The sequence below is a fragment of the Phaethon aethereus genome (assembly GCF_964289735.1).
Source record: "Phaethon aethereus genome assembly, chromosome: 1".
In the NCBI taxonomy this organism is placed as follows: Eukaryota; Metazoa; Chordata; class Aves; order Phaethontiformes; family Phaethontidae; genus Phaethon; species Phaethon aethereus.
In genome coordinates, this window is record NC_138575.1 from 185,633,340 (window position 1) to 185,705,428 (window position 72,089).

The window sequence follows — 72,089 nt, forward strand, 5'->3', positions numbered from 1 at the left end:
AAGTTGATGGTTTGCATCCTAAAGTTTCACACACCATCCACATTATATATACTTCAAAAATAGTAAAAAACCCCTTTTCATAACAGTCACAGTTTTATAAGAATGACTAATTATGAACTAGGGGAAAGCTTGTCTTTGCATCAGTTTTGGTTCAGAAATCCTTCAGCTTCCCTGCTTTGTGACACAGAAGAATAAGACTTACATTTTGGAGGACATTATTATGGTTTTTTTTCCTATTTGGTACTGATCAATTGTAAAGGTCACCTAGATGTCAAGGAATTTTTCTTGTCATGCCTTTAACTGGTTTATTTATTTAGTTAGTTATTTGCATTTATCTATTTATTTTTAACCACAGGAAGGTACATTTTGTCACAGAGTTTATAATTCAGGATATCAAAACTGAAAAAAATTGTTTTTGCAGGCTGTTGTTTAAAAAATAACAATATTAATTTCTAGAAACGATTACAAAGTACATAGTTGTTTCTCTTACTTCAAAGGCTAATTTTTCAACATTCCCTGGGATTCTTCCTCTTTTTCCAGCCTCTGCAATGAAGCAGACTACAGCTCCACAAAAGGCATTTCTAGCACTGTCAGTTAGGGGAAAAAGTTTTAGTGGAAGTCAGTTTCTTTCTTGTAAGCTAAACGACTCCTCTCTTTATATATCCTGATTAATTAAGATTCTGTTACAAAGAACATCAGTGCTTTTACAATACTATGTCCCTTGGCAGCTTCATCTCAATTTCAGTCTGTAGAAGATTCAGATTGTGTTCACTGTGGGTACAACAAAAGTTCATATTCAGATTCGTAAAAGATTCAAATGTGTTTTTAAACACATTTCTGTTTTTAGAGGAATTGATTCTTGATTCGTTATTTTGCAAATATGATTTTGTACTAGTTAAAATAAGTAATTTGTTTAACAGCTTTCATAAGGTTGTAGATTATCTGTACTGTCGTTATCAGCAGTTGAGACAGGGGGAAAAAAACAATGACCACATGGTTTCTCACTTGTTTTTAAAATGTCTTACTACAACCTTTAACAATGAAATCAGCATTACTCTGAGATAAGTCATAGTACTTTTATTAATTAGCAGCTAACTTAGAAACCACCAAAATGTGGAGTTGTGATTATTATTGCCCTTACTGAGGAACTTGACATTCATGTTTAATGAGGGCCTTTTGCCAACTTTTGACAGAGTTATTGCAAGATCAAAAAGACCACATAAATTTATCTGTTTATCCCAAGCAGAAGATGGTCTTGAAAGTTTGAAAAATGTTCCTTAAAAAATAGTGTCAACATAGCTGTTGTAAGCGTGACATTTTTTTTTTCAAATTGCAACTGTTCCTCTCTATTTGCAGTGGAGTTAATTTTGTCTTTTTTACGACCATGGGTGCATGGCTGTTTCAAAATATTGGGAAAGGGCAATGAGCCAGAATCATTATCTTCACTTGAACTGTTTAATACCAAATGTAAATTTTGGAGGGGCTTGAGTGCCCAAGCCATCCCTCCAGGCTTTATGCATCTGATTATAAATGTCCCTGCTGCATTGTCAGCTAGTCACCATCATTACTTTGGCCCAGTATTGTCAAAGAAATAATAACCCAGAGTCTTCCATTGCTTATCAGTATGGGGACAGTGCTTAAAAAATACATGGGTTGATTTCCCCTCAAATACTCCTGTATAATTAAAATTGTTAATAAGCAGTTAGCAAAATTAGAAATAGAAACAGAAATCATATTGCTTTAGATGCTAATTCCTCCCATATATTTCATGCAGCATTAAAACCTTTAATGCCCAGTGAAATACTTTTCATAAATAGAGACGGTAAGCTGGTGACTACCTTCCACATACACTTCCAGTGGTCAAAGCTTTTTTTTCTGGTCTAGAAGTATGAAAGAAGCTAATGGTTTTTTTTCCACTTCTTCATGGAACAGTAGCACCTGAGGGAGACAGAATTTATTGCAACAATCCATTGCCAGGAATACATTAAGCACATAGAGGAATAAAGGGCATATAAGAATGTTCTGCTTTCACAGAGAAATGTGGAATACAAAAAATACATCATTTTCCCAAACGCCATCCCTTAAGATTTACAGTTTTTTTCAAATGAAATTCTTGGTGGTCATTGCTTGTTCTTGCTTTTCAAGCAATGCAATGTATTTCTCAAATTATTTCCAGACTTCCACGAAGTAGGTAATAAACTTTAAAAAAGCTATGCTGCTTGTTTTATACAAACCTAACTTTATACTATGTGCTGCTCTCAACCTAGAATCTTGTAGAGATTGCAAGGAACTGTATATTCTTCAATGTGGGACAAGCATTTGTAATTGAGCTTTTAATCTCCAGGGAGTGTAGATTTATGATTTTTAGAGCTGATGTAAAAACGTAAAACTATGTCAGAGTAGTGTAGTCTGCTAATTAACTTCACACTGTATAGTGTGTATCATAATGCAGCTTCTTATCAATATATCTCACCAAAGCTAATATTTCACCTATAGCTGGATTAATGTATTAATATTTTCTTTCAGCGTTTTTTATTTAAAAAGGTATTGGAGTAAATTTTGAGTTTGATATGTGTTTTGTGTTTTGTGGGATTTTTTTTGTTTTCCTCTAGTTCAGTGAGTGTATGTTTAAATAAAATGTGTTATATCTTCCCAAATCATCAACCCCATCTTGTGGGTTTTTTTAAGTTTGATGTCTACAACAGAATGAATCACACCAGGCAAAAATGGGTGCCCTAGTAATATTTTCTCACAGCTTTGGCTGACATGGTATGTGACATACAAACATTTGTGCTGTTCTGGACTAGCAACTAGAGCACAGGAGGCATGGTATTTAAATGGGACTAAACAGGCGTGTATATGTGTTGCAGATTCATTTAGTCAATGGAGAGAACTTCCAGAAGACAATTCATCTGATTGTATTACCTTAAGGCATGTCAGAGGAATAGCCTGTTAAGGTTGCTATATCTTTTCACTGAGTAAAGAAGATCACTAGGATGGCTAGCTTGGCTTAGGACCACATCTTCCAGATATTTAAAGTAAGTAGATGATCTTGGTAGTCAATATTACTTCAGTCTAGTTCATTTATCAATGCATAAACAGGTTTTCATGTTTTTATTTTCCTAATGTTTCGTTTATCCAGTCAAGAAATAGAAACAATATCATGAAAAAGTAATGAGACCAAGAAAAATGGCTCAGTATCATCAGACTTGATAATACATGGAATAAAGTCATCATACTAAACCGGGAGAATAAGAATTATTTATAGAAACAATTCAAGGCAAAAAATGCCAAGAGATCCTGATTTATTCTTGCAAGCAACAAACAAGGAAAATAATGTCAGCAAAGTTTGTTAAATAAAATTTTCCATGCCTCGATTTGTATCTTGTATAATCATTGTGACTAGAGTCAGCATTTTGAACTGCAGTTTTCTGAATGCAATACGTAGAGATGAAACCATAAAACTTAATATTTGTTTATTTATTTACTTACTTAGCCAAGGCATTCATCCATATAATGTTAAATTCAGTGCTGTGGTAACCAAGTGCAGCTGGACTCGTGTTAATGGAATTCTGCTTGCTTAGCCCTACAATTATTTTGTCCCACTAGATAAGTGAACTGGGTAATAGCTCTTTCAGGCAAATATTATTCTTTTCATATTGCTCTGGAGGAAATGCTACAGAGGATTAAAGGTTCCATCCAGTATCACAACGGGTATTTGGTCTCAAAGCTTCCGTTAATACACTGTTCCTTTGCTCACAGGTCTGAACTCAAATCACACCTCTGTCTAAAGGAAAAGGTTCTCCATTGCCTGGTAATCGTCTCTTTTTATGACATTTTGGAAGTGCTCACAGGAAGTTTTCAGGTTATGCTTGACATTTTGATAAGTAACATCACATGAATGATCTTAACTTTGCTTAACTCATGCCGTGTTGCCTTTCCTTGCTTTTGAAATGCTCTGGAAAAGAGACAAGACTCCTAAATACCTTTCTTTAGTCTTTTTCATACTATGTGATATAACACACAATTCCTTTACATTTATTATAAATGAAATTAATGAAGTACCATCATGATTTTTTTCTTAATCCAAAATTATAATTTATTACATTTCTAGATTTTGCTTTCAAACCTAGAATGTAGAGAAAGGGGACAGATAGCTTAAACGTAGTCTGACCATCTTCTTACTATTTTTAAAGTCAAGGTGAACTGGGTTTATTTTGTTGATCTGCTTTGGATTACTAAGCTCTGAATGTGATTTGTTTGTAAGAAATGAAAGAGCTCAAGGTGTATAATAGGCAAATTTACATTTAGAAATCACTTTAAGGTTTCTTTACAATGACTTTTTTGCATTATAATGAAAATTAAGTTATTATTAACTACCTGTCTTTATCATCTTTTTCTGTGTCACGTTTATCCAAAATGTTCTTCACCCCTGAAAAATCAACTGAGTTATTAAAAATTCCCTTTTCCTATATAGCGTAATAGAAGGCAGCTGGACATTATAGTGATTTTCAGCAGCATAAAACCCTTGAGAGGATTTTAGTGGGCTTCAGGGAAGAAAGCAGCTGAATCAATGGTTTGCTACTTTTTTATAGTACTGCAAAGAGTATACCTCAGAAGAGACTGTCTATACTGTGACACAGAGAGAGGTAATAGCTGAATTCGGAAGGAAAATAACTAGAATAATGGTGTGAACCTCATAAACTTTAAAATAAAGAGGTCTGTGGCTTTGAGCTTTAATTACAAGGAAGCAAAGAGGATCCACACATCTGTAATCATCAAAAGAGCTATAAAGTAACTGTCTTTTTGCTACCAAAAACAAAGTTGAAGAATCCTCATTAAAAAATTTAGGGCATTTAATAGATATGTTTACTTGGAGTTGAACTGCACATGGTGTCCTTGACTTAAGATGTGTTGGAACAAATAGGCAAGAACTGAAATAGTAAGATTTGATGAGAATATATTAAGAATGTGTGTTGTATGGATAAGGCTGAAGGAAAATATGTGCAAGTTGCTGGAAATTAAGTGTAAGACAAGCAAGGAGGAAGTGATAGTTACTGTGACCATCCATGTGGCTCACTATTAGTGTATAATTTATGAATGCAACTGAGCATATGAATAACCTGAACCTTCTATCATTAGATCAAAGATGGTCTGCTCTTTTCAGTCAATCACATTATTTCTTTATCATTTGTCTGTCATAAAAGGTTTAGTAGTGTCAGGGAAAATCCTTTAATGTATCGGCAACTGAAGAGTCTACTGTGACCAGCACTGAGGAAAAAACAAACAACAACAAACTCAACCCTGCTCTAAACTTGAGTAACTTACCAGCTGATATTGTCAGAGAGCAGATTCAGTTCTGCAATGTGCTATTTGAGTGGTATTTGCTCTGTACATGGTGTGTATTTATTCATTTGAGGTTATGAAGTGGTGTATGAAACGGAAGAATTTCCCTTACCCTGTGCACAGTAGGTTGTTTAGCATATGCTAGTCATAGAATGATTCACTTTCTCATAAATGAATCTGGAATACTTCCCAGAATAGAACTGCCTCTCAAACATGTAACTTTGTCTGACAGTGCTGACCTTCAAGGAAAGAGTGGGATACTGCCTCTCTGTGCAATGCACATTTGGGATTCTTCATCCTCCTAAGAAATTTTTTGATTGCCTCTTACTGTTCAGTTCTGAGGAAGAAAAAAAAAAAAAGTCTTCTGGAGTTCTGGAGTTTTATGCTGCAGTAGATACCGGGTCAGCTTTACATCTAAGTGTGTAATTCTGCTGGTTTTCTTGTGATGAGCATTTTTGGTCAATTGTTCCAGCACTGCATGACTAAGATCATTCCAGAGTAGTTCCTGAGTTAATTGGTACTGGAGAAATGAGTCAGATAAAGAGAAAAGTAATAGTTTTGGAGTTTGCTTACATCTTCCATCTGTACTCTCTACTTTTATCCTTGTTCTTTTAGCAAATCAATAATAGTTACAAAAAAAACCCCACAGTAAATGTTTCAGATTTTCACCCTTCAGATTAATGAATAAACTGCACTACTGTAAGCCTTATCTCCTTCCTGAGTATACATTTCAATTTTCTTTGAGATTTTACATTTTCATCATATTTTATATCACGAAAAAATGAAAATGTGAGAAGTCCTTGAAATTTCCTATGCAGAGATTACTATGTAGTTAGTTAAATGCTAGGGAATGATGGATTTTTCAGTGAGTGAGAAGTCTGAATAATTAAATATTTAATTTCCTAAATTTCATGCTACTTTAGGCCCTCATCAGGCTCACATAAAAAAGAATTTCAGAAATGAAATCTTTATATGGAGGAACTCCTGTCATTTTCTCCTAGGAACTTCCTTGTTGAGACAGGAAGGGTAGCATTTAACTCCGGAGTGCTGATATCTAAACGTTGCGCAGATACCTATGTTACTTATGGACTCTATTCAGCTGTCTAAGTTTTTAGTGCAGTCTAGTCATAAGACATGTATGTTTTGTGACCTAAACAACTTTCTGGATTATATTTCATTTATCAGGCTCAATTCGTTCACCTACATTGTACCATGCCTATCTTAGATGCCTTGACCACCTTTAAGACCTGTTTGACCTCCATCTGGTGCTCTACATATTTTGGCTACCTTGTAGGTTCATCAAGATGTTTCCAAATGCATGCAGATGTCCTGGATACCTACTCTTTGATGTCATATAGTTTTGGATGTCTCTGTTTATGTAACTGACAAGGACCCATATGACTAAATTTTCATGTTTTCTGCTAGAAATTGACAACCTCACTAATGTATAGAAACCACGCTCTGAATACTTAATTTTAAGCTTCTACAATGTGGAACTGAATGAGATAACTGTGATAATTTTCTTGAGCAATATAGATTTATTATGTAAGAGGGTTTGAGTCAAATTTTCAGAATATTTGAATGAATCCCAAAAATCAATAAAGTTCACCACACACTGCTTTCTGAGGGTTGTTTCATCATTCATTACCGGCATGAGTTACCCTATCTGGGTTACAAACTTGGGAAGTACAAACAGTAATCTCCACCCAAAAACTGGTACAGAATTTTTTAAAGATGTTTAAGGTTCATAGCTGAAAAAAAACCCCAGCCAAAACCACAAACCCAGACAAAACAGGAATAGTACAGTTTTCAATGATGCAGTGACTTTGCCACAAGCAGTAGACCTCACCAAGCCTTCTATTGAGTAGTTTCATCAGAGACAGTCTCCAAAGCCAGTATACTAACTCTGAAGAAATATCGGGGACAAGATCCCCCTATTTTCTTCGGTACAAGTAGTCCAACCTTCATGCTGTTTCTTATACCAGAGTTCTGCAACTTTTCATCCTGCTTGTCCCAGCTGCTCACTTGTTCTTTAAATAATTAAAACTTAGATAGTCCAAGCAATTTTTTTTCCAAGTCTGTTCTCTAGAACTTGGTTGTCCAGACCAATGTAGGGAGAAATGTGGTTTAGTCCATTTTCACGTATTCAACATGACTTGACTAGAAACTCCTCTTTTCCCTCTGCTAGCAAGTCCTTCAACAGCAACATGATTCACACACTCTGCTTAACATCAGCTATGAAATAAAAGTATTTCTAAGTGTGTTGCATAAGCCGAACCTGTTCATGCAGTGAAATTTATAGTTGCAACTGAGGCTTTTCAGGAATTTCTTAGGAACATTCCAGGAACCTATGGAGAATCTAAAGGACCATAGTTTTGGTGCCTAAATTATTCTGAAGTCTCACTTTAGATCCATACTTACTTTTTTTTTGTCCTAGTTTGGGGGACTTTTTGTGTTATCTCTGAGGAACTTTTAAGGAAAATAATGGACAATGAAGATCATACTGTTGTCTCTGCCATCTTGACTCTATGACTCAGAAGACACTATTATCAGGGTCACATTTTTGTTATCAATTCATTAAAAGGGAAGGGAAGGGAAGGGAAGGGAAGGGAAGGGAAGGGAAGGGAAGGGAAGGGAAGGGAAGGGAAGGGAAGGGAAGGGAAGGGAAGGGAAGGGAAGGGAAGGGAAGGGAAGGGAAGGGAAGGGAAGGGAAGGGAAGGGAAGGGAAGGGAAGGGAAGGGAAGGGAAGGGAAGGGAAGGGAAGGGAAGGGAAGGGAAGGGAAGGGAAGGGAAGGGAAGGGAAGGGAAGGGAAGGGAAGGGAAGGGAAGGGAAGGGAAGGGAAGGGAAGGGAAGGGAAGGGAAGGGAAGGGAAGGGAAGGGAAGGGAAGGGAAGGGAAGGGAAGGGAAGGGAAACCATGTCTGTATAAATTATAATAGCAGCCTACTTTGAAATAGAGGAAGAATTTTCTATCTATAGTTATGTAGCTATTATCATAGATATTTGTCAATTATTGCAGAATTACAGAATTTTTCAGTTCTAGACCTTTCTCAACTGGAACTGTGATTTATTCATTCCATCTGGAAAAAAGGTAAAAAACAAACAAAAAGGATATTTCCCACATTAATCCAACAGCCTGAAATCAGTGAAATCATCTTGGAATCAGTGAAAAGGTACAGATGACCCAGCAGACTTGTAAAAAAAACTCCAAACTTTTAAGTAGTAGTTTATAAATAGCACTTTTCTTTTCCCTTTATATACATAAAAGAATGCTTCAAAAATATCTTTAGGGAGAGATCTGAAAGCTCTCTTGGAGAAACAAAACAAACCTAGCACTGAAACCACATTTCACAGTATTCTACTGCCGGGGAGTGTGTGTGTGTGTATATATATATATAAAATTACTAATAGTTTAGTGTTAAAACATAAAAGTTAACATTGTAGATGTCTGTCTGTATCAACTACCTTTGTTAAGCTCAAGCCAAAATCAGTCTGGTGGCATAGTGGTGGACAGGTGTATATATATTATCCAAAGTTTTAGACATTAAGTTTGGGAAGGTGTCTTCACTTAGATGCTATTTAGCTACATGCGGATGGAAATTGGGTTAGTTTGCACCACTAAGTAAAGCAGAACTGTGTTGGCTTCAGGCAAGTAAAGAGAACAGGAGGTTTGCCCTGAGGATATGCACTAATTTAAGCTTGCCTTTTGTGGTCAGTGGTTCACTCCCTTTCAAAACAGTACACCCCAGAGTATGAAGCGCTTCCCAAGAAATAAACTTCTTCAGATTAAGGTCATCCTTCACCCCCCTGCAGTTGTGAAACAGAAAACACTAGTAACACAAGGGGGAATGAACAGTTACCAAACTGATAGATTAAGAACCAGAGGATCTCTGTACAATAGAATATCCAGGACAAATAATTTTTTGAAAGTCATTCTCCACAGTAATATGTTTTGTAGTTATAGTACCAGATTTTTGTGGAAAAGGTGGTAAATTTGAGGAGTACCTAAAACTATTATTTTAAATATTTGTCACACTCGGACAATTCCTAAGGACATTTAAGAATACAGATAGCCACTCATAGCCTAGGTCGTGGTCATTCACAGTAGATATCATGCACCTGTGTGTGATGGATGTTAAGTTCAGGTCCTGAATTTCTGAGAACTAATAAAATTGAAGGTTGTTGTGAAAATGGACGTGTCAATTGACTCTGTTCAAATTCAATTTCATTTAGTTTACAGTCTACATTCTCCTTAAGGCATGTAGTATATTCCAATTTTCTTCTTGGGTGGGCTTCATTACATGTAATTTAAACCATTCAAACTTTAGACATCCCATGTGAGTTAGTCTGGAAGAACACTACTGAACTGCCCTCATGTGGGTGCCTGGTGCCATTTGTGATATCCTCGGAGGCTTTGGTGTCTTACCAAGGGGGTTCCGTGCCAGCTGCCTGAAGATGTCCTGAATACCTTCTAGTATCTCAAATGGTCCTAGATAACTGTGAACGAACAGAAAAATTTGTGTCTGAGTTTCCTATATAGTTACTGAACACAACAGAGCAAAAGAGATAGCCACATGCATGAGCCCCATGTCTTATCCCAGTACAGGATGAATTATCTTCCAGAGGTACATTTTTCCCTTTACTGACAACAAAATCATCTAGATTAACAACTTACTTAGGCTAGATGAGCAGCTTTTAGAAAGCTAAAATTAGGTGAGAGGATTACCACAACAATTGTGAAATATTGCTGACTGTGTATACTGAGGGTCCAAATTTCTGAGATGAAACTCATGAAAACTTGAAGTTCAGATTTTAAACTTGCTGGCTAATAATAACACTTCTCCACTGAAATGTTATGACGTTTTGTTCACACGGTTATCTCTTCCCTGTATCTGCTCACATTGTTATTTGCCACACTTCAGGCAGCCATTATTCCAAACTGGCTTCTGTATAAAAGCATTAGAGAACTTCTATCCTCCCTAACTGAAGTTATGAAGAAACTCCATGAGAGCCTAAAGGATTTTTTAAAAAATAACATATGCTTAAATACAAAGTATGTACCAAAAAAAATCTATGTGACATGATTATTCAGTAGTTTATTAAAATATTTCATTTAGTATTATTGATATTTAAAATGTATTTCTTAAATTATCTTTGTTCTGAAGCAGTATTCTAATTATACTACTAACATTATAGGATTAACATACTTAAAATATTTTCAGAAGTACAAATGTAAGTATTTCTTACAATTATTTCCTACACTTTAGAGCATCTCCTCTGTTTAGCATTAGCCTCAGAACACTTCCCAAATATCTTAATTAATTTCACTTGTTTTTCTATTGTTGTGGTTTAACACAGCAGGTAGCCAAAACAACCGCATAGACATTCACTCACCCTCCCCCCGCAGTGGGATGGAGGAGAGAATAGGTAAAGGAGAAGGGTAGAAAGTCATGGGTTGAGATAAAGACAGTTTAATAGGACAGAGAAAAAAAAAGATAATAATAATGATAAAAAAATACACAAAACAAGTGATGCACAGCACAATTGCTCACCACCCGCTGACTGATGTCCAGTTAGTTCCCAAGCTGCAGTCCTTCCCTGGCCAACTCCCTCAGTTTATATACTGAGCAAGATATTGTATGGTATGGAATAGCTCTTTGGCTAGTTTGGGTAAGCTGTCCCAGCTGTGCCCCCTCCCACCTTCCCATCCACCCCCCACCTTCTTGCTGGCAGGCCAGAGCACAAGAAGCTGAAAAGTCCTTGACCACTTAGCAACAACTAAAAACATCAGTATGTTATCAATATTTTTTCATCCCAAATCCAAAACATAGCCTCATACTAGCTTCTATGAAGAAAATTAACTTTATCCCAACTGAAGCCAGGACAGTATCCACCCCTTATTCCATACCATTTACATCATGCTCAGGAACCACACTACTCAACACAACTTCATTACCAGCCACCTGCCTTCTCATCCTTTGATACAATACAGAGATATTATTCCCTTAGTCTATGGACCACACCTGTAAAATGTCTGTAACATGTCCACAAATGTCCATGAAATGTCACTGAGTTAATTTAGTCCATGACTTAGGGCTACATCTGATGTAATAGCCTTTTAGGGTGGGAGAAATGGTGTGTGGTATTGGATTGTTGCATGCTGAGGCCAGTCCTGGTTTTATCACTGCTGCTCTTTGGTTTCTTTGATCTGGGTGATTCTTACTATAATACATTAATATGGCATATAGTGACCACAGTAGTGCTGTGGTTTAACCCCAGCCAGCAACTAAGCACCACGCAGCCGCTTGCTCACTCCCCCACGGTGGGACGGGGGAGAGAATCGGAAGAATAAAAATGAGAAAACTCATGAGTTGAGATAAAGACAGTTTAATAGGGAAAGTAAAAGCTGCGCACACAAGCAAAGCAAAACAAAGAATTCATTCACTACTCCCCATGGGCAGGAAGGTGTTCAGCCATCGCCAGGAAAGCAGAGCTGCATCACACATAATGGTTTCTTGGGAAGACAGATGCCATAACTCCAAATGTCCCCTCCACTCCTTCCCTCTTCTTTGTCCCAGCTTTATATACCGAGCATGATGTCATATGGTATGGAATATCTCTTTAGTCAGCTTGGGTCAGCTGTCCTGGCTGCATCCCCTCCCAGCTTCCTGTGCACGCCCAGCTTTCTCGCTGGCAGGCCAGCATGAAAAGCCAGACAGTCCTTGATGGCTTAGCAACAACCCAAAACATCAGTACGTTATCAACATTTTCTCATCCCAAATCCAAAACATAGACTCACACTAGCATCTATGGAAAAAATTAACTCTATCTCAGGCTTAAACCAGGACAAGTAGTGATGACATACAGTATTATATAGCAATTAACATTATATAACTCAGATCCTTGACTATTCTTCTCCCAGATCAAATCCCCCTGAGGTACATGTTGGACTTCCCCACCCTCTCGCATCACCCACCATGTGCACTCAGGTCCTTGAGCAAAAGCAATCCCATGAATGGGTTTGCCCTTGCCCAAGGCAAGAATAACCCAGATGGTCTTCCACAACATATTTTTTACATGCATCACTGGGACTTTATCCCCTTCTGCAGTATGTAAGAGTTTTGACTGGGCAGGGCCAGCGCACTTGACAAACCCCCTAATGTTGACTAACCAGGTGGCTTTTGTTAAATGTTTGTCCAACGTTTGAATGTCCCACCAGCCATTGCTCTCAGTGTAATGTTTAACAGTCCATTGTATCATTCAATTTTCTTGGAAACTGGTGCATGATAGGGGATGTGATATACCTACTCAATGCCGTGCTCTTTGGCCCAGGTGTCTATGAGGTTGTTTCGGAAATGAGTCCCATTTTCTGACTTAATTCTTTCTGGGTGCCATGTCATGATAAGACTTGCTTTTCAAGGACCAGGATAGTGTTTCAGGTGGTTGCATGGGGCACAGGATATGTTTCCAACTATCTGGTGGTTGCTTCCACCATTGTGAGCACATAGCACTTGCCTTGGCAGGTGTGATACAGTCAATCTGCCAGGCCTCCACATATTTATATTTCAGCCATCATCCTCCATACCAAAGAGGCTTTAACTGCTTGGCTTGTTTGATTTCAGCTCACGTTTCACATTCATGGATAACCTGTGCAATAGCGTCCACGGTCGAGTCCACCCCTTGATCACAAGCCCATCAATACGTTGCATCTCTTCCTTGATGGCCTGAGATGTCATGGGCCCACCAAGTTATAAATAATTCACCCCTATGTTGCCAGTCCAGATCCACCTGAGCCACTTCAATCTTAGCAGCCTGATCCACCTGATGATTGTTTTGATGTTCTTCAGTGGCCTGACTCTTGGGTACACGAGCATCTACGTGTCCTACTCCTACAGTCACGTTCTCTTCCTGGGCAGAAAAATCTTGCCATAATTCAGCAGCCCAAGATGGGCCTGCCTCTGCGCTGCCAATTGCTCTGCTTCCATCGCTGTAGCCACCCCCATAGAGCATTTGCCATCATCCATGAGTCAGTATAGAGATAGAGTTATTGGCCATTTTTCTCATTCAGCAATGTCTAAAGCCAGCTGGGTGGCTTTCACCTCTGAAAACTGACTTGATTCACCTTGTCCTTCAGCAGCTTCTGCAACTCGTCATATAGGGCTCCATACAGCAGCTTTCCACCTTCGATGTTTGCCTACAATACGACAGGACCCATCAGTGAACAGGGCATACTGCCTTTCGTTCTCTGGCAGTTTATTATATGGTGGAGCCTCTTCAGTACGCACCACATCCTCTTCTGGTGATACTCCAAAACCTTTGTCTTCTGGCCAGTTCATGATCACTTCCAAGATTCCCGGGTGATTAAGGTTTCCTATTTGAGCCCGCTGTGTGATAAGTGCGACCCACTTACTCCATGCAGCATCAGTCACATGACATGTAGAGGGGACACGAGCAGTCGGGGTGCCAGGAGGAGTTGTGTTTCAGTACCAACCACTTCTGAACTCCTTCATATGCTGCCAGTATCTCCAGTGTAGTATAGTGAGACTCAGATCCCCTATATCCTCAACTCCAAAACCCTAGAGGTCGACCTCGAGTCTCTCCTGGTGCCTTCTGCCAGAGACTCCAGGCAGGGCCATTCTCCCCGGCTGCCATGTAGAGCACATTTTTAACATCTTGTCCTGCCCGGACTGGCCCGAGGGCTGCGGCATGAACTATCTCCTGTTTAATTTGTTTGAAGGCTTGTCGCTGCTCAGGGCCCCATTTAAAATCGTTCTTCTTCCAGGTCACTTGATAAAGAGGGCTTACAATCAGACTGTAATTTGGAATATGCATTCTCCAGAAACCCACAACACTCAAAAAAGCTTGTGTTTCCTTTTTGCTAGCTGGTGGAGACATAGCTGTTATTTTGTTGATCACATCCATTGGGATCTGGCAGCGTCCATCTTGCCATTTTATTCCTAAAACCTGGATTTCCTGTGCAGATCCTTAGGCCTTACTTTGTTTTATGGCAAAACCAGCTTTCAGAAGGATTTGGATTATTTTCTTCCTTTTCTCAAATACTTCTTCTGATGTGTTGCCCCATACGATGATGTCATCAATGTATTGCAGGTGAACTGGAGCTTCAGCCTGTTCCAGTGCAGTTTATATCAGCCCATGGCAAATGGTAGGGCTGTGTTTCCACCCCGGTGCAGTCAATTCCAGGTGTATTGGACACCCTTCCAAGTGAAAGCAAACTATGGCCTGCACTCTGCTGCCAACGGGATTGAGAAAAACACATTAGAAATATCAATGGTGGCGTTCCACTTGGCTGCCTTTGACTCCAGTTCATACTGAAGTTCTAGCATGTCTGGCACAGCAGCACTCAGTGGCGGCGTGACTTCATTCAGGCCACGATAGTCTACTGTCAATCTCCGCTCTCTATTAGACTTTCGCACTGGCCATATGGGGCTGTTAAAGGGTGAGCGAGTCCTGCTGATCACTCCTTGGCTCTCCAGCTGATGAATGAGCTCATGGATGGGGATCAGGGAGTCTCTGTTGGTGCGATATTGCCGCCAGTGCACTGTTGTGGTAGCGATCGGCACCTGTTGTTCTTCGACTCCCAGCAGCTCCATAACAGAAGGGTCCTCTGAGAGACCAGGCAAGGTGGACAGCTGTTTAATTTCCTCCATCTCCAAGGCAGATATACTGGAAGCCCACCGGTACCCTTTTGGATCCTTAAAATACCCTCTCCAAGAGGTGGCTGTATTGGGTCTGGCTGATATGGAGTTAATTTTCCCCAAAGCAGCCCTCATAGTGCTGTGCTTTGTACTGGTAACTAGAATGGTGTTGATAATACACCAGTGTTTTGGCTACTGCTGGGCAGTGCTCACAAAGCATTAAAGCTGTCTCTGCAACATTTACCCCTACCAGTAGGCTGGGAGTGGGCAAGATCTTGGGAGGAAACACAGCCAGGACAGCTGACCCAAACCGGCCAAAGGGATATTCCATAACATAGGACGTCAGGTGAGCAATAAAAGCTAAGAGCAAGGAGGAGGAGTGGGGGGCATTCGTTTTCTGATGTTTGTCTTCTGGAGCAACTGTTATGCGTACTCAAGCCCTGCTTCCTGGGAAGTGGCTGAATATCACCTGCTGATGGGAAGAGGAGAATAAATCTTTTGTTTTCTTTTGCTTCTGCGCATAGCCTTTGCTTTCTACTTATTAAACTGCCTTTACCTTGACCCATGTGTTTGTGTTTTGTTATTTTTTTTCTTTTTTTTTCCATCCTAATTTCTCTCCTCTATCCTACTGATGAGTGGAGTGATAGAGCAGCTTGGTGGCACCTGGCATCCAGCCAAGGTCAACACACCACAGTAGCCTATGCCAAAGATGCACAGAGCCACTGGGACAGTCACAATGGGGTGCTTTTGCCACTCATTCCCTCAGGTAGGCTCACTTCAGTCTCCAATACAGTCAGCTGTTGGGATCTCCCTGTCACTCCAGAAATACAGAACCAGATAGGTTCTGCCCCTTTATAGCTTGATGGCATTACGGTACACTGTGCACCAGTGTCTACTAAAACCTTATATTCCTGTCTGACATGCCAGGCCATCAAATCCACACAGTCCAATAAACTCTGTAATCCTTCTCCTCCACCTGGCAGGAGGCAGGGCCCCCTCTAGTCCTGGTCATAGTATTTGTTACTCACTTCTTGTAAATACGAATAAGAAGTCCCTCTATTAAGATCAGAAGTCAGACCAGCCCTTCTACCCTGTCTGGGAAACTGCTCACTGGAAACTGGAGCAGCAGTTTTCCTGGAAGAATCCCCTTTTTGCTTCTCCTTGCAACTCATGTACCCTGACTTCTAAGGTTGTGTAGATTTTCCATCCCACTTCCTCATGTCCTCTCTGTGGTCACGCAGATAAAACCACAGGGTGTCTCAGGGTGCGTATCCTCTGTATTCCCTCTCTCGAAAAGAAGAGTGCTTACTCCTAACAGCTGAGATACTTGTCCATGCAGATAGGGACCAGAATGTATCGTCTTTGGATCACTGAAAGTCCTGAGACAGTTTCTCGACCATCATGTCTGGCAGTTTCTCCACAACTGAGATGCAGGCCCGTAGCGGGGAGGAGAGATTTTCATCATATTGCTGTTGTTGGTGAGCCAATTCATCCATCGTTGGTCCATCTCCAACTTTGCAGGTCGTTACTACTGATGAGTTGGCATATGATGATGGTGCGCTCCATACAAACTTCTGCCACATGGACCGTGTGCACTGGACTTCATCTGGTTCTGTGGTGTCCAGGTCATTATAAATCACCTCCACCACAGCTAATACCCTCAGGTACAGGATACCTCTCTCCGTGGCAGTCCACTTGCCTCAATGACATAATATTTTCCTTGAAGGGATACCTTTCCTTCATGCCATATGGGAGTCATCTCCAGAGACTGAGGGCCTGTGTCTTTTTCCCAATGGCCTTGTTAATGCCCCCTTCCCTAGACAGGGATCCCAGCTGCTTGGCCTCCCTACCCTTTAATTACTGGCTACTGGCCCTGTTATCCCAGCATCAGAACAGCCAGGTGACAATATGCTCGCCCGGACGATGGCTGAAGTCTTTTTGCATAGCTTGCAGCTCACTCACAGACAGGTATCAGGTGGTTATCTCTGGTTCTGCCTCTTCCTCCTTCCAGGTTTCATGATGGCCCATCTTCACATCCTTCACTAAACGAGCTGACTTCTGTGTTCATTTCTTCTTGTGTATAGGGGCAACTGATACTGGCACAGGTTGGTGCTCTGATTCATCTGCAGTATATCTCACCAAGGTTTGCATAGCCACAGTGCCCATCGCCAGGGTTGGAATAACTGCAGTGCCCGTCACAGGGGCTGAAGTAGTCGCAGTGCCCCTTGCTGGAGTCTGAGAAACCACAGTGCCCTGGTGTGGGGATGATATTTTTAAATAATTGTTTAACATTAAACAAGACCTGAAACACATTCAGGAGACACAGCAATAGGAGCATGATGGTTTGAACATCTCAAGGATATTGGAAATTCTGAAGAGCTGTTGTAACCAGCATGGAGGACAAAGGGAAGGTGAATGAAGTTTTCTCCCCCATAGATTGTCTCTCGGAGCAGAGAAGGTAAAAAGTGTCATTATTAACAGTTTCTAAGAGATGGCTTCCAAAGTACAGAGATGATAGCAACGCTGAGTACAGATACCACATTATTGTCATGACTAGTCATTTTATCATATCACAAGCTGCTGTTACAAAGTACAGCACAACAATAACTCTGACCCAGTTCCCAGTGATGATATACAGCACAACGGGAAACATATACAGCAAGTAAGGTGCCACAGAACACACCCCTGAGAACAAGCACAAGAACTTTGAGAGCAAATAAATAAAAATTGTTACCAGCAACTATCAAACTAATACAATAAATGCTTACAACAAATTTGTTCTAACACACTCTAATCAGTATTGTCATTATCTCAACCCATCGTGCCCCACGTTGGGTGCCAAAAAGAACTGTTGTGGTTTAACCCAGCAGATAGCCAAAACAACCACACAGACATTCACTCACCCTCCTCCCCCAGTGGAATGGGGTACAGAATCAAAAAAGAAAAAGGGTAGAAGTCGTGCGTTGAGATAAAGATAGTTTAATAGGACAGGAAAAAAAAAAAAGATAAAATATTAAAAAAAAGTGATGCACAGCACAATTGCTCACCACCCACTGACTGATGCCTGGTTAGTTCCTGAGCTGCACCACCGCCTCCCACCGCCAACTCCCCCAGTTCATATACCGAGCATGGTATCATATGGTATGGAATATCCCTTTGGCTAGTTTGGGTCAGCTGTCCTGGCTGTGTCCCCGCCCAGCTTCCCATTCACCCCCCACCTTTTTGCTGGCAGGCCAGAGCATGGAAAGCTGAAGTCCTTGACTAATTAGCAAGAGCTAAAAACTTTTGTATGTTATCAACATTATTTTCATCCCAAATCCAAAACATAGCCTCACACTAGCTTCTATGAAGAAAATTATCCCACCTGCAACCAGGACACTGTATTTTATTTATTTATATTGTTTTCATAACAAAAATGATGTCTTGGTCTAGATTTTTTTAATCCACACTTTGAAACTGAATTAAGATTGCACAATATGTTACTGCTGAGAAATTGTAAAATAAGAATAAGAAGTATAACACATGGTAAAACACACCTAACAGTACAACTGTCTTTGAGGTTTTTTGATAACATAAAGTTTATGTATGTTTTGATTGTCCTTTTGTTTGATTGTCATCTTGCTTATTTCTGTCAAATCAGCCACATTATAAAAAGTTCATTACTTTTAGTACATTTTCTAATTTAAAAAGTATTATTGAGGTGAAGAGTCTTTTCTTTAGATCAATGAGTTTATTATAAAAAGGGAATAATGCAAAAGATTATGACAGGTAGCCCTGTTACAATTGCAAGTGTGTATATCCCCTGCAGTTCAAATTCCTTGTTTTTTTCTTGATCTTTTCTTACTTAATGGCAGATATTTCCAGGAGCTGTGATAGAGGAAGATTTTAGTCCCTCTTTACTTTGAAACAGGGACGTGAGGTTTGATCCTTGTTACTAAAATAACAATTTGAAAGTGAAGTGAGCAAAGGGTATAGCAAAGATTTAATCTTCGTTGATGCATACCAACAGCAACACTGAAACAGGAAACTTAGTACTTTTTATACTTTAATTCCACTACATTTAAACTGGGAATTTTCTTACTTATTTATGAGGATACATGGTAACATGTAACCGTCTGGTATTTGAAATACAGCTTTGCCTGATAATTTTCTGGTGTCTATGTCTCTGGATGGTATACTGAATTATAGGAGATCTGAAGTATGGAGATTTAACAACTCTCTAATTAAAGCTGCAGCATTTGTGCAACAGATGAAGACTATTTCAGAATAAATTAATATCAATAAAAACTAAGAAACTAGCCTGGGTGTTTTGTGGGAAGCTGCCAAAGCAGTCATGAGGGGTAGAATAATTTGCTTAGCTGCAGCAGCAGTACAAAAAGTATATCTTGAGTACCAGTGTAAATTAGAAAAGGAAGTTAATGAGATGAAAAAAGCAACATAAAAAGCAGGTACCCTAGGACCCTCCAACTTTTGATTAAACAGAGGGAAACTAAACGCTTTGTGGTGAATAACACAGACAATGTGTTAAAGCTTAATGAACAAATGTACTATGAAAAGGGGAATAAATCTGACAAATTATTTGCATATTATTGGAATGGGAAGAGAAAGGAAAATTTTTTTTTCAGTTTGAGAAACGAGAGACATTGCAACAGATAATAATCCAAGAACTGTAATGAGATTTCTTGCATGTTCTTTACAAAACAGATTTATCTTAGCTAAATATGGGTCACAAGGAGATAGTCTCCTTCTTATCTGAAATTCAATTGCCACGGATTAAGGAAAGAAGTAAGATGAAGTTGGTTCTTTTGGGATCAGAAGTTAACAACAAGCCATTGAAGATTCTTCTTTCATGAAAAAACAACAGACCAGATGGAACCACTGTTATTAAAAAAAGTTGTCTTTGTTTCTGTTTGTGTGATTGAGTGACCTTTTATTTACTTGCCTTTATTCTCTCTTACATAAATGAAAACATTAAAATTGTAGTGGAAAAAAACCCTGTATGATCATATTTTTTGACCTTGGCCTTGGTACAAGAAAATTTTCACATATATAAGATGATAGCTCTTTTCCCTGTTATGTAGTCTATCTTTCAGTAAAAAGTAAGTATCTTCCTCAACACAGATATTGGGGTTTGTTGCTGTTACATTTAATGTTACAGCAGCACAAATGAGAAGGGAAGTTAGAAGAAGGAACATTAGTAGACTGTAATGCCGTGTTTTGTAGCATCTTTTGTTCAATGCAGTAGTTGAACTATATTGTAGTTTGTGACAGAATGAGGAACAGAGAAAAAAGCATAAAGGAAAACAGGGAAAAAGAGAAAAAATGGTATATGTGTGTCACGCATGAAGCTATTAAAAGTACAAACAAAACCAAATTAAAAAGTTAGAGTACATTTTAAGGAAAAAAGATCTATAGTGTGGTTTTCACACAGTAAAGTTTTCCACAGAAGTCAAAGGCTTTGAGGGACTTCCAACATTTTAAGATCTGCTGTTCATAAGGGACTGGCTCCAAACTTGAGTATAAGGTTTCACTTCTAGACCTTGTCATTGTAGATTTAAATCATTTCCATGTTAATTGTTTGAAAATCTGCACTTGGTTTATGGTTCTTGTAGGCAGTACTTTGTGAGCACAGAAGCATCACTGTAACAATTTATTTGAAGACGTATTTCATCTTCATGTGTCCATCAGAGAGTACAGCTAAGAATCCAGAGTTAAGGCAAAGCAGATTTAAGGCTGCACAAGGGTTACCTGCCTCCATAGATAACGTGTATTAACCAGATGATGTGTAGGAACTGCACATACATGAAGTGAATGATTCATAAGAGACTGCTGAATTAAACCTGGCAGTTGGACTCACTTTAGTTGTCAGTGATCCAGCTCCTGCAGATTCAATTAGAGGTTTGGGTTCAATTAACCAGAACTTTCATGTGAATCTCCCACATTCTCAGAGCTGAACCTTATTGCCTTCCTGAGTAATTCTTCACAGGCATGTAAAAGTCAGGTCTGGCAGCAAAACTAAATAGTTTGACAGTGCAAACAAGACCCTAGTTATTTCATAGGGGAAATCAGAAGTGTAGTTGAGAGTTCAGGGCCCACACACAATGTGTATAGGCTCATCTGAGCTCAGTGTTGGCATACAGGATATCTGGCATCTAGGTCAGATGCAGATAGCACAGCAACATCACTTACCTAATTGTTTTTGGGCCATACTGAGCCAAGTACCCATCTGGAGAGAGGGAGGCAAACAAAGGGCTTGTTTAATCATGCAGCTAAGTATTACTAACACAGGCGAAAACAGTAGTGAAATATGGATAGCAGTAACCTTATTAGCCACTGAAATTGCTCTGAATAGAGTAAATCTATTGATTATTAATGTTCACAGGAGTCAATGCCCTTTGTTCCATAGAATAGACCTCAGGGAAAGGAGTATTAAATGATAATTATTGGTCTGACACATCCAGAAAATAGTATCTTCTCTTTCCCAACTCAAACACTTCATAGCAACAATGACTGAAACATATAAATCATGAGGACCTTTTCTTTTGCTTCCATTTTGACCTGTTTGACCATTTGACCTATTTGACCATTGCTTCCCTCTTGACCTATTTCTCTCAGAAACTGCACCACTGAGAGACTTTAGGTGGTTGTATGACTTAGAGTACATCATACTTGCCAAAAGGGAGATACTGTTGTGGGCATCTAACCTGGAACTGAATGTAGGGGGAAATACAATCTTTAAGCTATTTCAGCCTTTAATCATGGTCCGAATTCATATCCCCCAAAGAATATGAACATAATATTTTTTAATTTTTTTTAATGCAGTAGAAAACTCACATTTTTGAAGTTATGACATTCTGTTGTAAGGCTGAGCTAATTTTTCTGCTTAAAGAACAGACTCAGATACTTTGCTGTGTATGAAGATTACACTGTAATTTTCCTTTTTATAGATGGATATCAAAATGTGACTTCTGTCTTTCTGTTTAACTGGACCACAATTGCTGAAAAATGTTAGGCATGAAAACTGAAGATTATGGGTATTTTAAAGAATAGCTCTATCCTATCAGTGTAAGTATCCCTAGGATTCGGGGGAAGTGAAAAAAAAAAACCAAACACTGACAGGCACAAATGCCAATCAAAGCACATAACCACACGTCGTATTGCTAGGGATTGTCATATACATTTTAATGCAAGGTAAACTTGAGTTTCCCAGTACATATGTTCATCAGACCTGATAAGTATTGTAGGATCTTTGTCCTGGAAATTAAGATAATACTGGATGACCATTAGAGGAGTTAAAGGATTATGAAAACCTCACCTGTTAGCAAGTTGGGAGATGCCAGAAATGTTCAGCTGGCATTCATTTATTGAAGTTATTTTGTATCACCACACTTTCATAGACTTCCTAAGGACCAGGTGCCTTTAACATTCAAGATGTGTTGCTAGGCATAACTCTATCATCTTAACTTGTAGATAACTCTGTGAACACTTCTGATTTTTCTGCTTCCTGATTTTCCACATAAGCCTTAGAACAATAGTAAAGAAGAACTGTTTAAGTAAGTGATATGCTCACTGAAATGAATAGAATTTATTGAAATCCATGAACTAAGGCTTGTTTGAATTTTCAGCTTCTACTGGTTTCAAAGATACCTAAACCAAGCTTTTAAAACCTCAGACCATATTTAACTGGTGAGGTTATTTCTGACAACAATATGCTTAGTTCCCTCAGGGGTGCCATCTTCATGGACATTTGAGATTATTCTCTTCTACTGAAATAGAAAAGTATTTTTACTTAATAGGTAAGTTCTTATGCATTTGCTTTTTTTAACGTAAACATGATCAGCATTGAGATTTAGTTGAATATTTCCAGTTTACATTGATTTAAAAAATGGTTCATTATCTGGAAAAAAGTTGTTTTTAAAAGAATTAATGCTAACAAAATTCTGACTTACTGTACCTCATTGTAAGCTTCTAAAAAGAGTCACTACATCCTGTCAAGGATTTAGCAAATAGCATCCGTATAAAAATATCAATTAAACTGAAGGAACAGTACCCAGAGAAAGCCCACTCATCTCTTTGTAAACAGCTGAGTTACAGCAATTATTTAAAAATGCCACGTGATGATCTAATTAAACTTTTGCTCTTCTGCATGAAGAAAAACATTCTCCTTTTGCAACATCCTTCTAACAGCTGAAACAAGGAAGAAAATAAAAAACAGTGAAATAAAATCATTCTTCATTATTGTATGTTACTTTTCCAATAAAATTTGGCATATCCATTCAATAAAATTGATCATAGCAGAGGTGAAATAAATACTTTAGTAAAATAGCTGAAGTTGCAGAATATTCTAACACTGTCATTTCTAATCGCATGTTGTTACTCTGGCTTTCAGAAAGGAGAGAAAGGAAAATGGGATCAGGTGGAAACAGGATAGACTACAAACAAATAGACTACATATATACACATACTACAAACAGACAGACTTGTGCCCATGGCTGCTAATATTCCTCTTCAGGGTATGCATGAGAGGAATATAAAAGATTATCTGGGCTGAAGTAAGATGGCAGACACTAGAAGAAATATAGTTGTCCACAGACAAGTACCACTTACATAAATATTATCATAATATCTCCCAATATTACAAATAAGTTCTAGTAGATATTTAGAACCCTTGGACTTTGTACGATATCTTTGAGTTGTGAGAGGAGAAGACATAATGTAATCTTTCTAAAGTCAAGGGGAAATTTACAGTTCGCTTCACTGAAAACAAGGGTTTGATCCAAACTGCAAATGTTCACTGAAACAGAACAAGGTTGTCTGCCAGTAGAATCCATCCAGTGACATCAATATTTATAACTCTAGTTAATATTTTTGACTGAATGAGGGATTTATTCAGTGTGGAATTTCCTGACCTGCCACATTCATTGCTGTGATGAGAATCATGCTGCTTACCATCAGTCACCTTGCATACTTTACCTGACAAAGCCTGGCAGGATGCTTCACAACAATGAGAAGGCAGGCTGGGAAATTTACGGTAATCTGTTCCCTGAAGAGGAAAAAAAAGCTTTTAACAGGACTTTTTTTTTTTTTTTTTTTTTTGAGGGGGTGGTCTCTTCCTTTTTTCTAGGTTTTGCTTTAGAGGAAAGGGTATCAGCTGGATGAGCCCTAAAACACATACTGTGTAGTTCATTACTCCAGCAGGGTCTCCATGAGTAGTACTACCTCCTTGTAGTAAAATACATAAATAAATCTCCCAGTGTTCTCTGAGACACAGGAAGAACATCTCTGCAGCACTTCTGCCTGGAAGGTTCCAGCATAGCCTCTTGTCCACAGGGGCAGCTATGCTAATCCAGGGCAAAGAGGTGGAATTAAGGGCTGTAGCACTGCGGTACTGGTGTGTACCTGTAAGAGGCAGGCCATGGGGCTGCTTACTAGGGAAAAAAACCTGACAAATCCGGGGGGGGGGGAAAAAAAGATTACTAATAAGCATTGAAAGAAATGATCATAAAATAGACAAATACAATGCAAAAGGCAGATTTGTACTTTAAATATGTATTAATATCAATGTGAGGTTAATTTTCTGCTTAATTCACAGGTGTGCTGTTACATTTTTAAGCTGTATAACTGTAAAGTTCACTGTATTCAGCTGTTCATAAATTCAGGAGTGGCTGGCCTCCTGCAGTAGTTTTGTTTCTAATATTGAAAGGTCCGATTCATCACTCTATTATTCTAACTTTAAATGGAGTGAACTTCTACTGGAGTAAAAGTGGAACAGCCTGGCTTAAGTCAGGTTCCACTATATTTTCAGTATGATGACAATGCTAGAAAATAGGTTTTGGGCAGTTCAACTCTAATGCATTCCCTTTCTCTGCACAAATTCTCAATTTCTGTCAGCTATAGCATGCTCTGGACTTTTTAGAATCAGGTTCTATGCTAATAAAGAGCAAAAAATCAGTTCTGCTCAGTAATTAAAAAAAAAAAAAGAGAAGACGAAAGAAAAATGTATGCAGAGCAACAGTGATGTACCATGGAAACCACTCTGCTGTAAAGGAGTTAATTTGAAAGATCATGACAGCTGTGATTCTTTCTGTCTGCCATATCTCTTTATTCTTGTCAGTCCACTCTTGCATGGTAGAAATTTCCTTCCACAGCCAATGCAGTGTGACATATTTTCGTTGCTGCTTAGCAAGTGCTTTTAATCTATATTGTAAGATATGTGTGGTGCAACGAAAAATCATGTACTTCTTTTACATTGAAATTCCCGCTATGTTAGAGATTAAGTTGACATTAAGATATAACAGTTCAAAATGTAGTTAAGAGTAAAAATTATGAACATACATAGTTTTATCATCTACTTCTTCTAAGCGATCAATTTAGTCTATTTTTAATTCTTCCTTTAATATGTTAAAGATGCGAGTAATGTCCCCACTGCTCTGAGTTACACTAACATACCTTACTCCTTTAAGAAACCCAGCTTCAGCAAAAAGTATCTGTGCAAGTAAGGTTGAAGGGCTTCTCTGAAAAAAGAAAAAATTATTGATTTCCGGTATGTCCCATACTGATATAAAGCTTGTAGTAGTCATAGAAAAGAATTATTTCTGAAGATATAAATGTTAAAAAAAAAATAGAAGCACCATAAAGTCAGAATAACATATCCTCAACAGAAATAGTCTAAATTTACAACATTGTGACTGTGGTTAGAATTTATTGTAATGTTATTTAATAGATAACTTACCTAATTGTGGTCTACTACTATTTCATGTAGAATTTTTAAAAAATTTATTTGTAATATCAGAATCCTGGCTCTAATTATAGAGTAACTGGGACTGTAATTCAGATTTTAAAGTATAGGTAGGTGCCTAAAATACTAGAGAGGCCCCAAAAATATTTTCAAAAGCAATCTCCATTGAAAGTGATCAGCATGGAAAAAGAGTCTCAAAACAAGACTACACTCATGTGCCATGAGATTATAGAGTGACGTTTATTCTCCCTCTCTCTAAATCAATGAATTTTTAATTATTTCATGAAAAGTAGAGCAGCTGCAAAAGGAAACGTTTAAAAAGAATCTGTACACTGTTTTATTTGTCTGCTGCCTCCAACATAATGTAAAAGAATCAAATTTGAAAAACCTTGTAGAAGGAAGCAAAAAAATCACAGGGCAGGAAGGACAACAGATTAGAAGGAACTTGACTGTTCAGAGGTGAAAACAAGACCTGTCTTTCTGGTAAGGGAAAATGACATGAGTAGTCTCATTCTTGAAACCTTTATGAATTTTACCTTAAAAAATCATTGGATAAAAAAGACACATAAGTTACTGTGGAAGAGGCAAGACTCAATTTAAAAAAGAAAAAAAAGAGCATTTTTTCTAAAAGTGGAAGATGTTCTGATATTTGCATTTTTGTATCATAGATGCACCTACCTGTAAACCTGAGATGTAGGCACCCAGCTTCAGGAGAGGAACAGTTTATTGGATATTTCCTATAGGCAGTCTGCTTTGGCTATTCATTCTACATTTGTATACCATCTCTCTTATGTTTGGTATCTCCAGGTGAAAATTAATGTGCTCAGCTCAATGTTGTGAAATTCAGTACCAAAAAAAGCCCGTATTTTTTTTGATGATGAGCCATTTAGTGTCATCACAACTAATAATCCTTGGAATAGGGCTAACACCATGACTTCACAATTAATCCTGAAATAACATCATCATTAGAAGTCATATTTGATATTAAGCTATCTAAATTTTAGACAGACCACTTAAATAGCTTAAATCTTAATAGGAACAAAATATACAGCATCATAGAATCATAGAATCATAGGATATTTCTGTTGAAAGGAACCTTTTAAGGTCATGTAGTCCAACCCTCCTGCAAGGAGCAGGGACATCATCAACTAGATCAGTTTACTCAGAGCCCCATCCAACGTGACCTTGAAAGTTTCCAGGGATGGGGAATCTACCAACTCTCTGAGCAACCTGTCCCAGTGTTTCACCACTCACAGAGTCAAAAATTTTTTGCTTATATCTAGTCTAAATCTACCCTCTTTAAAAGGTAAATTACCCCTTGTCCTATTGTAAAAGGCCCTGATAAATCCTCTGTCCCCATCTTCCTTATAAGCCCCCTTTAAGTACTGGAAGGCTGCAAGAAGGTCTCCCTGGAGCCTTCTCTTCTCTAGGCTCAACAACCCCAACTCTCTCAGTCTGTCCTCCTAGGAGAGGTGCTCCATCTCACTGATCATTTTTGTGGCCCTCCTCTGGACCCACTCCAACAGGTCCATGCCTTTCCTGTGCTGAGGGCTCCCGAGCTGGATGCAGGACTCCACATGGGCTTCTCACCAGAGTGGAGGGGCAGAATCACCTCCCTCGACCTGCTGGCCAGCTTCTTTGGATGCAGCCAGGATATTGTTGGCCTTCTGGGCTGCCGAGCACACATTGCCAGCTCATGTCCAGCTTTTCATCCACGAGTACCCCCAAGTCCTTCTCAGCAAGGCTGCTCTCAATCCTGTCATCTCCCAGCCTATACTGATATGGGGGGGTTATACTTGCCCCGATTCAAGTATAGGACCTTGCACTTGGCCTTGTTGAACTTCATGAGGTTCACATGGGCTTACTCCTCAAGTGTGTCCAGGTCCCTCTGGATGGCATCCCATCCCTCAGACGTATCAACTGCAGCACTCAGCTTGATGTCATCTGCAAAGACTGAGAGCGATTACTGAGGGTGCACTCAATCCCACTGTCTATGTCACTGATGAAGATATTAAATAGTGCTGTTGCTAGTACATACCCCTGAGGGACACCACTTGTCAGCAATCTCCATCTGGACATTGAGATGTTGACCACTACCCTCTGGGTGTGATTCCTCATTAGCCAAATAGCCCACTCATCAAATCCATCTATCTCCAATTTAGAGATGATGTTGTGGGGGACCGTGTCAAAGACCTTCCCGATGTCCAGATAGATGACATCAGTAGCTCTTCCCTTGTCCACTGATGTACTCAATCTGTCATAGAAGGACACTAGGTTAGTCAGGCAGTACTTGCCCTTGGTTAAGCCATGATGACTGTACTGAATCACCTCTCTGTGCTCCATGTTCCTTACACAGCTTCTATGAGGAACTCTTCCATGATCTTCCTAGGCACAGAGGTGAGGCTGACAAGTTGGTACTTCCCAGGGTCCACCTTCCTACTCTTTTTATACATGGGTGCAATGTTTCCCTTTCTCCACTCTCCAGGGACCTCACCTGACTGACTGGACTTTTCAAATACCACGGAGAATGCCTTGGCAGCTATACCGTCCAATTTCCTCAGAACTCTGATCAGGTCCCATAGACTTCACAGAATCACAGAATCACTAGGTTGGAAAGGACCTTCAAGATCATCAAGTCCAACTATTAATCCAGCTCCACCATGTCCCCTAAACTATGCCTGAAGCACAACATCCACACGTTTTTTGAACACTTCCAGAGATGGTGACTCCACTACCTCCCTGGGCAGCCTGTTCAAATGCTTGACCACTCTCTCAGTGAAGAAGTTTTACCTAATATACAGTCTAAACCTCCCCTGGCGCAACTTGAGCTCATTTCCTCTCATCCTATCAACAAGTTAGTTGGGAGAAGAGACCAACACCCACCTCACTACAACCCCCTTTCACATAGTTGTAGAGAACGATAAGGTCCCCCTCAGCCTCCTCTTCTCCAGACTAAACAACCCCAGTTCCCTCAGCCGCTCCTCATAAGACTTGTGCTCCAGACCCCTCACCAGCTTCGTTGCCCTTCTCTGGACACGCTCCAGCACCTCAGCATCCTTTTTGTAGTGAGGGACCCAACAATGAACACAGGATTAAAGGTGCGGCCTCACCAGGGCCGAGTACAGGGGCACGATCACTTCCCTACTCCTGCTGGCCACACTATTTCTGATACAGGCAAGGACACTGTTGGCCTTCTTGGCCACCTGGGCACACTGCCGGCTCATGTTCAGCCGGCTGCCAACCAGCACCCCCAGGTCCCTTCCCGCCGGGCAGCTCTCCAGCCACTCCTCCCCAAGCCTGTAGCGTTGCATGGGGTTGTTGTGATGAAAGTGCAGGACCCGGCACTTGGCCTTATTAAACCTCATACAGTTGACCTCTACCCATTGATCCAGCCTGTCCAGATCCCTCTGTAAATCCCTCCTACCATCCAGCAGATCAACACTTCCACCCAGCTTAGTGTCATCTACAAACTTACTGAGGGAGCACTCATCCAGATCATCTACAAAGATACTGAACAAGACAGGCCCCAGAACCGAGCCCTGGGGAACACCGCTTGTGACCGGCCACCAGCCAGATTTAATGCCATTTACCACAACTTTCTGGGCTCGGCCATCCAGCCAGATCTTTACCCAGTGAACAGTGCAGCTGTCTAAGCCACGAGCTGCCAGTTTCTCCAGGAGAATGCTGTGGGAGACGCTGTCAAAGGCTTTACTGAAGTCCAGGTAGACAACATCCACAACCTTTCCCTCATCCACTAGGGGGGTCACCTCGTCATAGAAGGAGATCAGGTTGGTCAAGCAGGACCTGCTTTTCATTGACCCATGCTGGCTGGGCCTGATCCCTTGGTTGTCCTGTACATGCCCTGTGAGCACTCTCAAGACCTACCGCTCCATGATCTTCCCCGGTACAGAGGTCAGGCTGACAGGGCTGTAGTTCCCAGGATCCTCCTTCCGGCCTTTCTTGTAGATGGGTGTCACACTGGCAAGCCTCCAGTCGCCTGGGACCTCCCCTGTTAACCAGGACTGCTGATAAATGATGGAGAGTGGCTTGGCAAGCTCCTCTACCAGATCTCTCAGTACTCTCGGGTGGATTCCATCAGGCCCCATAGACTTGTGGGTGTCCAGGTGGCTTAATAGGTCATTAACCGCTTCCTCCTGGATTATGGGCAGGTTATTGTGCTCTCCATCCCTGTCTTCCAGCTTAGGGCGTTGAATACCCTGCAGATACCTGGACTGGCTATTAAAGACTGAAGCAAAGAAGGCATTAAGTACCTCAACCTTGTCCTCGTCCTTGGAGACAATGTTCCCCGCCATATCCAGTAAGGGATGGAGATTCTCTTTACCTCTCTTTTTCTTGTTAATATATTTGTAGAAGCATTTTTTATTATCCTTTACGACTGTGGCCAGACTGAGCTCTAGCTGCGCTTTTGCCTTTTTAATTTTGTCCCTGCTTGACCTAACAAGATCCTTGTACTCTTCGTGAGTTGCCTTCCCTTTCTTCCAGAGGTGATAAACTCTCCTCTTTTCCCTGAGTCCCAGCAAAATCTCCCTGTTCAGCCAGGCCGGTCGCCTTCTCCGCCAGCTCGTCTTACGGCACATGGGGACCGCCTGCTCCTGTGCCTTTAAGATTTCCTTCTTGAAGACTGTCCAGCCTTCCTGGACCCCTTTGTCCTTCAGGACTGTCTCCCAAGGGATTCTCTCAACCAGTGACCTGAACAGGCCAAAGTCTGCCCTCCGGAAGTCCATGGTAGCAGTTTTGCTGACCCCTCTCCTTACTTTGCTCACAGTCGAGAATTCTATCATGTCATGGTCACTGAGCCCAAGACGGCCTCCAACCACCACATCTCTCACCAGTCTTTCTCTGTTTGTAAACAGCAGGTCCAGCAAGGCACCTCCCCTGGTGGGCTCACTCACCAGCTGTGTCAGGAAGTTATCCTCCACACACTCCAGGAACTTCCTAGACTGTTTCCTCTCTGCCGTGTTATACTTCCAACAGATGTCTGGTAGATTGAAGTCCCCTACAAGAACAAGGGCTAACGAATGCGAGACTTCTGCCAGTCGCTTATAGAATGTCTCTCTGCCTATTCGTCCTGGTTGGGTGGTCTTTAACAGACTCCCAGCAAGATATCTGCCTCATTGGCCTTCCCCCTCATCCTTACCCTTAAGCACTTGACTTGGTCTTCACAATCTTCGATTTCTATGCAATCAAAACACTCCCTAACATACAGAGCCACCCCACCGCCTCTCCTTCCCTGCCTATCCCTTTGGAAGAGCTTATAGCCATCCATTGAAGCATTGCAGTCATGAAACTCATCCCACCATGTTTCTGTGATGGCAACTACATCATAGCTGTCCCGCTGCACAATGGCTTCCAGCTCCTCCTGTTTGGCGCCCATGCTGCGTGCATTGGTGTAGATGCACTTGAGCTGGGCTATTGATTTCAACTCCGGCACGCCACCCTTACGCTCATCTCTAGTCAGCCTGGTTTTATCCTCTTACCCCTTCAAATCTAGTTTAAAGCCCTCTTGATGAGGCCTGCCAACTCATGAGCAAGAATCCTTTTACCCCTTGGAGACAGTTGCGCTTCATCTGCTGCGAGGAGGTCCGGTGCCATGTAAACCACCCTGTGGTCAAAAACTTGTGCATGTTTAGGTTTCTCTGGTGGTCTCAAACCTGATCTTCTCTTTCAGTGGGAGGGACTCTGCTCCTCCAGTCCCCACCTTGCAGGCCATCCACTAGAGAGGTGTGGGAAGAGAGGTTGTTGGTAAAGACTGAGGCAAAGAAGTCACTGAGTACCTCAGCCTTCTCCTCATCCATTTGTTACCAATTTGCCAGGCTTGGTCATCAAGGGGGGCATGCTTTCTTTGACCTTCCTTTTCTGGCTAACATACCTCTAGAAGCCCTTCTTATTCTTTGCATCCTTTGCCACGTTCAGTTACAGCTGCACCTTGGCCCTCCTGACCTCAGCCCTATACAACTGGGTATCATCCCTGTACTCTTCCCAGGATACCTCTCCCTGCTTCCACTGCCTGTGCATTGCCTTCTTGCCTTTAATTTTAACCAGCAGGTCTCAACTCAACCATGCTGGTCTCTTGCCTTCCTTTCTCAATTTCCTACACTTGGGGACCGAGAGCTCTTGCGCTCTATGGAAACTGTCCTTTAAGACCTGCCAGCTCTGTTCTGCTCCCTTGTCCCTGAGGGCAGTTTCCCAGGGTGTCCTATTGACTAACTCCCTGAAGAACTGGAATTTTGCTTTCCTGAAATTCAAGGCCCTGACATTACCCTTTGCCTGCCCCATATCCCTCAGGAGTACAAACTCCACCAGTGCATGATCGCTGCAGCCCAGGCTGCCTCCAATCTTGACATCAACAATTAGCTCACATCCATTTGTGACCAACAGGTTCAGTACAGCATCCTGTCTGGTAGGGCTGTCTGTTACTTGCCATAGGAAGTTATGCTCCATGCACTCCAGGAGTTTCCTGGATACCTGCATCTCGCCATACTACATTTCCAGGAGATGTCAGGGTGGTTGAAGACCCCCAGCAGGACTAGAACCTGCGAGCCCAATGCCTCCCACAGCTGGAGTGAAAAGGCTTTGTCAATAGCATCCCCTTGATTGGGCAGCCTGCGGTAGACATGAGCCACAAGGTTCCCTTTGTTGCCTTGCTCTCTGATTCTTACCCATAAGCTTTCAACCTGCTCCTTGCTATTCTTCAGAGACAGCTCTTCACACTCTATCCATTTCTTCATGTAGAGGGCAACACCTCTGCCCTTCCTTCCTCGCCTGTTCCTTCTGAACAGCCTGTAACCATCGATAGCCACAGTGCAGTTGTGTGATTCATCTCACCAAGTTTCAGTAATGGCGACCAGGTCATAGATTTCAAGCAGCACAGTGGCTTCCACCTCCTCCTGTTTGTTGCCCATGCCACATGCACTGGTGTAGAGGCACTTCAGCTGGGCTGTCGACTGTGTCACCCTATTATAAGAATCCCTTTTACTTCCTCTGAGGTCTTTCTCTGGTGCAACAGGCTGAGGAGCTTTGCTAGCACCCTGTCCCTCTAACCTCGGTGTGTTGTCCCACAGCTTGTCTTGGGTGAGCCTGATATTATCCCCCTGGCACTACGAGTCTAGTTTAAAGCCCTGTCAAGAAACACCACTGCCTTGAGAGCAAAGACCCTCTTCCCCTTTTGAGAACATTGAAGCCCATCTGATGCCAGCAAGCCTGGTGCCATGTATGCCATCCAAATATCAAAAATCCTAAAACTGTGGCGGTGGCACCAGTCACAGAGCCACGTATTAATAGACTGGGCCTCTCTGTTTCTTCCTGTGTCACTGCCCGCAACTGGAATGAGAGAAGAGAAAATAACCTGTGCTCCAGACTCCCTTACTAATCGTCCCAAGGCCCTGAAATCTATTTTGATCACACTTGGACTATGAGTTGTAGCTTCATCTCCACCCACATGGAACAGCAGTAATGGATAATAGTCTGAGGGCAGCACCAGGCTAGGAAGATTGCTAGTGATGTCATTAACGCAGGCCCCAGGGAGGCAGCTGACTTCCCTAAGATTCTGTCTGGTATATTGGACCTTCAGTTCCCCTCAGAAGGGAGTCACCTACAACTATAACCTGCCTTTTCTGCCTTGTGGAGGTGGTCGTGATGCAGGGGATTGGCCTTTCTGACCATGGCAGCACCTCTGATGTATCTGGACCATCATTCACTTTGTCCACGGACTGTCCTTCATCATACAGAGCTTCATACCTGTTGTACAGAGGCACATGGGGAAGCAAGGTGGACAAGGACGTGGTTCACCAGCTGCCCCAAGCATGGACTTTCCTCCATTTGTTCCTTTCCTTCAAGCTACTGTCTTCAGCCTGTCTGGGGGAGGATACAGGACCCTTTTGATCTTTAATTTTTCTGGTGGCTGTTCCTACTTCTGTCTCAGGGAGGGCAGAGCACGGTTCCTTGAGTCCATCTCTTTCTCTGACTCTCTGGTGGTCCTTAACCTTTCTACCTTCTTTTGTATCCCTGCCACCAGGCTGAGCAGATTGTCCATCTGGTCACACCTCACACAGCTTTTCTCACTACTGCCATCAGTTACCAGTAGGAGGCTCTGGCACTCCCTGCAGCCTGAGACCTGGATGGTTGACCTGTCTGCATTGCCAAATCCGTTCTAGCGAGTATAGAGGACATGGCTTTCGACTGGGTGGATATCATAGCTAAGGTCCTCCTGAGAGGGCAATGACCACAAACAGAACTCACCTCTTGAGCTGATGGTGCCACTATGCACTCCCCGCATGCCCTTCTGTGCAAACTGCCACGTCACGCTCTATTTGCCCACTCTGTTGCCAGCGCTCCTGTTCACTAGTCCTCCCCAGGCTGCTTTTTGTAGGCATGGGGATTGGCTGTCATTGCTCCGGCAAGACCCAGGCCTCATCATCATGATGTCTCTCGAGACCTGCTGGTTCCTGGCGGATCTCTGCCCTGGCATTTCCTTGCTTCAGGAAATCCCCTGTGTGCCAAGATCTGCTGCTCCACTCTGGGTCAGATTGGCTCCGGAGCAGCTCCCCTCAGTTACTAACCTGTGACCAACACAGGACTGCCAGTAAGAGCTGCAAGCCTGTGTCATGGTTTTTAACCCCAGACGGACACTAAGCACCACACAGCCACTCGCTCCTGTAATTAGTTCATTCAACACATGCCATCACAAATCTACTGTGCAGACAATCAGTTGAAATTTTTTTATACCTGAGAGATATACTCTGCCTCCACAGTACGGTTCCATATCACATGTATGGTGAATCTGTTACTTTGAGGACAAATAAAATTGACCGAACATGTGCTGCTTGATGAAGATTTGCTCAGTATGTCATTCTACCATTTTGCAGAATTTCTGGACATCCAAGGAACAGCACAATAGATCACCAGTCAGTGTAGCACAGCAGTGGATTATCAAGAAAAGCAGCACCTACAAAAAGATGCCGTATTGTCAGGTGAGTCAGTGTATTATTCTGAAATTCAGTACAATATATCTGTACACAGATTCTGAGAAATTACAGTCTTTCAAAAATGATCCACTTTCACAGCTTTATGCATGTCTTTATTTGCAGTAAGCCTTCTCATTAGACAAAGCAGTATTAAGGAAATAAGCAAAAGGACACTTCTTTGAAATACAAAACTCATCAGTTCGGAGCAGTACAGAAACTTCTATCTATTCATATGCAGAGAGCTCTGGATTAAGAATGTGTTTATAATAAATTAGTAATTAACATAATGCCTACATAATATCTGTGTAATATCTGCATATCTATCAATGTAACTGCATAGGTATCCTTGCTTTGATGGAGAATTCACTTTCGCTTCTTCTGCCCATCTAAGAAATAATTCAGTTCCTGCTTATATACTCAAAGTTGTCAAACCTTTCACATCATGCATATGGAGAACATAGGAAGAAAATTACAACAAATTATTACGTAGTAGCATTAACAGACAAAACAAACAAGGAAACCAAACCAAACAGACAAACAAATTTGGACAAAGGATGGGAAAGACAGGTCTTGGTAAGATTAAAAGAGGAAAATGAGAAAAAAATATGTGATGAGCAAAAGAAAAGGAAAATGTGAAACAATGAAACCAGATACTACCTCTGGTATGTTATGTCTGGTATGTTTCCTAAAAGAAAAGATGTTTTCTTTTAGGACAAGAAGGAACAATGGTCGTGCAAGCAACCATGGGGAGAGAACAATTACAAAAAGCTCACTGAGAGCTCTGATGACAAATTAATGTTGTACTAGAATGAGTAGGTGAGGTGGTAGAATGGCTGGTACCATGAGAGACATGGACCCACTTACAAGTTTCTATACAGCTAAAACCAGACAACAGTCAAATCTGGTTATATTTAAGGAATGTGAGATTAAGGTTTAACATGATCAAAAGTTTTTAAAGTTCTCAGTAAATTCTACAGAAAAAAAAGATGGAGGAAGGAAGGGAAGGATGGATAAAATTTCAGATACTTAGGATATTCAGAAATTAGATACAAGTCTGAAAGATCTCAGATCCTCAAAACTTTCTGATATTGCTAAATAACTATAATATTGTCCTTTCAACATTATTAGTTTAGATTCTGTCTTTTATTATTCCTCTAATAGTTTCTGAAAGCCTTCATTTTAAGCAATTAACGATTTATAGGTGAGGCTCTGTACTGTAATAAGTAGTGGCTTAGAATATACATATACATATTTTTTTGTATATGTGTGAGTGAGGGTGTGTGTGGATGTAGGTGTGCCTGTGATATATGTATATATTTAGCTACATACCAGGACTGAGTAGCTCTTAAGTTCTGAAAAGTCACTGCACAGACATTCCACCCTTATCTTTTTCCATGAGACCTATAAACACCATGGATTATGAAAGCAGAAAAAAATTCAGGGTTAGAACCAAAACTATACTTTTACAACTTCATGCCAAAGTAATTTAGAAAGTTGTTTTGCTACGAAACTGCCATAACTTTCTCATCTAAATGCTATAATTTCATGATATGGGTCTTTAATGTACCTAAACTTCAGTATACTGGCTCTGTGTGCACAGCTATTCATATAAATGGTGATACAGATATTTATATTCATACTTAGAGTGAAAATCATCTCAGCTAACTTTAGTTTTCTATAATGTGGAAGCCTACATCTGAGACACTCTTCCTAAAATCTCTTTATATTTCTTCAAAGTGAAGCAAAGAGGCATTTTTAGGAAGCGATTTGTTCTTTCTATTTTAAACTGAGATTAATTGTTCCCTACAAATGGTTCTTTCTCATAAAGGAATATATTAAGAATGCTTAGGGAAATTAGTTTTGGCATGGATATTCAGAAGGAGATGTCGACATTTAGACAGAGGAAGCCTGCCTTCAGATTCTACATAGACAAACAAAACAGAAACGATTGTGAGAGTTAAGAAATGTGCTTCCAGTTCTGTCTTTGTTTTGCAAGTAGGAATGCCATATTTGAATAAAGGTTTTAGCTAACAAAGCACTGCAAACATGTTAGTGAAGAATGCTCCCTACAAGACATGTACATATGTTTTTAAAGGTAAACACAGATTAATGCCTCAGGTTTCTAAAGAAGCATTAATTGCTTAAAAATATTTTTTAGTATAAACTAATTTTAAAGAGTGGGTTTGCTTCTTGGTTTCTCAGTGTTGTTTTACTCTTGAGAGAATTTAAAGGAGCAAAGCAGCTGGAGTTTGTATAATTTAAGTCTTATTGAATGGGATTCAGTGCAAGACACACATTCATATTTATACAAGATAGGTTTCTGAACTTCCACTGTGGCTAGCGGAAATGTTGGAAGTGTAAGATACCAGCATCTAAATTCAGGAATATTAAATCTTAAAAAGCAGCTCATCACTATGTTGACAGAGTTGAAACGATCTTCTAAGTTATGGCATATGACACTTCACTAGATTCACTATTTTCTGTTTCAGAAAGCCACCAGGGCCAGACTAGCTGGTGGCTTCACCTCAGAACTTTTAAAAGTTTGGGGTTATGTCAGGAAGTGTTAAGTTATTATGTGAAATTCTTTCCAACTGTTCTTGTTCCTACAAGTTAAAATATCATAGGAAGTATTTTTTAATCCTTAATAAAATGATCAGTGTCATCAGTTTAATAAGCATTCTATCTAGAGAATTTTCTACTGTTTTGATGTACGTGAACAGGTACATTTTAAGAAGCAAACCCAGTAAACTAAGTAAATCATCATTTGGGCACATAACTACCTATTGAAATTTTATGCAACTGTGATTTGTATTTCTCAACAGAGTTGTCCACAATTTTTCTGGTTTTACTTAAGGAACACTCAGCATTTTTCCTCAAGTTAATTAAAGATATAGCATTGTCACTGTAGATCAGAAATATGCCTACAAACGTGTTTTTTTGTAAAAAAAAGAAAAAGAAAATTATCAACACAACATACATTAAAAGAGGAATTCTGCTCAGACTCCCAATTTTGCTCATAAAATCTCACAAATCCTTTAACTGTGGCAATTCAGTAGAAAATGCATGTCACATAAAGGTATGTTTTATTGTTAGCTCAATACAACAAATTCAGAGCACGGCAGGAGATGTGCCACTTGCAGATACTGGAATGAAACACTGGTGATGGCTATCAACATGTGCCTGCTACAGAGTGAAACAAGCCTGACTTCTGACACAAAGCAAATACAAAGCAAACTCTTCAGCAGTTCATTAGTAAGCACTGGGCAATGGTCCTTGGGCATAGTTTACCTCCCCAATTTTTCAAGTGAAATTTAAAGCTTTTGAATCTCCAGTTGACAATATTCTTTTCTGCTGTGGGTTGTCACGATTATTCTAGTTAAATCGGTCATAAGAGAACCAAAACAAAACATGGATGCTCTTCAGGAAGAAGATTTTTAATTTCACTGTATCTACATGGTCTACTGAGGGCAGCTCTGAGGTATTCTGGATACTGCATATCCAGGTTGTGCAATTTGCAGGTATTATAGCCCAGGTGGCATCTACTTGCGTAGGATTTAGGTTCTGTATATTCAGTGGTTTAATGTGCTGTTAGGTATGTCTAAATATCTAGGTGCAGTCTCATAGACTACAGGTAAATAGGAAGTAAAGCATTCCATACTTACAGTTTTGGAGGCTGTCCTACACTCAGAAATCATGGCAGACTTATTTGTTGTAATTTTTGGAGTAGTAATTTATAGGTTTTAACTTAGGCAAACTCGTTTCTTTGCTAACCCTCCATGACTGTCCTGGTTTCAGCTAGGGTAGAGTTAATTTTCTTCATAGAAGCTAGCATGAGGCTATGTTTTGGATTTGGGATGAGAAAATGTTGATAAGGTGCTGATGTTTTGAGTTGTTGCTAAGTACTCAAGGACAGTCCAGCTTCTCATGCTGGCCTGCAGCGAGCAGGTTGGGGGTGCACGGGAAGCTGGGAGGGGACACAGCTGGGACAGCTGACCCAGGCTGGCCAAAGAGATATTCCATACCATATAGCGTCATGCTCAGTATATAAAGCTGGGACAAAGAAGAAGGAAGGGGTGGAGGGACGTTCGGAGTTATGGCGTCTGTCTTCCCAAGAAACCATTACGCGTGACAGAGCCCTGCTTCCCTGGAGATGGCTGAACGCCTGCCTGCCCATGGGGAGTGGTGAACAAATTCCTTGTTTTGCTTTGCTTGCGTGCGCGGCTTTTGCTTTACTTATTAAACTGTCTTTATCTCAAACCATGAGTTTCCTCACTTTTACTCTTCCAATTCTCTCCCCCGTGCCACCGTGGGGGAGTGAGCGAGCGGCTGCGTGGTGCGTAGTTGCTGGCTGGGGCTAAACCACGACAATGACTTATGAAACAGAATGCTAAGTACATCATGCTTTTGACACTAGAACAACTCATTCAGACTCTTTAGTGATTGAATAAACATCTTATTGTTGCCCTGGGCTGTATCTAAAGAGTATTGTCCTCTGTCCCACTGCCCTTTTCCATAGAGGATAACAAGAATATGTTTACAGCAGTCAGCAACCTGATAAAACCACTCAGACATGAGAATGAAGTGACTGAAGAGACAGAATTACTTCAGTTATGTGAAAACACCCTCACATTCAAATAAGTTCATCATTTCAGCACAAATGGTATGCTCTTTTCCTGAGATAGTGAGGTTTCTATGCTGCAGATAAGCTAGCTTCCTTCAGGCTTGTCAACTGAACAAGACACTGAAAAAGTATAACCTTATTCATGAATCTTAATTTTAAAATATCTTAGCTAGGGTTCCTTTACCAGTTGAACTTCTTTGTCTACCAAGGGGTCTGACCAGCATAGTTACTGTTATATACATATACACACAGACACTTTTACCAATACCAAATAGATATTACCTAAAATAATGTTCCCTTCACCAGATAAATGGCTGTACAGGTACAGATACATCTGTTATCTGAATTTAAAGTGCCCTGTGAAGCAAGGGAAAACATCACGCTGACTGGTGTCATTGGGGAAGGACACTAATTCACTTGAAACTCACTGGCATATATTTTCATTACTCAGACTACTGAGTAATGTGTCAGAAGCCAGTCACCCCAGTATGTGGTCTGTACTCATAGCTGGAAAATTCCTCTTTCAGAATTTAGACATCTTATCCAGGTTGTCCATTTTTTTTAAATGCCCCATGCTTCAAATGATGTTTGAAACATTCAGATGGCTTGCATAAAGTGGAGCCAAACTAATAGAAATAGTTAAAAACTAAATTAAGATTTAAAATGTCCTAACACAGAGGACTTTTAACTTCACCAAGCAAACAGATTGCAAAACACATTGCCACAGAATCGGGTGAAAACTTTTCCTCCACTCCATCCTAATTCTGAAATAGCTAGTTTCTAGGCACTGCACCCCACTGGCTGCTCCAGACAGCAGGTTAATGATAAAAGAATAAGAATAGAAATGAGGCTGAGATTGCACTCTGACACCTCTTCCTTCCTTTTGCCCTCAGTATAATACCAAAGAAATAGCAAATGGTCCATGACTCTTTAACACTGAAGCCATGCACTTTGCAAAGGTGATCTGCTTAACTACGTCTCACCTGACATAACTTATTAAATATGTGCCAATATAAACCTTGAAACACAATCTTGAGCATTACAATTGTCACGGTCCCCCCTGTCACATAGGTTAATGTCTTCGCTCCCCTCTTTCATCGTTTGCTTTAGTAAGATCCTCTCAAGATCTACATTCACTACAACCTTATTTCAATTCTGCAGATAGCACTTGTAATTTAAGGCACCCTCTTCAACGGTCTCACTGATGACCTTAGTAAGCACCTCAGAAGGCGGTTCCTCAGTGCTCCTGTAACTGGAAATCTATTAAACCTGAGTCAAATGAATCTTACCTTCCAACAAATGAAAACTAGAATGAACCAACAACGTAAGAGACAATTCAGTGCCATTGTACTATCCACAGACAACTAGTCTGTATTTTCTTTTGATGTTTTTTTTAATACCTGAAATGCTCAGTGCCCTTACATAAGTATTATCTCCAATTATTCTTGCATAAAATCCATGCATATCTAGCCAAACATAATAGTGCTTCCCATACAAATGAAGTATATCTATTTAATTTATTCCTTCAGAACAAATACAAAGAGCCATTTTATTTCCAGGAAGCTAACCTGATTTAAAGATACAGTACATTGATAAAGATCCATGCAGTGTATAATTAGGAAAGAAAGAAATAAGAGGTATCATGCTCAGGATCAAACTCAACACATTTCATTACCTAGCCTGAGAAAGCTTCAGATGGACAAAGCTGAAATAAATATTTTTTACTGGTGTATAAGCAGAATGTGGTCTTACAGATTGCCTTCTAGAAATAAGAGATTGGTCTCACCATTGCTAATACTTTCAAGACAGGTGTTGCATCTCTCCCATAATTGTCCTATCTGCCTAGAACTGTGTAATCTTACAGATTGTATTTAAGCTGGGGTGTGTGTGGAATAAAACATGGGAAAAGAGCAGGATACTTAAAATATCTGCTGCTTTATTCAGTTTTAATATAATAATTAGAATCAGAAAACATGGAATCAGTCTTGAGGGAGGTCAGAAGTCTTAAGTCTTGTGCAGGATTAGATGCTACAGTCTTTTTTCAAGCAGGTTAAAAAGATAATTTTCTAGCATGTACTACCTAGGTCATTTATAGAGGCACTCTTCAAAGCTTTGGTGTTAGCCAGACAAATGGTACTTCAACAGGTGCAGGCTGATCTTCTGAAGGCTGGCTATATGCCTTAATACTCAATGCTCTCTGCCCAAGATGGAGCTTTAAATTGTTTACAAGTTCCAGAAGGCCATTCCTATGACCTAATCAATTTAATCTTGAGGTATCAGAGCTGGATAAATGGGAAGAAATCCAGCTGCACTCTCTTGTCACATCAGACATTTGGTCTTGTACTTAATCTCCCTAATGAATTTTGCTTTTGGAAAGCTTAAGGGATCAGATAAAGGATGCGCAAATCCAGAGACCCTCATTCCTCACCCAACCCCTCATCATTTTTAATATACCAAGCTCTCAAGCTCCCATTGCAATTCATCTGTCAGCATGCCACCTGGGATTTGTAAACATCAGTGTCTATATTGGATCCTTGCCATAGTTCAGCAGGACCACTTAAGGCTTCCTGATGACTATGGGGAAGTAAAAATGTACACACACAAAAATTTAAGGAAAACAAAAACCAAAAACCAAAAAAAACCCCACCCACCCATGCATATGCACTGCAGGAAACAATTTTGCATTTGGGAAGAAATCCTAAATAACACATTTCAACCTCTTCTTTTGATACTTTTGATACTATACTGAGTTGAATTGAATAAATTGTTCTCCATGATCTAGTTCCAGAGTTTGATCAATAAACATTTCAAATTGTGTGCACGGTTCTCCATTCTGAAAAAAATTATTAACCAAACATTAAAACAAATGCTTCTGCTTGGGCTGTCCAAAATGTACTAAGCAGCTGTAAGTCAGTAACATTCAAACAATTTTGCACCAACATTGGGTTAATGATTTGAGAGAAAGAAAGGAAAAAGTCATAAAAGGAAAAGAAGGCAAGTGAATATAAGAAGGCAAGTAAACGTAAGAAGAATGACAAAATATAGAAGTCTTCCTTTGTATGCCACCTGGAACTTAACCAAGTCATGCACCTGGTAATCCCATGGCTGGATAGGAAGATTATCTGCCTCGGAGAAGCTGAATGCCACATTTAGCTCCTCAGCAGGGAGAACGTACTTACTGTTACACCTTTTTATAAGGGTGGATTTTTTTCTGGGTTGGTTTTGTTTTCCTGATGCCTTCTCCCATATTGTCATTTTGCTTGGCAAGCAAGACAGAACCAGGAAGGGACTACAAAGGCAGTCTCTTCCTAAGGGAACCCTAAGGAATAGGACCAGAGCAGAGTCACAAGGAAGCTCCCCTAATCTTGCATATTCTGAGAAATAATAAATAAGTCACTTACATTCTCTGTCTTATTGGATGCTTTTTTATACCCAGCAGAGTCTGGCAAGAAACTGTGATGTGTTTAGCACAGTAACACATAATCTTATACAAACATTTTAGCTCATGTTTGCTAGCTAGCTTGCTAACAACCAGGTATTTTCATAAGAGGGACACTCACCTCCTTGCTGGGGCAGGAAGATTGGGTTTACCTTTCTTTATATTGTTAGGGGGTTTTTATTGTACAGAGAATGTGTCATGAGTGGTTAGAAGTATGAAATTACTTAATCATACACAGTATTTCTTGTCAACCTCATCCTTTGAGATAGAAGGAGATATATATTGTATAAATAGATGTCAGAGTCCTCTTTAGAGTGCTGAATGTTATCTGAGATCAGAAAGGCATCTTCATATATGTTAATAATATGACCTGTACCCAAGATACAAACTGAAAACATGTGGAGCAGTAGAAAATTCTTGTTTGCCAGGAACGTACTCTGATGCTGAATCACTCCTTGGACATACTGAGCCTTATGGAGACAGCAGTCCTGCAGTTTTCTGCAGTCAAATAATGAGAGTGAAGTCTCAAAGCTGCTCAACTAATGTATATGCTGAAAATTAAACTGGTTTTCTTTCTTCTTTTTTTTTCTGATCAAGTCTGAATTTTCCTAAAGTGACTTCTATGTAAAATTATTACAGTTGGAATTGCTTTTACATTAAAAATGACATTGCTTCAGATCTCTAAATCTAAACTTCATTATTCTACCTTTACTTTCATTAACAAACAAATCAGATTTGTGGAAAGTAATCTATTTAGACATCAATACATGACATATGAGGTCTGCTAGCGAAATTATTATCATTCAAGAAAGTGTAGCAAATTTGCCAGTATATTTTCTGAATATTCCAATACATTGGAAAGAAAGAAAGGGAATGTGAAAGGGAAAGGGAAAGAGATACATATGTTGGTCAAGAGCATGTAACTTCCCTTTTAATTCATTTGCAGTACAGTATGTAGATAAATACTTGTATCATATTTAGAAGCACCTAATAATGAAGTGCCAGAATCAACACGTAAAAGGAGTTACAAGGAGTTCTGATTATCACTAAAAGTGTGAACGTATATTACTGAGTGCCTCTCTCTGTCTGTGAGAGATTTATGAGGAAAGCTAAATGTAGATATTGCAAAATCCTCAAACAGCACAATAACAATAACTGAAACCAAAATAGTAGTCAATTTGCAAACATGAGGGAGGAAAAATAGTTCTTGGTCTCTGCAATTAACTATAGTAAGTGTTTAAAAACTGAAATAATTAAATGCAGTATTGCAGTTAATAGAATTATTATTCTTTTGTAGTCATTATTAAAAAAAAGGTATTGCAGTTTTGTGTAAGTATAATATGAAGTCTCATTATACATTGCGCGAATACATAATAAAAGAATTTATTATCTAAACAAAAAGACATATTAGGCACATTGCCTATGGTTTTTTTCCAGAACTTGTAACAATTTGACAGGTTATCCCACCTCTTTTTCTCAAATTTTTTCATCAGCATAATTGCAAAAATTAGGTCAGAACATAGGGAAGCCACTATAGACAGTCTTAAGGTGAGAACAGTAAATCTTTCACACACTTCTGTACCATCTCTAACCAAAGAGTCAGCAAGGAACAATTCTATTTTTTAATTTTTTATTGAACAATATACTATGAGAACACTTAGATGAGTATTGCAGGAAAAAAATTTCCCATGACTGAATTAAAAAATCAAAATATTGTGAAACCTTTGAAATAAATAAAAATGCAATACTTGAATGTAAAAGTATGAAGTAAATATAAATACTAATATTTGATAATATTAATTTCTTGTATTTGGATAGGATAGGATGAAAAGCCTCAGCTTGTTTGAGCTTCATTGTATATTATGTTATAACACTAGTTTTGAACTGTGTTACACTATAATATTGCAGGACACATATAGTAAAAACAAAAACCTTAAAATAATTTTGAATTTTATACCAGAATTATACTTTTCTGTGAAAATTAAATGAAATCACTGCATTTCTGTGAAATTTTTGATGTATTGAATTGATATTTTTGACAGAACATTGTTCCATCATAAAACATTTTCCCTGTTCTAACAGCAGTGATGATTATTGTGACAGCATGTCATCAGGAACATTTCCTGATGAAATCAAGAAGTTCCATCAGGAACTTTCCTTACACCATACCAACTCTCAGTGAAAACACTGCAGATCTCAACTGAGTTTAAAGCTTGATTAAGCATAATCAAGGGCTAAAAAAATTTTACAGCTGTTTTCATTGACTGTCACTCTCTGAATGGTCATCTCAAAATTAGTATTTTTATTAAAATGCTAACATTTAAGTTAAGATGATGGCTGATAAAATAATACCAAGAGACAGTCATGAACAAGGACAAAAATTAAATTTCCTAAGATGTCCTTCAATGGGATTTTTGATGATATCTTCCAAAAGGCTTAGAATATAGCCTAGTGTATGTGTACAGACATACACATACACATGTATATACATATGTACACATACACACACACATACACATAGATATATATTATACTTAACCGCCAAATGGGGACATATTTACACGAGAAACAAGATATTCACTGCACAAAGAATTTCTGACAATTTTTTCTCCTTCCCTATCATTGTGTCCTTCCCTTCACATGTATACATAATACACCTGGCTGTGTTTGGCAGAATTCTCTCTCACTTTCTTGAGGTTTTAATCAACTTTTATTAGACCTTCATTTTGGCAAGTTGACAGTTTCCTTTGATGCTTATAGAATATTCCAATTCCATCTCTTTTTGAGCACTTCACATTATAACACAATGCAATTCTGGATAGCTTTGATTAAACTGCATTTCATCTAAAAACACCCGCAGTAAAAAATAGTGGCAATTCTGTGGGTTTTGACTAGTAAAAATAAATGAGAAGTAGACACTTCACTGATCATGCCTAATTCTCTCCTGGATTTGTTAGGTATCCCAAACTCAACAGTTGATGGCCTTCTTTCATATCTGTGATTAAGCTGTTTATTTTGATTAATGGTATTTAAATTAATTATTTTATGTGCTTTTCTACCTCTTGAAATGAAATATTAATGGGTCCAGACTTTCCAACACACATAGCTAAAGCATACAAATGTGAATAAGTATAAAAACTATTTTGTGCATTTTACATCACCTTGCTTGAAAACAAACTTGAAATTTTATAATAATTCCTTTCTACTAAGCAACTTGAAATTGCACAGGGGTTCATTATTTTTCTTATTAGCTAAATTTGTGCAGCAGTATCGTGCTGATAAATATCATCAGTGATGCCATAAATTTTACTTAAATGTAATAAAAAAAGATGCTTTATTAGCATGTACAATGAAGCACATCTTAAATAATCATTAGATTCAAAAGTCTCTATTTTCTTCATTCTTCTAACTTGCTGCATGCATGTCCAGAAATTTACCAAGTATCTTTTCAAACAAGCATCACACTGAAAAGCCTTCTCTGCCCTTTGTTCTGCACTTCTACGGTTTAGAAAGCACACAGGCACAACAGCACTTTGAAAAAGAGTCAGATATTTGATTCCAGAACACTTAAACAGGGAACATGGCAGTGAGAAAGCAATCTGCAAATGTCTGCAAATGTTGTCTCAGATTAGCCAAGGAAAAGAGAGGTAATAAACTATTTTTTTCAGAAACAACTGAGATAGATACATAAGCCAAAGAATACTTCTATCACTCAGAATAAAGAGGTAAACAGATTGTCCAGTGGTCTTTAGGGCAGTTCTGAGAAATTCTTACGTACTCACATTCTCCGATGCCCTGATTAGACTTTGGAAACACACAGCACTGTAGGTAACTCCTGCCCCACCTGCCTTCTAGTGACACTGACTGACTGTCAAGAGCTTAACATCTAATTTATACATCCAACTGTCTCCTCACCTTAAACTTCCCTCCCCAACCCCGAGATGGGAAAAATAATTTATTGTCTTAAGAATTTGTTGCTTTATCAAAGAAGGAAACTAAGAAGAGGTAAAGAAGTGTAAGAATGAACTTAGAGGGAAGAGCCAGCCAGCTAAGATCGGCTAAGATATGTGATTGTGCTGTGAAGAAGTAACAGAACTTTACTTTGAACCACTTAAAACAACTGGATAAGAAAAAAAATCCTATCAAATCTGCCATGAGGGAAGCATATGTGAACTTCACATGGTCTGAGAAATGGGATAAAGGATGTAAATAGGTCTTTTACTGTCTTCATGCCCTGATTCATGGAAACAAGAGAGTACTTAAACACATGCTTACTTGCAGGCATCTGCTTTATGTTTATTGTCTTCAAATGAGAAAGCCAACAGTTAAGTTTATATGTGGTCCTGAATGGAAAAGAACATAAAACACTCTGTCAGTGTGGTTCTGACTTGGTCCCTACCCTTGCAGCATAATCCAGGCTAGCTGCTTAAATTAATTGTAAGTTATTTTTAGACAAGACACAGGTAAACTGGCTAGATAAGCTCTCAGATGTGAAATACAAAAGCTCCAGGTGTACATTGTGGTTTTCTTAGTCTAAAAGATTATGTTTCACCCACCTGGTAGCAGTAAAATATTGTGTAATTTCTTAAGGAGATGCTGCAAAATGTTTTTGGGTATGTGTAGGTGAAAATTTATAGATAGATAAATGTTTGGGACATTCATTTCAACACTTCAGTTCAAGGTAATTGTTTCATGCCTGTTTATATTCTTCTGTAACCATTCTGTGACTCACAATAATCTTTACTTCATCTGTGTGACCCTCTGTGGACTAAATAACCCCCGAGTCATGGACTGCTTAAAAAATAAATCCAAAACAAAACACTCCACTGCGCACAGTTCTCCCTCTGGGGAAATGATGAGAGAACAAAATATGTGACAGATGTTAGTCACATTGCTTAATGCACTACTGGAAGGTGCTCAGATACTATGGTGATGAGTGTGGTATGAGAACCTATATAGATTAGAACCATTTAGTAAGATGTATCCTAAACAGTCTCATTATGTAGCTATTACTGCAAAAAAAATCTGTGAGGCAGTGATGTATGAGTTGTAGAATAGCAGACTTGTAAATGTCTATGAATATATATGTTCTTTTAAAAAAAACCTTGTGTTTATTATTAAATGAGAAGTAGAACAATTGTTTTCAATTTTGGATCATTTATCTATGTTTTAATTTTCCATTCTGTTCATGAAGCATCAAAGATGCTAAAGCAAAGCTTTTAGAAAAGCTGTTTAGCACAATAATTAGCTTTTGTATTGAACATTCAGCACAGACATGAACCCAGAATAGAACAGTAATAGATGAACCAGAAAAACAGAATGAATCTGCCAGAAAAGATGGGACAGTATAATTTGTTAAAATGCTGGCCGTTTCCCTCTGGATGCATGCAAGTAGGTGGGCTCCAGGTCACAGAAGAAAAACCGTGTAAATTTTGTTATGTATTTGACTAAATATACGAAATTTACTTAAAATAAACTCTATAGTTTAATCAATAGGAATTCCGAATTGCTTCCTCAGTAAATTTCTAAGGGATTTGTCTAGGTCAGAAATTGATAGTATAAACATAAAGTTCTTCTAACAAAGCTATCCTAGCAAGTGACAATTTCAAGGCCTATAGATGCAATGTCTACAAAACAGAAGAAAAATCAGGTGGTTGAAAACTTCTGTGGCTTTACAAAATTTTGTAATGAACTCAGCGTTTCAGTGGTAAGCTTCAGTTACAATATTCTAGTACATTTGACTATTTCAATTACCAAATTGGAAAAGAAACTTTTCTTCTTTTGGTTCTTTCTGTTGCTTTCTCTGTGCTTGCAGAATAGAATGTATTCATGATATATGATGATACAACACCTTCTCCTTTTTCTTTGCTAGTTACTCCAGTTATCTCAAAAAGCATGAAATGACACTTTATCAAAAGACAGCTATTACATAATGGCTTGTAAAACAGGACTGCCGAAGTCAATGGCAGTTATAAACAAAATTTGGCTATCTCAGATACCAAAAATAAAAAATTGTGCAATAGAATCTCAGAAAGTCAGTGAAATTTTTGAGAATTTTTTAAGATCTATCTGCTTAAGATCCCACATTGCCAATAGCTTTTTCTTCCACAGCACTACAGCTAACCACTCATCAAGAAACTTCTTGGTACACTTACTCTTTTCAGCTTCAACTCGTTTAAATTTACTGATTTTTTTTTACATAGAATACCCTGAGTTTAGCTAGGTATAAAAATCTAGTAATGAACATTTCTTCCAATATCCTGGCACTCACCTCAGAGTACATGATTGTCTACTAAATTGGATGTGTGAGATCCCAGCAAAATCTAGATTTCTGTTAGTGAATTCGTAATAAAGGAGTGAAATGCTACTAATAGTTTTAGCAAGCATACTTCTATCCACAAAGTATATATTTTTAATTTCAGGATGCTTTGCAGATTACAAGTGATATATCCTCACATTACTCTTGAGAAGAGAAAATAATGTTACCACCCTTTTCAGAGAAGTTTTTTACTGAGAAAACGATACTGTTAAACATGGTGCAGGACACAAATCAAGCCTTTAAGAGAGCTGGAATTTGAAGTCAAGAATTCCTAACACTATACTAACTCCAGTGGGACACATTGTCCTTCATGTCTTTCCTGAAGCACACAAAGTAGAGAGTGCTTCTATACTTTTGGATGTCAGTGGTAAAGATAATGCTCCCTTTCCCAGGTGAGCTCATATTGCTGAATGAACATTCAGAAGTAGTCAGGATAGACAGAAATAGCTGGACTTCTTACTGCAAATCCTTATCATGACTGTTGGATGTGATGTCTCATACATAGGGATGAAATTTTCTTCCCTAAACTTCTGTTTGAATTGACCCTCACTATGGTAGTCCTTGCTGAATACCCATCTTGGTCTTTCTGATCATCAATGCACCTGTGGCTGTCAAGAAAATAAGAGATGTGACAGAATAAAACCCTACCGCACCCTCCAGAAGACAGAAAAATGTCCAATAGGCCCCTAAGAGATAGCAGTAATTTAAAACCAACCCTGTTCATTTCTTCAAAGAATCTGTAGGACTCAGTAAATTTTCTTTCAAACTTCAATCATTTAGAAAGAGGGTGTAGTTTAAGCTCATCACCATAGGTGCCCTGTAAAGTCAGTGAAGAGTTTTAAGAAGCTCCAGAAGATAATTCAGCTAATCCCAATGTGCATCAGTGACATGAAATTGCAATGAGAGAGAAGTAAAACTGCAGCAAATAGACTTTTTAATCACATACTTCACATCAGAAGTATTGCTTTCAAAAGATGATCCATTATGGTGGGTTGAACTTGGCTAGCTGTCCTATGTCCACTGGTCCACACTCTAACTTCCCTTTCTCAACAGGACAGGCAGAGAAAATAAATGAAAAAGCTTGTGGCTTGAGATAAAGACAGGGTGATCACTTCCAGTTACCATAATGGGATAAACAATATTGATTTGGGGAAGATTAATGTAATTTATTGCTAATTAACATTAGAGTAGGATGATGAAAAAACAAAGACAACGCTAAAAATACCTCTCCCCACACCCCACCCTTCTCCCCAAGCTCATCCTCACTCCTTCGTTCCTGTTCCTGACTCTTCTGTCTCCTTCTCAGCCCCGAGTGGCACAGGGGAGATGGAGAATGGGGACTATGATCAGTTCATATCACTTCATCTCTGCCACCCCTTTCTTGCACTTTTCCACTGCTCTTGCACTGTCCTTCCCATAGGCTGCAGTTCTTCACAAGCAGCTCAAGCATGAGCCCTTTCCATGGAGTGCAGTCCTTCAGGAACAGACTGCTCCAGCGTGGGTCCCCCACAGGGCCACAGGTCCTGCCAGAATACCTGCTCCAGCCTGGGCTCCTTTCCATAGGTCACAGGTTCTGCCAGGAGCCTGCGCTTTTGTCAGCTTTCCATGGGCTGCAGCTTCCTTCGGGGCTTCTCCACGTGCTCTGGTATGGGATCTTCTACAAGCTGCAGTGTGGATGCCTGCTCTACTGTGGTACTCCTGCATCACCGTGTTCTTCACTAGGGGCTGCTGGGGAATCTCTGCTGTGGTACCTGGAGCACCTCCTCCCTCCTTCTTCTCCTTAGTGTCTGCAGGGTTATTTCTCTCACTTTTTTCTCACTCTCACAAGTGCTGCACAACATTTTTACCCTTACTTAAATATGTTATCACAGAAGTGCCACCAGCTTATCTTTGACCAGCCGGGGGTCCATTTTGGAGTTGGCTCTGTCAGACATGGGGGCAGTTTCTGGTCTTTTCTTACAGAGACCACCTCTGCAGCTCTCCCTTCTACAAAAACCTTGCCACATAAACCCAGTACATCCATAAACATTTTAAAACTTTCTTTCATCTGAATTTTAGAGCGAGTCTTGTGGCTCTACATCTGGCATAGGTTAGCATCAAACCATCACATCCTTTAAATGGGAAATGCAGGGTAATAAAAAGGGACTTTGATATTTTATGCTGTGGTGTTTTTGTTTTAAACACAGATTTAATAATGGATGTTAAATTAAATTTTATTCAGTTTACTTTTTTTTTATCAGAGTTGATATAATCATAGCATAATACAAATAGTACATATGAGATACCTGCTTTGATCTGCTGCTATTCTGCAGCCCTAAAAAAAAATCCATTTAAACAAGGATGCATAAACTTATATTCACAGAAGTCTCAGGGATATGCTTGAATGGTTACAGCACCCATTGGACATGCTTTCTTCAAAGGAAATTGCACTAGCCTATTGAATTTCCTGTTGTAGTGGAATGTTTTCTTCAATGGTTTTCCCAAAGTTCTCATATTTTCATGGGATAAGTATTTTTTTTTTAATTATTCGGGTATTCAGAGTTGTACAGTTGTTCCACTTCGTTGTTAACCTATTTCTGCCTGAGTGTTTCTTGTAATTGCTTCATCAAATCTAAATTTTCCTCTGTCAGGAAACAAGTATAACATAAACAAAACCATACTCTTAATAATAAAAAACCCACATAATGTTTATTTAAATTAAAACATTTTTCTCCTAAGCACACTTACACATTAACACTACAGACCAATCCCACTGTGTCCTCTGCATTTGGAGGAGGCTGTTATGGAAGCCTTGCTGTATGTAAGAGAATCCACAAAAATATTTCTGTTTCTTTCTCAGGAAAGGTAACGCCCCAGCAAACGGAAATGCAGGGGTGGAGGGATGCTACTGTGGTAATCAGCTGTTTGTAACAACTTGCAAGGGCAATGGCAGCTTACAAACACCACCTCCACAGCAACATTTTCCTTATCATGTACTGTACTGATCACCTGGGAACAACAACAGCTGTTTCAGAGCTACATAGCAGCAAAGCACTGACACATTAATACTAACAAACATCTTTTGTATTGGCAACAGGTCCAATTAGAAGCTAGCCTTGGGAGAAGTGATGGATATACACAGGTTTTCAAAGATAAGAGTGAATCCTTGTTTGTTTCTCATATTTCATATTTTCCAGTCTATGTCACTATTACGGACTTTCTTCATGTGGGCTACTTAAAGAGCGAATCACTGCTTTGTTCAGTTTTTTATATGAGAGGATGTGAACAAGGAACATCAGGTTTGTAATGATTTATGGGAGCAGATTCCATTTTCCCTCTGATTTCTCTGAATTAGAAGGGGGTTTATACAAATACGATAAATGGCTACTTGCTTTTTGCAAGCACCTCCTGAGCAGACAAAACCAATGTGAAATTAAGAACATTTAACACCCTAATGCTATTCCTAGAGAGCTAGGGTAGGGTGACAGTAAAGTTTCTTGGCAAGCACCCCAGGCCATGCCCACACCCCAGCCAGTCATACGGAAGACTGCCTGCCTCATCTACCAGTCTTCAATCAAATGCTAAAATACACTCAACACAAGAAAAGAAATCTATATTTAAAAGAAAAAAACCAAAACCAAATAGTAATAAAGCTTTCCAAGTTTCACTTACAAGTTTCACAATAAAGGAACAACATAAGGAGAGTTTCTTTGGAGACACGTAAGCTTGGTAATCATACATAAAGTTCAGACCACTGAAATGCAATTTCACCTGTAAGGACTGTGGTCATATAATGAACAAATGTTCTGCCTTCCCTTAGCAATGCCTGTGCTCTTCTACTGTTGCATTCAGTCTGTCTTATGTAAATGGGAAGTGGCTGCTATCAAATGAAATAAGAAGAACAAAGACTTTCACTGCCGGTGATGGTAAAACATGCAGAAAGAAGTTTATGCTCTTTTATTTTTCTTGTTTAATTCCTGTGAAATTCAGGTGGCAGTGCCCCAATTATTTTTTCATGAAAAGTGTAGTATATGTATTTTCCTTTTCCTACCAAAATATTTCCCCTGTTGATTCTTTGCAACAATAATAAAAGCAGAATGTGTAGTACTGAATGAAAAAGAAACTAACACAAACAAAAATAGTTGACATACAATAAGCTATGTATGAAGGCAACCAGAATTAGCCAGCACATCCTTTTTAAAAAGTAGACATTTAAAATATTCATAATGTTGTTATGATGTTGATAGTGATGATATGTTTTTAGACACAGCTAGTTCCAGTTTACATTGACATACTGTCATCAATTATGCTTCACCATCTGTGGACATAATTAAGTTTACCCTTAAATTTGATTTTAGAACTTATCATTCACAAGTGACTCTTGTTTACTAAACACACTTGTAACAAGAAAAAACTGAATAGCATGTATTTTGAATAAACTAGAAAAAATTTTGCATACAGGCCTCATAGGGCTATGAATGTATATTTTACACATTCACAATCTAAAACACACCTGACCTCTTTCCAGGACTCAGGAACTCACTTAAGATTTGTATGCTGTTATTATGTCATTTATACTGTTGTAATTTTCTATGATTCTGAATTGCAGAGGCCTAAAAAATAGATGTAACAACTATTGACACCACCTTGATAGTCAGGGTCTTTCAGTTAAGAAGAATCAGAAATGATATATGCTTTTATTCCAGAAGAAGTAAACATTATGTCACATAATATTTTGTCAATTTTTCAAAATCCTGTGAAGTACTGAGCTCCATGGGAGGTATACAACTTTTTTTGTGAAGTGCTCTAGGTCTGACAGATCATCTCAGTATTTCACATCATAACTATTCTGTTCCCTTACTGGATAAGCATAATATTTATAGTCAATGTAGGATTGCTTCCTGTTTGAACAGTTGTGAATTTGTGATTCACTATCTGTATATATTCTAAAACTGTTCCTGGAAATTAACTATTTTACTGGTTGTGTCTTCCTGTTAACCTATTTGCTAAAATATACGTGGAAAGCACACACTGCAGGGATTCAAAATCAGTCAAAGTGAATTCATTTAAAAATTTAAATGAAGAGCAGTGCTCTTTTTTTTTTTTAATAATCTCCAAGCTCTGATCTTGTTATTATATTAAGAAGAAAGCTAGCAACATGAAGAAGTTGTTTAGATCTCCTAAGTGGAAGCCTTTCAGAGGGAATGAGAAAATGAGACAAAAATCTATTATCAATATACTATTCTGTACCACCAACCCAGTATAGTACTCCAGCCTCTTCTACAAGGTCAAAATAACAGAGTTAATCGCAAAAATGTCAAAGTCCCCATTACCATAATGTCTTAACACCTCTGAATCGTCATATTTATCCATGCAATACCTCTGAGAGATAAGAACATATCCTCATCCCAGTTTGCACAGGAAGAACTAAGACATGACAACTAAAGACCACATTTCAAATTGTATTTAGAAATTTAAAAATACTGTAAGAAAGTACAGAATACCACACTTGATAGGTGAACATTAACAACCTCCATGCCTATGCAGAGACAGGGCAGATAGGCCAAAAAGAAATCACTGGTCCCTGTGTAAAGCAACCTTCCTGCGTAGGCTCTGTTGAATACCAGCTTTTCACACACGGCCTATTTGAGCCGTTGAGCTTTGCTCTGCTTTTAGGCAGGACTAGGGTTTAATGCTTTCTCAAATGCTATATAAGATGGCAGGATAAGGGAAATGGAGTATAAAAAAGGTAGTTTTGAATGGGACTTAATCAGCTGCATAGGGAATGGGAAGAGGGTGTGAATGAAGCAATGTGCATTTTCTGCTAGAACTTGAGTTCTATGAACCAGAGAGACATCATATCATAAACCTGTCCTGACCTGTTTTTTTTTAAATCCTTGATGACAGTTGTATGATGAGAAGTCAGATGAGTAGTAGGTTAAAAACTAAAATCAGAGGTTGTAGGGATCTGTCTGAATCGGATGGCCTACTACTTGGGCCCACCTGGTCCTGGCACTAAGTAATATTCTAAGACACATTCATGGCCTCCAGCACACTCAGTTCCATCAGGTTGTGTTGTGCACAGTCACTCCTGTTGGGGATGCTGGGATTCTTCAAAAACAATTCCCTAGCTGTGACTAGAAATACACATTCCCTAGTTTGGCCAGCAATATCAACTGGGAGTGGGAGAAAAAGTTCTGGAGTGGCTGGAAGGAGGTTCCAACCGTAGCCAAGTACATCAGTTCCCAGAACAGCTCAAACAGTGACTGAAAGCAAAACTCTGTTTTTTTTTTTTAACTTTTGTGGCCTGTGGCTCTGTTCAGTATACTATGAACCATAACTATTCTGGCCCAGTGTTGGGAGAACCCTATTTTTTTTCTGAGAAACTTTCTGATGTCCAGGTGTCCTGTCTGGAAAAGCTGCTATGGTCAGAAGTCTTAGGGATGAGCATCTGAGTATGATTAAAAAAAAAAAAAAAGTAGCAGAAAAGAGAAGTATTTGAAGAAAATGCTTATTCTGCAGCATGAGAAGCAGATCTGTCAGAGGTACTGTCAGTAGTGGTTAAGGTACCTGGAGGACATACCAAGGGAAACCTGCCAAGTCTCATAATAAACCACCTGAGGCTACTTACCTCCTAAAGCCTTCAAAACTTAAACCGTTTGCACACAGTGAACTTATGGCCAGCTCAGTTTGGCCCATGCTTACATGAGAGGATTTTGGTCTGCAGTTAGGCAACTTCCAAGGAGGGAGGTTAGCAGAGACTTAAGAAGCGGATGTGATATGACAAAATAACATCATTCTCACCCCAGAGACAACAAAGAAATTCTTGATTAGTGCCTCACCAATAGGACTGTACTTCCTCTTTTATGTCTTTCTGATTGATGTATCAGAAATAGAATGGGAGAAGACCTGACCTAAATAGGATTTCATATCTTTCTTTTGCTATTTACACTGGCTTTTAAAAACTATTTTAATTTTATAAAACTGGCGACTTCAGTATAAGGGAGTGTTTCTCTTAAAAGTTTTTGAATAGTGTTGCAGGGTTTTATCCTTTATGTTCTGAGGTTTATGATTTAGTATTTGGTAACCTTGTATCTTATCTAATTTGTCTGATCTCTAAACATGGTTTATATGTACCTACCCTTAAAGATGTTTACTCCCCCCATGCCAGGATATTAAGCACATAAGCATGAGTCAAGGGAATGCTGATGATAAAGACCTCTGAAAAATCTAAGTGTTTTTACATGAGCCTCTAAATATAGACTGAAACAGCTACTTTTAAGTACTAAAGCCATAACATTTTTTGGCTACAATCAATTTCTGAAAAAAGATGAAATTTACTCAGTTCATATATAACATGTAAAAGGTAAACAAAAGAGCATATAATTGCTAAAGGGAAAGTAAGGTCAAACGATTATTAGTGCATTCTAGTCTTTAAAATCCTAAACCTCTCATTGTGGGAAAGTAGGAAAGGGAAATCCCTCAATAGATTAAGAGATCTGTAAACACCCATTGAGGATTAGCTGTTAATATGTGTTAAGAATGGATTCTAAATGCTCACAGACTTACTCTCCTTATGTTGCAGCAAGCAGAATTTTTTCACTTGAGATAGGCTTTGTCAGGAACACTCTTTTGCTTTTTCTGTTAGTAGTCTCTGTTTTCCAGGGTTTATCATAAAGCATGTGTAAGTATGAGATACAAATATAGATAGGTTTGAAAGAGACAAAAAGACAGAGAGACAGGTAATACAGGTCATAACAGAGAAAGATCTGTTCCGAGGTTAATATTTTAATGCCTTGTGTTTGAAATGACAAACTAAAGAAAAGCTAAATGGAATTATTCTGAAAAAATACATTTTGGAAAGTGAAAGCTGCTCTTTAGAGCAGGGAGTGACAAGGATGAAATTTGAGACCAATGATTTAACTTCTTAACTCATTCTTCTGTCAAGCCTCTGTCATTATACCACCTTACAAATCAAGTACAAATGAATCCCTCCTAAGTGGGATTCTTCTCAGAAAAAATTACAAACTAAGATTCAGAGACAAATTTCTGAGAGGTCTCAGGCCTCATAAGTTTTAATGCTCCTATTAAACACTGAGAAGGACTTTAATTGCAATGTTCCAATGGTGCAGATATCACATTAAAATTTAGATTTTAGTATTTGATATAGCTTCTAGTCTTAAAGAGGCTATTTGCTCAGTTTACACTGGAAAGATGCTGGTTTAAAGTAAATGTAAAGTGGAATGCCAAAATCAAGATGTTTTCCTTTTTACCTTGTTGATCTTCAAAAGAAATAAAGATTGTATGTTTGAAATATACTTTCAGCTTTCCCAGTTGATGTATGATCATAACAGAATCTACCTCATGCCTTTTGACTTTCAAAGGAATGAACATGAAGCTGAACTGCATAGTAGTCAGTAGGGTATTCAGTATAGCAGTAGGCAACTTTGATTCAAAATACAATAAGCAACGTTTGGAAGTGATATGTAATTTTATTTTTCCCATACAAGACTATAAATTTTAGTTAGCATGTGAGACAATGAAATCTTACAAGATAGTTGTAGTTTTTAAAAGGCAACTGTACCATATTATAATATGATAGTGGCTTTGTTCCTGGCAATGGAATTTATTTTTTTAATGGTGTTTGCTTTAGAAGTCTCTGAATTTATTAAACATCAAAGTCCTTTTATAGGAAAATCACTCATTCTACCAAAGAAATCCAGAACTCACTTCAACTGAGCATGAGATAGCAGTCATATCACAATTAAAAATATCAATTTAGCTGGCTAACAGACAAAATGCTCTTTTTTATTTTTTTTACGCAAATGCACACAGAAGTAACACACTTACTCTGTTAGGCAAAGAATACAAATAAAAGAGCTTTGATCATAAGTAAAAACACCGAGTCCCAATTACTAGAAAAAATTATTTTCCAATCACTGATTAGTGTAGTGAACTAAACACCTGCCACACTTCTCGCTAATAGGGAAAGGTAGATTTCTTTGTGTTAGCTACTTGGTCAGATGTTGGGTATAAGATGTATTCAAAGGCTCTTAGCTATGGAATGGAAATCTTTGGATTTGGTTTTGACTCTGAATGTAGCACTTGTTTCAGAGCCTGCTTGCTCTCGCCTAATGTTCTGTTCATCTCTAGGCTGATCCTGACCTTAGGCACTTTCAGACACTATGTCAGATATCGTATTTTCTGCTTCATAAATGTTTTACTTCTGCTTTTTTATAACACATTACATTTATACGATATCTAAATAGTTGTTGGATTTCTAAGGATGCTAATTTAGGCATGGACATTCTTAGACAGAAGAATCATGGAATCACAGAATCAGAATCATTAAGGTTGGAAAAGACTTTTAAAATCATTCAGTCTAACCGTAAACCTAATACTGCCAAGTCCACCACTAAACCATGTCCCTAAGAAACACATCTACACATCTTTTAAATGCCTCCAGGGATGGTCACTCCACCACTTCCCTGAGAAGCCTGTTTCAATGCTTGACAGCCCTTTCAGTGAAGAAATTTTTCCTCATATCTAGTCTAAACCTCCCCTGGCGCAACTTGAGATCATTTCCTCTCGTCCTATCACTTGTTACTTGGGAGAAGAGACCAACACTAACCTCACTACAACCTCCTTTCAGGTAGTTGTAGAGAGCGATAGGTCTCCCCTCAGCTGCCTTCTCTCCAGGCTAAATGACCCCAGTTCCCTCAGACGCATCTCGTAAGACTTGTGATATAGAACCTTCACCAGCTTTGTTGCCCTTCTTTGGACATGCTCAAGCACCTCAATGTCTGTCATGTAGTGAGGGGCCCAAAACTGAACACAGTACTCAAGGTGCGGCCTCACCACTGCCAAGTACAGGTGGACAATCACTTCCCTATTCCTGCTGGCCACACTCTTTCTGATACAGGCCAGGAGGCTGTTGGCCGCCTTAGCCGCCTGGGCACACTGCTGGCTCATGTTCAGCTGGCTGTCAACCAACTCCCCCAGAAAAGAGAAACAACTCTGAGAAGAACCATATGGAATATTTATCACTTTCAGATAGCTCATGATAACAAAAAGGACTCAACAGTTCCCCTACCATATGATAAAAAATAACAACAGGATTGCTATTCATTGATTAGAAGAAAGCAGTAAACTGCTTTGACGATTATATTACGAAGTCATACAGATTTATCTGTACTGTTTCTACTACAAAGAGTATGAAGTTTTATCATGTACTTAGGATGACCAAGTCAGGGAGCATTTCAACAAACTGGATGTATGTAAAACAATGGGACCTGAGGGGTGTTGGCTGATGTTGTTGCAAGACTCCTTTTGATTACCTTTGAACGGTCGTAGTGACTGGGAGACACCTGAAGAATAAAAAAGAACAAACATCACTCCTATTTTCAAGAAGCGTAGAAGAAAAATTTGGGGAACTACAGGCCAGTCAGCCTCGCCTCAGTGTCTGTGAAGATGATGGAAAAAACCACCCTGGAAAGCTTTTCCAAGCACATGATGGACAAGGAGATAGCTGCAAGTAATTAGCATGAATATATGAAGACAAAATCATGCTTGACCAACTTAATAGACTTCTACAATAATGTGAATATCTTGGTGGATGCGGGCAGAGCAGCAGATATTTTCTACCTTGACTTCAGAAAAGCCTTTGACACTGTCTCACATAACATCATCATAGACAAACTGACAAAGTAAGGTTTAGACAAGTGGACAGTGAGATAAATTAAAAACTAACTGAATAACTGGGCCTAGAGGGCTGTGATCAGTGGCATAAAGTCCTGCTGGAGGCAGTTGCTATCAGTGTACACCAGGGGTCAATCCTGGGTCCAATACTCTTCAACAACTTCATTAATGATTTGGATGATGGTATTCAGTGAAGTCTCAGCAAGTTCGTAGATGATACAAAACTGAGAGGAGTGGTTCATACACCAGACGGTTGTGACACCATTCAGAGACCTAAATAAGCTAAAGAGAAGCCTTGTGAATTTCAGCGAGGGTAAATGCCAAGTCCTGCATCTAGGGAAGAATAATCCCATGCATGAGTATATGCAGGAGGGAAACCACCTGGAAAGCAGCTTTGCCAAGGAGGATACTGGTGGACAGCAAGTTTACTATGAGACAGCAATGTATCCTTACAGCAAAGGATGCCAACCTCTTGGGATGCATCAGGATTGTTGCCAGAAGTTTGAGGGAGGTCATCCTTCCCCTCAATTCAGTACTGGTGAGGCTGCAGCTGCAGGGTTGGTTTCAGTTCTGGGCTTCCACTACAGCAAGATGTAGACTTAATGGATCAAGTACTGCTCCAGCAAAACTGATTGAGGGACTGGAGCATCTTTCACAAGAGAAAAGGTTCAGGGAGAAGGTTCAGGGGGATCTCATCAATGTATATAAATACCTGAGGGAGGTGTTCTTGTTTCAGCTGGGATAGAGTTAATTTTCTTCCTAATAGCTGGTATAGTGCTGTGTTTTGGATTTGATATGAGAATAACATTGATAACACACTGATGCTTTTAGTTGTGGCTAAGCAGTTCTAGTGCTTATACTAAGTCAATGACTTTTCAGCTTCCCATGCTTTGCCAGCAGGGAGGTGCACAAGAAGCTGAGAGGGGACAGGACCAGAACAGCTGACACAGACTGACCAAACGGATATTCCGTGCCATATAATGTCATACTCAGTTTATAAACTGGAGTTGGCAGGGGGACAGGTATCGCTGCTTGGGAGCAGGCTATCGATCACTAAGTGGTGAGAAATTGTTGCATTGTGCATCACTTGCTTTTGTATATTCCTTTATTGGTAATATTATTATTATTGTTGTTGTTGTTGTTTCCTTTTTCTTTGCTGTACCATTAAACTGTTTTTACCTCAACTCATGAGGTTTTGGGTTTTTTTATCCTCTCTCCTATCACACCTGGGCAGGGGGGTGAGCAAGAAGCTGTGTGATGCTTTGTTGCCAGCTGGGGCTAAAACACAACAGGAACGAATGAAAAAAGGGAGACAAACTCTTCTCAATAGTGCTTATTGACAGGATACAATAATCAATGGACAGAAATTAAAACACACATAATGCCATCTGAACATAAAAAAAATCTTTTTTACTGTGAAGGTGGTCAAACAGTGGAACAGGTTGCCTAAAAAGTTTTTAGAGTCTCCATCCTTGGAGATAATCAAAAACCCAGTCGGACATGGTCCCAGAAAACCTGCTCTAGCTGACCCTGCTTTGAACAGGGGGATTTGTACTAGATGACCTTAAGAGGTCCCTTCCAGCCTAAATGATATGGTGATTCTAATTTCTGTCTCTAATATATACATTTATTTATTTATTTGTTTGATTGATTCTTTGTTTATTTGGGAAGTTAAAAAAAACAGTCAGACTTTGAAGATGTGCAAAGGAAGACAGAAGAAAAATTAAATTTAATAGGCAAGAAGTAGCAGTAGGAATAAGGATAATTTAAATATTGCAATTAGAAGATTGTTAGGTGAGTAAAAAATGATGGTTTTAATGTTAACTCTTTTTACCGGTTTTCACTGAGGGAGTTGGAGAGAATGTAGTAGTACTCAGAGCTATGAAGGAATGCAGTGTATGGTGTTAGCTGAACAGAGCAGTGAAAGTCTCCAAAGGTTCACTGCAGAGCTGTGAAATCTGTCAGTTTTGTCCTTCAGAGAAACTAGAGCTTTTAAACTCTGCCCTTCTAAAGCTGGATAATCTGACACAATAAAGAGTCCATAAGACCTAACCACTAAGTGCTTATAGGTTTGAAGAAAAAGACAGGAAAAGGAAATTAGAGGTAATAGCCACCTATCTTTTCAATCCCATTACAACTGGTTAGTTTCTGCAGCTGGTCCTGTAATCTGCAAACAAGTTTTGACTGGCTTGGTATATGAGGGGAGAGCAGCAGATATTGTCTACCTGGACTTCAGTAAGGCTTCTGACACTGTCTCCCACAAGACCCTCATAAAGAAACTGGTGTTGTCTGGGATAGATGAGCAGACAGCGAGGTGGATTGAAAACTGGCTGAATGGTTGGGCTCAGAGGGCCAAGTGAGTAGTGGTGGGAAGTCTAGCTGGAGGTCATTGACTAGTGATGTACCCTAGGGATCAATAATGGCTCCAATCCTGTTTCACATCTTCTTTAATGATCTGGATGATGGCCAGAGTAAACCTTGACAAGTTTCCTGGTGGAACAAAACTGGGAGGAGTGGTTGATAGGCCAGAGGGTTGTGCTGTCATCCAGAAGGACCTCAACAAGCTGGGGAAACTGTCTGAGATGAACTTTATGAAGTTCAACAAGGAGAAGTGCAAAGTCCTCTACCTGGGGAGGAAATAGTCCAGGCACCAGCACATCCTGGGGACTGACCAGCTGACCAGTGGCTTGGCAGAAAATAACCTGGGTGTCTTGGTGGACACCAAGTTGCACATGAGCCAGCAATGTGCCTTGCTACAAAGCAGGTTAATAGTATCCTGGGCTGCATTAGGCAAAGTATTGCCAGGAAGTCAAGGGAGGTGATCCTTCCCCTTTATTCAGCACTGGTGAGGCCATGCATGCAGTCTTGTGTCCAGTTCTGGACTCCTCAATACAGAACAGACATGGACATACCGGCAAGGGCCACATGGATGATGAAGGGACAAGGGTAACACGTGAGGAAAAGCTGAGAGGTCTGGGACTGTTCATCCTGGAGAAAAGAAGGCTTAGAGGAATATTAACAATGTCTATAAATACCTGAAGGGAGGATGCAAAAAGGACAGAGCCAGGCTCTTTTCAGTGGTGCCCAGTGACAGGACTAGAGGCAATGGGCACAAAGTGAAACATAGGAGGTTACTCCTGAACACTGGGAAAGACTTTTTTACTGTGAGGGTGACCAACTGCTGGAACAGGTTTTCCAGAGAGGTGTGGAGTCTCCCTCCTTGGAGATATTAAAAAGCTGTCTGGACATGGTCCTGGGAATCCAGCTCTAGGTGACTCTGCTTGAGCAAGGGAGCTGGACCAGGTGACCTCCAGTGGTCCTTTCCAACCTCAGCCTTTCTGTGATTCTGTGAAGGTTCTTTGCCTTGTTGCAGACAAATGTTCTGCAATGGCCTAGCACACTCCAGTTCAAAATCAGACTCAAACAAATGTAACCTATAAAAGTGTATTATCCTGCATATCCAGGTTTATGAATTCTGATTATAAAAAGGGAATTACCGTTACTGCTAATAGAAGAGATTTCTTCTTCTATTACTTCAATGCATTACTCATGGAAGAAAAGATATAATGTAGTAATTAGTGGGCTAGAAAATCATATTAGAAAATATTCTTCTTAGACGTTGTTATAGAATTATTTTTATTACTTTACTTTATATTAGCCCACATAATAAAAAAACAAAACCAAAATTTTTTTGTAAGCCATTATGTGGATGACTATTAAAAAACAAATATCTAGCATGAATAAATAAATAAAAGAACACAAACATTTGTCATGTCATGAGAAGACATCTTTATACATCATCCTCACCCTCATCATCATTATTTACTAGTTTATAATAGCACCAGAGATTCTGTGAAAAAGTGGTGTTGTTTTCCTAACTCCATACAATAGTCTCACAGGCCTTAGAAACAGTGATTTCTGAAACAGTTCATGAACATTTGGTTTAAAACTGGACATCTGCTCAGTTCTACCATATATCTGTCCCCTTGTTACTCATTATTCAACACCAACCATATATATAAATACAAAAGAACATAAGAACAGCTGTACTGGATGAGGCTGAAGGCCCATCTAGCCAAGTATACCATCTCCAGCAGCAGATTAGAACAGATGGTTAGGGAAAGGGTGAAAAGAGCAGGGCAAGTATTAAATGACTGTTTCCCTCTCCTTGCTTTCTGTGATCAGTGATGTAGGAACTTCATGAGCCCAAAGTTTCATGTGGATGGTAATGTGTAATAGTTATCTATCAACTGATCTTTCAGCAATTTGTCCAACTCTCTATTGAACTCTGGGATAGTGTTTAGTCCTTTGGGAAGTAAATGTTATAATTTAATTGCAAGTTTTGTGGAATATGTTTCTAAGCATTCTGACTAAAAATCTCACGTGATGTCTCTAGTTCCGCAGTTACCAGAAATTCAGAATGATAATTTCCAATTCATCTTGTCAGTGCCATTCTTGATTAGATCAGCTTTCTTTTTCTTTTCCTTTACCTGCTTTGCAAGAAGAACAATTCTAATATCAGTTGTTTTCTCAAACAGAATCCATCCCACATAACAGATAATCCTTATTGCGTTTTGTACCAGTTTTAGTTCTAGATGTACTAAAGATGGGCTAACAGGAACTGCATGAAGTATGTAAGATACAGACACAGTCTGCATTAGGTCCTGACCAATTATCATTTCCTCCTAATTTTTTCTCCAGCTCATCACTTTAGATTATTTCATTGAATTTTACGTGTGACACTTAATCACTTTTATATTGTATGGCCTTTCCTATGATTAAGTATAATCTACTTATACTTACATAAATGATTTACACTGCCAGAAGATTTGGGCTACCTTTTGATACACATCAATCAAGTGCTGTTATTCCTCAGTAACCTGGGCAGTCGTCTGTGCGAAAACTCACCAAACACCAACTGGGCCAGCCCTGACTGTCTAATTGGAAAATAACTTATCACCTAATAAACAGACTAACTGATTGAGGGAACACTTTCAGACCACTCACCACTCAATTTACCAGTTCATTTAATGATTGGTAACTTAAAATAACTAGGCAAGTACACTTTCACAATGAGAATATATCATTATTCCAACTTAAAGTCGTACTCTAAAGAACAAATAGAGTGACACTGGGTCACCAGTCACTAGGTGTATGATTTTATTATAAAAAACTACAGGTTGTACTAAATTTATGAAGAATCTACATATGCAAAGCTACAGATAAGCAAAGCTTTCTAAATTTTGTGTGTAAGTGGACTCCACTGCAGTGGCGTCTGGATCCCTGTGCTCTTTCTCAGCTCCTGTGTGGTTTCTTGCTGTTACTAGACTAGGACCTTCTGTTTTTACCTCCACTACCATGCCCTCATCTTTTCTTCTGTACAGGTACCCACTTGCTATGTAAAACTAATATCTGATGTCCAGACAGAGGTTCTGTCATGTCCACAACAAATGCCAACTTTATTTCTCACGTTTCGCATTTGACTATCACTTGATCCTTTTTCCTGTTTTTTTTCAGCTTTCAAGGTGTGTTACTGCGGTCTATACTAATACTGTATTAATCTAAATACAAGTCATATATTCTTTATTACAGATACAACTTTTGTTCCTAATTTCTTGTCTGGCAGCTAACCAAGCATTGATTCTAGAATCTCAACTTTCCCTTGTTGTATTCAATCCTATGTGAATGAAGAGGATATAGCAGTTGCCTAGGAACTTTGAGTAGGAAAAAAAAAAAGAATCTGTGAACCACAAAAATGTATATGACTAAATTCTCAGAGTTCATTATGCATTATTTTTACCCTGCAAGCCGGATAATAATTCTGAAGCCCTTTAAGCCATGTATTAAAATAGTCTATGTAAATACCTATAAAATAAAGTCAGTAGAGAGTACATATTGAAAGCACTAAGGCTCATGAAAACCTTGGTGATCTGTTGCTATGTGATTTGGTTTCTATGAAGTCTGCAGAGTTTTTTTTTAATTTTATTTTATGGCTAAAGGCAGCCAAAATCTTGAATAAGCTAACAACTGGGAGACAGGATTAAAATAATTTTAAAAGGTTGGATAAAATATTAAAATAGAAAAGGAAAAGCAAACACACGAATAATTCCCAGGATACTTTGGAATATTCTCACTTTCAGGTTTCTAGAAGAATATTTATTCAGTAGTCAGAATTTGCTTCAATTAAAAATCTAAAGCTGACAAACAACTCCAATTGCATGGCCACATGCAAATACACTATGACTATTTTTGGATGGAAGGAATAAAAGTCTCCAAGTTATAGGGATATTTCCAGAAACCAATGTAAGAGAAGTTTTTGATTTACTATTCTGCAACTTTATAAATGCTTTATTTGGTATTTAGAGCTTTCCCTAACCTTATTGTTAATAAGGTTACCAATGCAAAGCAATCAGTTAAGCCAGTCTTGTATTTGTTCTGTAAAGCAATAGAGATACTTCATCAGGGTATCTACACACATACATGACACTATTTACCCTGGCACTGTGTTGAATTCCTGCATCAGGACCATCGATTGTTTACTAACACGGATACCACAGGATCCTGGATAGAAATTCCATAATCTCTCCTCAGGTACATGATTAAGTAGCAAATGACACCCACCGGCATCTGGTGAGCTGTCAGGTGCCAGAAGGTGTTTGTAGTGGTAATTTGGCCATCTGCAATCTGTGTTGTCAGTGCATTCTAAGTTATCACTGTCTCAGGCAATATTAACTTGCAATGTTCTTCTGACATTTCTTCAGTGGCTTGTGAAGCAGACATATGGTACGAAATACTTCCTAGCTGGCTCCTCCCACCTTTCCAATAGCAATGACTGCTGCTGCTTATCAGTAAAAGTAATGTAGATTATGCTCAGATCTTTTCTTCAAGGTACTTTAACATTAATACTGCTCAGGTACTTATACCCTGTTTTAGGTATTCTGAGTCATTTTTGTGACACATTTCCACATTGTGCAGCACACGACATAGGAACATATGGCACACTGTAATTACATATTTTGTAAATTATTTAGCAATTATACCTGAAGTTACCAAGTAGTTCAAAAGCAATTGCCTTATAACTTGCTTGCAGGTTCTGTAATAAGGCTTTCAGTTTATATGAAAAAATAACTAGATAATTATTTTTTGGTTATATGATCATTAAACAATGGCTTAAATAATTAAGATTTTTTTCATTTTTTACATTTTTTTACAAAACAATGTATTTGGCTAACAACTTCTGTGCCACTGTTAATTAAAACAACTAAGGTATATTTCTGAATTATGGAGCTCACAAAAGAAATGTCAGATGATCTTTGATTGTAATTAGTTTGGACCGGATCATGTGAAAAATACTTTTTTTGGTGGAGTTTTTCTTTGGTTTTTGTAATATGTTTTCTCATAAAATGAGTATCACACCTAGAAACTGCTTAGAATTATAAACAAAATAATGAAGAAAGGAATCCTCCAGCCACTCATTTGCAGTGGAAGACCTAACTGACCATAACTGTGGATATATTAATGTAACATTGCAGCTAGAGGAAAAAATACCTGATGGATGCTAATATATTTTTATTTTTAGACCAACAGCTTCTAATATGGAGAATTAGAATGAGAAGATAGGAGTCCTAACGACAAATACATTGTGCATTTATTTAATGGGTACTGAGCAGTCCAGGGAATTGCTAATACTATTCTGGGGCTTTCATCACTGAGTCACTAGCCTTGAATCTGGCTCAGGTCTGCAATGACTGAAAATCATTACAATTTGATAGTTCTTCAGTGACCTATGCAAAATGAATGATGTTCTTACTCTGAAACTGATGGTCATTAGAAAAAATTACTACCCACTGGAGAAGAACAAGATAGGTAAGTAAAGGTATGCTAGGAAAAGAGGTTATACAAAAGCAAAATTCGTTATCATAGAAAGAGAAAGGGTTACATAGGGTATATCAATTAAAGAATATTAAGAATATTAATGTAGACATTATCAAAAGATTTTCTTCTGAAACAATTTATTCAGGAACAATGAGGTGTCTTTTCTTGTTTCCTCTCTTCTTTGCAAAATAAATTAATTAAAAAGTTCTGTCTTTTTGTCCTTGTTAAAAACAAATGAGTCCGAAGGTTTGGTTTCATTAGTTTTAGCACCATAATCCCAACTAAGAAGCGTGCCTCCAATTGTTCCTAAACCTGTAATGATTAGTTCAGCAAAATGGAAATAACACTTAACCTCATTTGGAACAGTTAAAGCTACTTGTAGATCTGTCATATTTCAATGCTGACAAAAAATAACACCTCTTTTTTCAATTCATTTTATCTTTATTTCTTTCACTCACTGCAATAGAAATTGTTATCTCTGAATATTCTTGTAAGATTTTTTTTCCATTTTTGTACGGCTTTTTTATGTTCTGTGTGCAGCTTTATAATTTTCCAACATTGTGGAAATTTTAAACATTTTAAGAGTAGTAATTCTGTCTATTGGTAAATGAGTAACAAGTTCTACATTTCATTTATTATCATTTACTTTGTTGCAAAAAAGAGGAAAAGTGCGAGAAAGAATACATATAAATCCCATAGTTATTGATTCCTTTGGGAAAGAGGAAAAGAATCACAAGAAAGGAAAATGATGATGCACTTCAAACACTGAAAAATATCATCAGCTTAAATATTTCAGTGTTTCATGAGGATTTTCCTTACTTCCATCCATCTCTATGATGTGCTTTGTGGTGTATTGGGTTTGCGTGGCAAGGTTTTGGTACTGGTGGGGGTTGCAGGGGTGGCTTCTGTGGGAAGTTGCTAGAACCTTCCCCTGTGTCTGACATAGACAAAGCCAGCCGGCTCCAAGACAGACCCACTGCTGGCCAAGGCCGAGCCCATCAGTGATGGTAGTAGCACCTCTGGGATAACGTATTTCAGAAGGGGAAAAAAAACCAGCATGCAACATTTGCAGCCAGAGAGAGGAATAAAAATATCTGAGAGAAACAACTCTGCAGACACCAAGGTCAGTGAAGAAGGAGGGGCTCCAGGTGTCAGAGCAGAGATTCGCCTGCAGCCCCTGGTGAAGACCATGGTGAGGCCGGCTGTGCCCCTGCAGCCCATGGAGCTCCACAGTAGAGCAGAAATCCACCTGCAGCTGGAGAAGGAACCCAAGCAGGAGGAGGTGGATGCCAAAGGAGGCTGTGACCCTGTGTGAGGCACGTGCTCGAGCAAGCTCTTGGCAGGAGCTGTGGACCCATGGGGAAAGGAGCGCACTCTGGAGCAAGTTTGCTGACAGGACTTGTGACCCCTTGGGGGACCCAGGCTGGAGCAGTCTGTTCCTGAAGGACAGCACCCCATGGAAGGGACCCAGGCTCCAGGAGTTTGTGAAGAACTGCAGACCATGGGAAGGACTCACACTGGAGAAGTTCATGGAGGACCACCTCCCATGGAAGGGACCCTACGCTGGAGCAGGGGAAGAGTGTGAGCCCTCCCCTTGAGGAGGAAGGAGCAGCAGAAAACAACATGTGGTGAACTGACCACAACCCCCATTTCCCGTCCCCCATGCAGCTCGGCGTGAGGTGGTAGAGAAATCGGGAACGAAGTTGAGTCCAGGAAGAAGGGAGGGGCAGTGGGAAGCTGTTTTAAGATTTGTTTTGTTTCTTATTACTCTACTCTGATTTGATTGGCAATAAATTAAACTAGTTTCCCCAAGTTGACTCTGGTTTACCTGTGACAGTAATTGCTGAATGATTTCTCCCTGTCCTTATCTCAACCTACAAGCTTCTCATTATATTTTCTCTCCCCTGTCCAGCTGTGGAGGGTGAGTGATAAAGCAGCTTTGGTGGGCACTTGGCATCTAGCCAAGGTCAACCCACCACAAGATGAAAGCAGTTTCTTTATTCAAGAGAAAGTTGATTTACCAAATAAAAAACCCCACAAAGACAGAAATTTCTACACAGACACACAAAGTGAACTCAATGGGCATTACTTCTTAAGTTTCATATGGTTATCTATATGCTTAGTACATCATGGGATGAATCCTGCTGTCTCAAATGGGTATTTTATTATTCCTTACTCAGCAACTTTTCACGTCGCACTTCCTCCTTAGCCTGTCTATAAGCATTTCTGTACAAGCTTCTTCAACCTGATTGAAAGAGTAAACCAATGACCAAATTTTCTCCCTGAGTCCAACATGGGGTAAAAAAGAGAGGAAAAAGTAAATTGCCTTTCTCTTATATAGATATTTTCTTTGCTCTAGTTCTTCAGCTGTATAGGGGCTGTACCTGGAGCTCTGCTATCGTACCCACACTTGCAAGAAGATTCACAGGTGGAATGGCTTGCAGAAGTAGCTCTTGACCTTGCGCATACAGGTCAATGTCTGTAGCCTTCACAGAAAAGGTAAAGGCAATGTAAGTTTTTTACTTTCCAGATCTGATGTGCTGACTTTCCCCGGATTACTCCCAGAATTTAACTTGGATTGTTCAAATAGCATCGTAATGAGAGCTCAGTTAAAATAGAAGAAACAAAAAAGAACAACAACAAAAGCCATACCGTAAGTTAAAATCTCAACAGTAAGGTGAATTGTTCTTTAATTCTTGGGAAAAAGCTGAGAGCACAACTAGTAGGGAATTACTGCTTTCATTTTTTCTTCAATGCCTAAGGGACTCAAAGCAACATGGAAGAGTTAGCTTCCTGAAATCAATTACATACAGAAAGAGACTTTATTATAGATATGTGGGGATACTATTGATTACACAGACTCCAATGGGAACCTAAATTATAAATAAATCCTTTATCATGATATTATACTTTCTTACAAGGCTTATAAGAAGTCATCCTATAGAACACATTATGTCAGGATGTTATAGTCAAATGTTGTGTAAGATTTTGTTAAAAGACTGTACGTACATTTGACACAAAGAAATATGAGGAATACTACATCGAATAAAACAAATCTGCTGTGAGCAAAACTTTATATAATGTAATTCTTTCAAGAAGAAGATAGAAAGATATACATGTGTATAATACATTTTCAAAACTTTATTTAGTTCCTCTAAAAGAAGGCTTGCTTTTGTGTCTCTGAAGATTTTTCCAGAAACATTTTTACTGGTAGATATTATAGGAAGTATTTCTGGTTTCCATCTGTATTTGTAGTTGTATTATCCAGGCCCAAAAGTTGATGGCACAAAAGCAAACAGATTATGACAATTATAACTACTTCGAGGGAGTAGGAAGATTAAAGGGAGTTACGTTTCCAAGAACTTCTTGTGCAACTTTCTTGTGGTCAGTGTTCAAACTGAGGGCAAATTCAGCTCTTCAGAAAACAGAGAGTTCCATCAGTGCAGCAAACAAAATATACTCGGAGTTAGCCCAACTGCATTTATGTAATTCCCTAAAAAATTCAGACTTGTGCAATTCAGGCTATATTCAAGTAATTTACTTTCATGAACAAAGGTTGAATTCAGACCACCTACTGTGCTGTCTCAGGTAAAACAATCTATCAGTGAATCAGTGATTTGTATCACCTCCTTTGTAGGATACTGGGCCCTGGCTACTGTAAATGAGGAGAATATTAAAATCTGATACTATTCCCAACAAATACAGTCATTTTTGTTTTCATTTAATATGCTGCACACAAATTACAGCTGCATCAGGAGTGCACTGTTATAAAAAAAATCTCCTACCTTTATAGCAGAATACAACTGTGATGCGCTGAATGATGGCAACCAAACATGTCCCTGCTCGCAACGGTCTGAATCTGTCTAATCAAGCATTCCTTCTTGCATTTGATGAGGGACGTGCCAAGTGATGACATATACATCCTATGGTATCCTCTGAATCACCATAATAGCTACAAGCTTGCTAACAATCTTTTGCTACATTAGCTCACTGAATAGGTATTCACTTGAGAAAAATAAACCCCTTTGGTTAGCTATAGATTGAGAGTTTTGGGAAGGGAAATATCGGTAGGCGGCTGTTTCTTGTAGTCAATAGAGTGATTCCAACACTAGTGAGACTCTTTGGATCACTGGGGTATCAACAATAGCAGGTATTTCAAAGGAATGTTAATGAACATATTCAGATAATGAAGAGGAAATGAAGTACCTCCTTTATTGAATTTTCTAAAAGCTCTAAGAAATATTGTATACAGTAAAACCTTTTCAATTAAACAAATGAAAAGCTTTTATTAATGGGAATCAGTAATCTTTATAGGTTAATAGGACTTAATAGTTGTTTGGACATTGTTGCTAGCAAAATAAAGAACCTGACTGATAATACATGCTCCCAGGAAAAATCCTGGCTGTAGAGCAACAAGTTGGAACAGGCCTATAGG